Consider the following 72,089-nt stretch of genomic DNA (forward strand, 5'->3'; position numbering starts at 1 on the left):
TATACATATTCAATGCAATTCCTATCAAACTGCCAACGTCGTTTTTCACAGAAATAGAACATATAATCCTAAAATTTATATGGGACCATAAAAGACCCCGAATAGCAAAGGCAATCTTGAGAAATAAGAACAAAGTGGGAGGTATAACAATACCTGACTTCAAATTATACTACAAGGCTACAGTAATCAAAACAGCATGGTACTGGCATAAAAACAGACACATAGATCAATGGAACAGAATAGAGAGTCCAGAAATAAATCCACGCCTATATGGCCATTTAATCTACGACAATGGAAGCAAGAATGTACGATGGAGTAATGACAGTCTATTCAATAAATGGTGCTGGGAAACCTGGACAGACACATGCAAAAAAATGAAGTTGGACCACCTCCTTACACCATATACAAAAATAAATTCAAAATGGCTTAAAGACTTAAATGTAAGGTCTGAAACCATAAAATACCTAGAAGAAAATATAGGAAGAAACTTCTCAGACATTACCCGGAGTAAGATTTTTACTGATATACACCCTCGCGCGAGGGAACTAAGAGAAAGAATAAACATGTGGGATTATATCAAACTAAAAAGTTTTTTCACAGCAAAGGAAACCATCAATAAAACAAGAAGGGATCCTACTGAATGGGAAAAGATATTTGCCAGTGATATATCTGATAAGGGATTAATATCACAAATCTATGGAAAACTTACTCAACCCAACTCCAAAAAAACAAACGATCCAATTAAAAAATGGGCAGAGGACTTGAAGAGACATTTTTCTGAAAAGGACATTCAGATGGCAAACAGACATATGAAGAAATGCTCAACCTCACTAACCATCAGAGAAATGCAAATAAAAACCACAATGAGATACCACCTCACCCCAGTCAGAATGGCTATCATCAATAAATCAACAAACAACAAGTGCTGGCGCGGATGTGGAGAAAAGGGAACGCTTGTGCACTGTTGGTGGGATTGCAGACTGGTGCAGCCGCTATGGAAAACAGTATGGAGGTATCTCAAAATTCTGAAAATGGAACTACCTTATGATCCAGTAATTCCACTCCTAGGTATCTATCCGGAGAAATCCAGAACTTCAATTCAAAAATCTCTATGCACTCCTATGTTTATTGCAGCACTATACACAATAGCTAAGACATGGAAACAACCAAAATGCCCATCGGTAGATGATTGGATTAAGAAACTGTGGTACATTTATACAATGGAGTATTATGCAGCCATAAGGAAGAAAGAAATCTTACCATTTGCAACAACATGGATGGATCTAGAGAACATTATGTTAAGTGAAATAAGTCAGACAGAGAAAGATAAGTTCCATATGATCTCACTTATTTGCGGATTCTAAAGAAAAGAATAAGTGAATGAACTAATCAGAAACTGGGAGACAATGAGGAAAAACTGAGGGTTGCTAGATGGGCGGGGGGAGTGGGGGGTGGGGGGGAGGGTGAGGGGATTGGAGGGCAGTCGGTGACCACAGGATGGCCACGGGGTTTGAAAATTAATCTGGGGAACGTAATTTGGTGGTTACCAGAGCGTAAGGGGGTTGGGGGGTGGGGGATGAGGGTGAGGGGGATCAAATGTACGGTGATGGAAGGGGAGCTGTCTCTGGGTGGTGAACACACAGTGTGATTTATGGATGATGTGATTCAGAATTGCACAACTGAAATCTATGTAATTCTACTAACAATTGTCACCCCAATAAATTAAAAAAATATAAAAAAAAAAAAAATAAAAAAAATAAAAAAAAAAAAAAGATCTTTCAATTATTTATTTGCTGAATATGTTTGTTAATTAGTTGATTTGAGAGATGTGACAATTCTTCAAGAAATAATTTATGACAGACTATTATAAACATTTGTAAATTTCAACATATTATGAAAGATTTAAAATAATAGTGAAAGCAGAAAGGACACAGAAGCTTTAAATTGCTTATCATTAAGATTTTGCCTTGCTATTGTGTGTAGCCATATTGCGTAGTTTTCCATTTTAAAAAAGATACTCTATTTAATATACAATATATAAAATTCAATAGATAACAACATAAAAATTTTTCATAGAAAGATGTCTATTTTTTATTTGTAATATTTTTTTCCTGAGCAGCTACTTTGAGGGAATACTATAAAAAATATAAAATTCTATCTAAACTATTGTAATAAAGTAGAAATTATTTTTTACAAATCTGTTTATTGAATGTATCAATCTGTACAATAATGATAACAAATAAAAGACAATTCCATACAAATACTGTGATTCCCTATGATAAATATCATTGTAGTACAATTATTAACTTTCTGGCTTGACCGTGGAGTATGAATTTGGAACTCTATGGAAAAAAAGATGGGGTGTATGTCCTCTAAATAACCATCCTAACACTTTTTTCCTCTTATTTCTAACAAATTTTTGTAAACGTGAAAAGCAGTGGCTTGAGTTTCCAAGTCTAAAAAAGACCTGGATGTACTTTATGCTATACAAATTGAATACTTATTGTTTCTATATTCATGTGAAATGTATTTTGACTATGCTATTCTGGGCATGAATTCACTTTATTTTTATAGCACTTGTCACAGCTAAGTAAGTGAAAGCAGAGTAAATGAGTCACTGGGTCTGGTGACTAGCCTTGACTCTGCCATGAACTAAGTAAGTGACAATTCCCTTGATATCTCAGAGAGACCTGGAGCACGTAAACATTCATTTCTCTCATAGCATTATCAATCTAAGTAGTGAAATCACCTTTAGAACAGTGGTTTTCAAGTTGCAGTACATGGAACCATTGAAAAGTGGAAAGCAAAGTAAATAGGACCTCTGTGCATCCCTTTTTCAACCAGAGATCAGCTTCTATATAGTTTTATATAACTGGGTTTCCTGTCAAAATTTACTTATGGTAAATATATATTTTATATATATATATATATATATATATATATATATATATATATATATATATAATATTTGTATATCATATATATATTTTAAATAACATTTCATTATTATATGTTAAATAATAAATACACACTTTATATAATATATTATATATTTAATATATTTATGATATAGTAAATGATATGATATGATATAGATATATAGATATAAAATATATATTTCTCTAAAAAAGTTCTGAAACAGCCTTGGTTCAATTTCTGATTAGCAATTTGAGTTATCAATTCATTCCAGCTATAAGAAACATTTTCAGTCCTACATATCATGATTACTTGCCTTTACAATCACTGTGAGCTGACTGTTGTATCATAAATATGCTTTGCTAAAATTGAATGTTTTTTTTTTTGAGTGCACTAGTTCAAATCATATGATTGTGTACAATATATCTCTTAAGTGAAAAATGAATGTGTGTCTAAGTTTAGGTATCATATATGTTTAATACTCATATTGAGTATCTGCAGGGTTTTAATTTTTTTGTCTTCCAGATATTCAAGGTATTTATTTAAAATATGCTATTTGTCATGGAATTAAGTTAAACATACGGCAATACAGGCAACTAGTTGATGATAACTCTATTTTATGTGTACTCTAAGAAGAATTCAATTATTCACTCAATTTCAAGGGGTATATATTATTCATTCTATTCATATATTGCAACAATATTATGGAATAAGGAAAACCAAATTTCTTAATCTCTATTACTAGCAATCATTTGCATTCATACAGATTTTAAATTTGACATTTGTTTTTTCAGTAGTAGATATTATATTCGACAGAACGGTTAACTTTGTTTCAACTGAAAACCTAGAAGTGAGAGTTTCAAGAGAGTACACTTAAATAATCAAAAGACAATATACTTCCAATAGAAAATTATATTTTAAACAAAGAAAGAAAAATGTGGACGACATCATAAAAATGACAGCATGAAGTGAGCCTCTGGAAATCTGCCTTGGAATGTACAACAAAATGAACAACTATTAACTCCACAAAGGACTCCCTGCACAGCAGATAGGCAAGACTAAGAGGCCCACTACTGAAATCACATAAAGGTGGGAAAATTGCACAAGCAGGGCAGGAGGGAAGGGAGAAGTGTGGAGACGTGGCCACTTGGGCACAGGATGCAGACCTAGCTTGGTGCTCGGAGCTCGCTGCATTCCAGAACTACTGCAGTTGCGGGAGAGGGAAGAACTCGGACTGCTAGGTCTCTGCTTATGGCCCACAGGGCTGAAGGGAAAGCATATAACAGGGCTGAACCCAATGCTCACGGCAAAGACCTCAGAACAAAGACTGAAAGAAGAAGGCTGAAAACGGTGGTTTAAGCCCTCACTGCCTAGCGGAGAACAGAAGCCTTAGGCACTCAGACTAGCCGCCCCCTCCCTACCCTTGCAGAGCTTGCCCCACCCCCACCTGCCCAGTGCTAGAAGTGGAAGAGTAGCAGTGTCAGATCAAAAGAACAGAATATTTGCAGTTCTGAGGACTGTGGTCCACTGACACGGACTCACAGCTGAACTAGTTCCAGCAAAGGGGAGGGAGCTGTGGAAGCAAGACTGGCTGTGGTGGTCACTGCCATTGCTCTGGCCACCTCTCACAACCCACCCCGCCTCTGTCCCCACCTATCTGGCCTGATCCCTGCAGCAGTAAACAGAGCTGCTGAAAAACACAGGCTCTGAATCTGGTGCAGGAAGAGCTTTGGAACCTCAGAAGCTCTCCACATCCCCATCCGAAGGTGGCGCCCTATGACCCAGGCGAACTATTCACAAAGGAGAAGCCAGTCTTATAGGGAATTCCCCCATTGTGTGAGAAGCCAGAATAATGCAGAAAAAAACATAACACTACAGAGCGAGAGAGAATAAAAGGCTACAGTCAGAGAGAAAATAAAACATTCTACCAACACCTACTGGAAAACAAAAGAAAAACCTCTTTCTATCAACCTGTTGCAGAACCCAATCCTGTAGATGTCTAGCAAGAGACATAATAAATAATTAATGGCCATGAAAAACCAAGGCAACAAGACACCTCAGAAGAAAATGAAAAGTCTCCAGAAAATGAACTTAAAGATATGGAAATATGTGACTCAAATGACAGAGAATTTAAGATTGCAGTTATTTAAAAACTCAATGAGACACAAGAAAACACAGACAGGCAGTTTAATGAACTCAGAAACACAATCAAAGAACGAAATGAACGTTTTACCAAAGAGATTGAAATTTTCAAAAAGAACCAAATAGAATTTCTGGAGATTAAGAACTCAATAAAAGAAATGAAGAATGAAATAGCCAGCTTAGGTAGTAGAGTTGACCAGATGGACAAAAGAATCAGTGACATCGAAGATAGAAATCTGGAAATGACACGGATGGAAGTAGAAAGAGACTTGAGACTGCAAAGAAATGAAAGAACTCTACAAGAACTTTCTGACTCCATCCAAAAGAGCAATATAAGAACAATGGACATACCAGAAGGAGAAGAAAGAGAGAGGGAACAGAGAGTATATTCAAACAAATAGTTGAAGAGAACTTTCCAAACTTGTGGAAAGAACTGGATCCTCAAATCCAAGAAGCAAATAGAACACCTAAGTACTTCAATCCCAACATACCTCCTCCAAGGCACATTGTATTAGAGCTTTCAAAAATCAATGATAAGAAAGAATCCTCAAGGCAGCCAGGTTAAAGATGATGGTAACCTACAATGGAAAGCCCATTAGAATATTATCAGATTTTTCAGCAGACTCTACAAGCCAGGAGGGAGTAGAACAAAATATTCAAACTATTGAAAGGAAGAAATTAGGAGCCAACAATCATATATCCAGCAAAGATATCCTTTAGATATGAAGGAGGAATAAAGACCTTTCCAGATATACAGAAGCTGAGGGAATTTTCTAATACACGACCTGCACTACAAGAAATACTAAAGGAGGCTATTCAACCACCATCAACAGGGACAATTTGTGGCAACCAAAACATAAAAAGGGGGAGAGTAAAGGCCTGAACCGGAATATGGGAATGGAGAAAGTAAGCGTGCTGAAGAAAATGGAATACTTTAAATATCAAACTTTCTTTTACATAAACTTAAGGGTAACCACTCAAAAAAAATCCAGAACTGAAATATATACTGTAATAAAAGAAGAAACAGAGGGAAACATCATAGATTACCACCACACAAAAATAATAAAGAACAACAAAAAGGCAAAGAATCAATGGAGACACAGCCTTACCAGAAAACTAAAGATAGAATGAGAGGAAATCCTCACATATCAATAATCACCCTAAATGTAAATGGACTGAACTCACCAATAAAAAGACACAGAGTAGCAGATTGGATCAAAAAACTAAACCGAACCATGTGCTGTCTCCAAGAGACATATCTCAGCTACAAGGACAAGCATAGACTCAAAGTGAAAGGGTGGAAATTGACACTCCAAGCAAATGGTATCCAGAGAAAATCAGGTGTAGCCATACTGATATCAGATGAAACAGACTACAGGATGAAAAAGGTAACAAGAGACAAAGATGGACATTTCATAATGGTAAAGGGGACTATACAGCAAGAAGACATAACAGTCATCAATATTCATTCTCCCAATCAGGGAGCACTGAGATATACCAAGCAACTACTAACAGAACTAAAGGAAGAAATTGACCAAAACACAATTATAGTAGGGGACCAAAATACGTCATTGACAGTTATGGAAAGATCATCCAAACCGAAAATAACTAAAGAAATAGCAGCCCTAAATAACACATTAGATGATATAGACATAATTGACATTTATAGAGCACTTCATCCTAAAACATCAGACTATACACTTTTTTTCCTAGTGTACATGGGACATTCTCAAGGATAGACCATATATTGCAACATAAAACTAGCCTCAGCAAATTTAAGCAGATTGAAATCATACCAAGCATATTCTCTGATCACAAGTCTTTGAAATTGGATATCAACTGCAAAAAGAAAGCAGGAAATATCACAAATATGTGGAGATTAAACAACACACTTTTAAAGAACGACCGGGTCAAAGAATAAAAAAGAGGAGAGATCAAAGATTCGTAGAAACAAATGAGAATGAAAATACATCCTAACAAAATTTTTTGGGATGCAGCAAAAGCAGTTTTAAGAGGGAAATTTATGTCAAGAAACTGGCTTATCTCAAGAAACAAGAAAAATCCTAAATAAATAACCTCATATTATACCTTAAAGAACTAGAAAAAGAAGAATGAATGAAACCCAAGGTCAACAGAAGAAAGGAAATAGTAAAAATCAGGACAGAACTAAATGAAATAGAGAACAAACGACAACAGAAAAGATTAATGTGACAAAGAGCTAGTTCTTTGAAAAGATTAATAAAATTGACAGACCCTTGGCTAGACTCACTAATATGAAAAGAAAAAAGACACTAATAAACAAAATCGGAAATGAAAGTGGGGAGGTTATCATGGATGCCACAGAAATGCAAAGGATCACCCAAGAATACTATGAAGGACTATATGCCACCAAATTCAATAACCTAGAAGAAATGGGCAAGTTCTTAGAAATATATAGCCTTCCTAGGCTGAACCATGAAGAATTGAAAAATCAAAATAGACTGATCACCAGTAAGGCAATTGAATCAGTCATCTGAAACCTTCCCAAAAGGAAAAGTCCAGGACCAGATGGCTTCACTAGAGAATTCTACCAAACCTTCAAAGAGGATCTAATACCTGTCCTACTCAAACTCTTCCAAAAAATTAAAGAAGAGACAGTTCTCCCTAACTCATTTTATGAGGCCAACGTTACCCTGATACCAAAACCTGGTGAGGATAACACACAAAAAGAAAACTACAAAACAATATCTCTGATGAATACAGATGCAAAAATCCTAAACAAAATTCTAGCAAATTGAGTGCAACAATATATTAAAAAGATTATTCATCACGACCAAGTGTGGTTCATCCCAGTGGCAGATGGATGATTCAACAAACAAAAATCCATCAATGTGATACATCACATAAACAAAATAAAGGACAAAAATCATATGATTATATCAATTGATGCAGAAAAAGCATTTAACAACATACAACATCCATTTATGATTAAAACACTTAATAAAATAGGCATAGAAGGAAAATACCTTAACATAATAAAGGCCATAGATGACAAACCGTCAGCTAATCTCATAATTAATTGTGAAAAACTGAAGTCCTTTGTTTTAAGTTCAGGAATAGGAAAGGGCTGTCCCCTATCACCTCTGCTTTTCAACATAGTGTTGGAAGTCCTCGCCAGAGCAATCAGGCAAGAGAAAGAAATAAAAGGCATACAAATTGGGAATGAAGAAGTTAAATTGTCACTCTTTGCAGATGACATGATGCTATATATATAGAAAACCCTAAAGACTCAACTAAAAAGCTCTTGGAAACAATAAACGAATACAGTAAAGTTGCTGGCTACAAAATCAACGTACAGAAGTCCATTGCATTCCTATGTACTAACAATGAAATCTCAGAAAAAGAAAAACAAGCAAACAAACAAACAAACACAATTCATTTTGTAATTGCAGCAAACTCAATAAAATATCTAGGAATAAACTTAACCAAGGATGTGAAAGACTTGTATGTTGAAAACTATAAGACATTTTTAAAAGAAATTGAAGAAGACACAAAGAAATGGAAAGACATTCCATGCTCATAGATTGGAAGAATCAACATAGTTAAAAAGGCCATATTACCCAAAGCAATATACAGATTCAATGTAATTCCCATCAAAATCCCAATGGCATCTTTTAAAGAAAAAGAACAAAAAATCATCAGATTTGTTTGGAACCATAACAGACCCCAAATAGGCAAAGTAATCCTAAGAAAAAAGAACAATGCTGGAGGTGTCACATTGCCTGACTTCAGGTTGTACTACAGGGCAACGATAATCAAAACAGCATGGCATTGGCAGAAAAACAGACACATAGACCAATGGAGTAGAATTGAGAAGCCAGAAGTAAACCCACATAAATATGGACAGATAATTTTTGAAAAAGAAGCCAAAAAAACATACAATGGAGAAAAGACAGCCTCTTCAATAAATGGTGCTGGTAGAACTGGACAGCCATGTGCAAAAGAATGAAACAGGACTTCTGTCTTTCACCATGTACCAAAATGAATTCAGAATGGATCAAAGACTTAAACATAAGACCTGAAACAATAAACTACATAAAAGAAAACATAGGTACTAAACGTATGGACCTTGGTTTCAAAGAGCATTTTATGAATTTGAATCCAAAGACAAAGGAAGTAAAAGCTAAAATAAATGAATGGGACTATATCAAACTAAAAAGCTTCTGCACAGCAAAAGAAACCATTAACAAAATAAAGAGATAATCAACTGAATGGGAGAAAATTTTTGCAATGTCTCCAATAAGGGCTAATATCCAAAATATACAAGGAACTCATACAACTCAACAACGAAAAAATAAACAACCCAATTGAAAAATGGGCAGAGCACCTGAAGAGACATTTCTCCAAAGAGCAAATACAAATGGCAAATAGACACATTAAAAAATGCTCAGCATCACTAATCATTAGAGAAATGCAAATAAAAACCACAATGAGATATCACCTCACCCCTGTTAGAATGGCTATCGCCAACAAGACAAATAGTAACAAGTGTTGGAGAGGCTGTGGAGAAAAAGGAACCCTCATACATTGTTGGTGGGAATGCAGATTTGTGCAGCCGCTATGGAAGGCTTTGTGGAGGTTCCTCAAAAAATTACAAATAGAATTACCATATGACTCAGCAATTCCTCTCCTGTGTATCTACCCAAAAAATCTGAAAACATTTATCCATAAAGACACATGTGCTCCAATGTTCATTGAAGCTTTATTCACAGTGGCCAAGACATGGAATCAACCAAAATGCCCTTTGATAGATGAATGGATAAAGAAGTTGCAGTATATATACATAATGGAATACTATTCAGCATAAGAAAAGATGAAATAGGATCATTTGTGACAACATGGATGGATCTTGAGATTATAATGCTAAGCGAAATAAGTCAGACAGAAAAAGTAGAGAACCGTATGATTTCACTGACTTGTGGTGTATAAAAAACAACAAAAAAGCAAGATAAACAACTGAAAGAACAAAAACTCATAGAGATAGACAATAGTTCAGGGGTTACCAGAGGGTAAGGGGGCAGGGTGTAACAGGGCTCTAGAAGAGACTAAATGGGGTCTAATATATGATGATGGAAAAAGAACTGACTCTGGGTGGTGAACACACAATGTGAGATATAGATAATATATTACAGAATTGTACAACTGAAATCTATGTAACTTTACTAACCATGGTCATCCCAATAAAGTTTAATTAAAAAAAAGAGAAAAAAGAAAATCATATGTAAAAAACTATTCACTAAGCTTATCCTTAGCTATTCTTGTTGGTATTTTCTAATAAAACTCTGAATGTAACATGGAATATAAAATTTTAAAAAATATTATTTTAACACTAACATACACATCGTATGATTTGTAAAATAAATGCTTTGTGATAACTTACAAACTAACGGGTCTAAAATGAGCCCATTATAGAAGTAGATATTTTCATAAATTATTAATAAATATTAACATTCACAATTAATTTTTGAATAAAAGACCATAAGATGTAGAAATGGAGTTGCCAAAAATATTATCCAAAATCATCAACAAAAATTACCCCATTTTAGTGCCTAAGTTATTTACTGCATGTTTCATGTTTGGAGTCTGTAAATGAGGGACTTTAATACCGAAAGGAAAAAAATGCCACCTTTGTAACAAAAATACCAGAAAACGATAAGAAGAGTAAAAGAACGAACTCAGTATTAATTTTCTTCCATAGCAGAAAAAAAATAAATTTTGTCTTGGCAAATAATTTGAAGACATGAAATAGCACTTATTAGGATACCAAAGTTGTTGTACTGTGAAGAGACACATATTCTACTCATTCTGAATAACAGGCTGTCTAATTAAGCAAACCTGTGTGTTTGTGTGTGTATGTTCATGTGTGTACATGCACGATCATATAAATGAAATTGTGTAAACCTGCTACAGAGTTGAAGATCATTTTCTACATGCAAGCATCTTTTAAATTTTTCTTTAAATACAGGGAAAAAAACGAAGAAAAAGGCACTGAAAAATCACTAACAATCAATCTACCTAGAAAAACAGTCTGTTGCCATGGGAAGTAATTAGAGGAGATTTTTGAAAAGGTGTATGAGGAGAGGTTGGGAGTGGGAGTATGGAGCTGAAAGGGAGTTCTCCAGATGAAATCTCTTTCAACCCTGTGGTTCAGAGGTGGTTGAAGGGTGCTGAGCCGTGAAGCTCAAGAATCAGTAAGAATTAATCAAACAAAAAGCTCTCCAGTGAGTCAACCTCTCACTGGTTAAAAAAAGAGCTTTTTTTTACTGACAGAGGAGCGCTATGCTGGCAAGGAGAAATGCAGAGCCAGATGTTTATTTATTTTTTTATTTATTTTTTAATTCATTTAACACATATTGCCTGAGCTCCTACATTGTGTCAGGCATTTCTCAAGATGGATCATGAAGAGGGAACAAAACCCATAGGTAATGAGAAAGAAATCCAGGACAAAGGCTAATTTAAAAATGCAAATTTTGTTGGTGTTATTGTTCCTTCACAATTAAAGAGAGAAACACAGAGAAATAGTTTCTCCATGTGTGGGTTTCCCATGGTGGTGACTCAGTCCACGTGTTATCAACAGATTGCTGGATTTCTACGCTGAAAATGAAAATTTCTATCAATCCTCATTCATTTTAAAATACAGCGTTAGAATTTCAAGAAACCAGAGTAGATATTAAGCAGTGCAAATAGTTTTATTGCATCTGGTTTTAAAGATTTCTTTCTTTGATATGCTCAACAAAAGGTAGGAATGATTATGAAAATATTCTAAACTTGGGGCCACTATTTACGCAGGAGCACACCCAAGTATTTCCTTTCTTGTATAAAAGTCCCTTATTTATTATACATACTTACATATGCATGGTGAAACTTGAAAGATGCCCTTAGAGACTGGAACCGTGCAAGAATTCCTGAAATAAATTTCAAATGTGATCAAATTGATGGGAAACGAGAATAGAGAAAACATGAGACAAAACTTTGTAATGAAGAAGTCAAAACAAAGATAAGAATACTTTTCTTTCACAAACACTTGGGGGGAGAAAAACCCAAGCTCAGAGAATCAAAGTTTGAATAAATGCAGGGAGAAAAAAGGCTAACTAACTGCAGAATGACATTTTTATCAAGTAAATATCTTCTTGTTTTTTTTTAATTATAAATGAAAAAACATGACAAACATTTATAACAATTTTAAGACAGTAATCAGTTATCGTTTTTTTTTTTTTTTTTTGAATGGCCTCAATACTTCACCTATCCTTTCATCTGTGTCCTTTGCAGTCTCTGCATAAATGCCCCATGCAACGTGATGTTACACTCTATCAGAAATGGAGTCTATTTCTCTCTCCTCTTGACTCTAGGTAACCTTTGTGATTTAATTTGGCTTATAAAATGTGGGAAAAACAGAATTATGAGAAGTGTGGGATGAGTCTAAGGAGGACTTGCTCTGGGAACCCTGCCACACAAGTCCAGGCTACTCTGGTAGAGGATGATCAACTATGCTGACCGACCAACAGCAATCGGAACCATCTGATCCCACAAATCGGACCCACAAATATGTAAGAGAGCACAACCAAGATCAGCAGAGCTGCCTCTCCCACAGCTGACTGCAGAGGCCTGAGCAAACACAGCCGACCAAAGAAGAAACACTCAGCTGATCCAAACATGGATGAATGACTGTTTTAAGTTATCGGACTTCAGAGTGGTTTGCTAAGCATCAGCCTTAATGTGAAATAGATAATGCATATACGAGATGAAAAGTATCTCTCATTTTAAATGACTCAACTTTATTTTGAAACAAATATTTTTAGCATGCATTTCACAAACAAAATCTAGCACTAAAGTATATAACAGAGACATACTTTAAAAATAATAATATAATAAATTAAAAAGGTGATTCAGAAAGGTTGAGAAATATATGTGAGGCTAAGTAGTAAGTATAAAACAAAAAAAACAAGGAGGCTGTTTTTGATCAAATAAATACAAAAAATGTAAAATATGGAATACAATATAGCATTGAAAACCTGAAAAGCAAAGAAAAAATGCAATGACAGTCTCATTTAGACCTAAGAATTATCCACATTCTGGAATATTTTTATATAAATATTTTAATGGAAAGTGTAGATATACTGACATTCATCCCTGAATAATTCAGCATGTTTTTAAAAATAAATAGAGTCTCCTACATTGTCACAATTTAAAAAATAGCATTACGCAGAAGAAAATTAACATATTCTCTACTGCAATTTTATATCTAATTCACATTCTGCCTCAGAACACCTTGTATAGGTGTTGGTTTATTTATTTGTTTTGATTCAGAACCCTGAGTTTTATAGCTCCTTAGTCTCGTAATCTAAAATAGCTCCATGCCCCCAACACATGCTTTTTTCTTTCCATTCTCTCCCTCCCTCCCTTCCTCCCTCCCTCTCCCTCTCCTTCTCCCTCTCCTTCTCCTTCTCCCTGTCTCTTTCTTTCTTAGATAATGTAGTTTTGAAGACAAAAAGCCATTGTCTTTTACCATATATTTTTATTTTAAAAGAAAATTTTCTCAGTTGATATCAATAAAGGTGCTCTGAGGAAGAAAAAAATCACCTCATACCCTGCCTTATGCTGAAATATTCAAGGTGAATTAATTATAAATGTAGATGGTCAGACTAATCAATTTCTGGTAGATACAGATGCTACTCTTTTTACATTAACCCCTTCCATCTATGCTCAACCTCTTCTCCAGAGTAAGAATATTACACATTTGGTAGGTGTTTCAAATAACTTACAGACATTCCCTATCTTTTAGGCCTTATCTGTAAACCTTAGACCCCTAGATGCTCCTCTGTGATACTACCACTGTAAATTTAATACTTTGCAAATGGAGTTATAATATAAATGCACACAAAATAAACTGATTCTTTAAATTCCAGAAAATCTGTCTATTCATATTCAAATTATGCCTGCTTCCTTATATTTTAATCATATCCCAGATAAAATCCTTCACCATAGCTCTCTATGGGCTAAAAGTTCCACTGAGTTAGGAGAAATAATTGGAACAGAATAGTTTTACAGATAGACCCTACCAAACCATTACCCAAACTTCCCCAATATCATTTGAAGCCAATAGCAAATGAAGGGAACAAATCTATATTCGAGGGTCTTATATCCAAAAGTGTTCTCATAGCTCTTGCATTTGTCTTTACAACACCCCTGTGCTGCCAATGAGAAGACCAAATGGACAATGATATTGATTTGTTCAAGACCTCAGGGCCATCAACAAAATTGTTACACTTCACTTTCTGGTAGTACCTAACCAATACACTATTCTGTCATCAATTACACCTGAAGTCACTTGCTTCCCTGTAGTGTATCTTTGCACTGTATTTTTCAGTGTGTCTCTAGGCCAGAACCGTCAATACCTTTTTGTCTTCCCCCAGGAAAGACAACAACATGCTTCGGCATCCATGTCCCTCGTATATCATGACCCCCCAACTGTATTCCCCATGTTATCAATCAAGACTTTCAATATCTACATTTCCTTTGTGTTGCAGTTTTGACACAATAGGTAGATGATTTTCTACTTTATCTAGAAAATTAAAAAGTTTGTAAAATTAATTACATTTACTTGTTCTCTGCCCGCATAAAAAGAACATAAAGTCTCAAAAGATAAATTACAAATTTGCCAAAATACAGTTATTTAGCACATGGCCTATGTGGGAAGAGAAAAATGCTCTCTTCTGATAGACGAAAGACTACCAAAACTTATTATGCTAAGTGAAATAAGTCAGAGAGAGAAACACAAATAGCATAGATTTCACTTATATATGGAATCTAAAAAGCAAACTAAATGAACAAACAAAGCAGAAACAAACTCATAGATATAGAGAACAAATTTATGGTTGTCAGATGGGAGGGGTTCAGGTAGAATGGGTAAAATAGCTGAAAGAATGAAGAGGAACAAATTGCCAGTTTTAGAAACAGTGACAAGGATGTAAAGTACAGCATATGGAATATAGTCAATAATATTGCAATAACTATGTATGGTGTCAGACAGGTACTAGACTTATGGCGGTGATTACTTCGTAAGTTCTATAAATGTCTAATCACTATGTTGTACACTTGAAACTAATATAGTATTGTAGTCAACTGTAATTGAAAAATAAAAACAATATTAAAAAATAACAAAACAACAACAACTTTATCCTATATCCCTTACAATGCAAGAATTAAAGGGATTTTTAGGTTTAACTGGATACTGCAGGTGGTAGGTATCACATTTTTGTGAGACAAAGATAATTCTTTATAAATTGATTAATGTTCTAAACATGGTTTCCTATATTAGGAAAGTCCTCACCATTGAGCCAAACCTTTCCAAGCCCAGATAGTACACAACTGAGGAAAGAGAAGGTCTCAGATGTTCACTCCCCTTCCTGCCTCCCTTCCTCTTCCTCCTCAGTCAAAGGGGCCATTGTCAGGGAACTCTGAAAGAAGACCTCTGTGGTAACGTGCCCCACAAGGTGCTGTTCTCTCTCACTAATTTGAACAATATTACCACCTTCCCATGAGGACAATCTAACCAAAGCTCTAAGGGCTCCTTCGCCATCTCTACCCCAACAAATTAAATTGAGACCTAGAGGTTCTATGCTGTTACTTACACTCTCACATACTTCATACAGGGATGTTTATAACCATCTATAGTATTATCAGAAACAAACGAACAAAAGAAATTGTTGAGTTGGCCCCAGGACTCTACTAATCTACACTTGCCATTTCAGTGATAGGTCTCAGCTATATCTCAGTTTGTCGATTAGAACCTATGGCAGAAAGACCACTACCATAGGCCAGAGGCACCCATTTGGCTTGCACACTTATAAACTCCTGGATCTGTAAATTTCCAGAGTCAGTTGAAAGTACAAACCCATGAAGAGGCGATTACTGAGAAATTATTGGGCCTTGATGGACACTGAGAGCATTACCCATGAAGCAGTCTTATGATTTAGAATCCTGATCATGCTGTCTCACTGGAGGTCTGAAGTTGCTGGGTTGGAGAAGCTCAGGAATCCTCTCAGGTGAAGTGAAAACATCACAAACTGGAGAAGGTGAAACCCAGGTCAGCTGGGGTTTGGCAACTCCCTGGAAAGATCTCAGGAGTGTCCTGCCATCTCCCTGGCATATCACGGAAGGAGCCACTGTTTCCACTGGCCCAATAGGGCCCCAGCCATAGAGCCCTCATGTACCATCCCTGGGCCTGATTCATGATGGCTCCTCTAGGTTAACTCCTACCAGGATGGAACAGAGTGCCGCTGCCGTCCAATCTTAGAGAGAATCGTCCCTTATCAAGAGCAGGCCACTCTTTTTTCACTTCAATAGTGAAAAAATGTAATTATTGCTACTTCCTTTATACTTCTTTTATCTGACAGTATTCTATTATAAATAACCCTTTACAGCACACTGTCCTTTATTGGAATTTTGCCAATATTTTAATGTCTACCTTTTTCATCTAGTCAAATTTCCAGTATCTAATACAATATTCCATAGAGTAGAAAAATAAATGTTTCTCAATGTATTAACTATTATAAGAAGCACATGTGTGTTCTTCTCTTTTCCCACCGAATCCCATGGAGAAGGAAATTTCTGTCAACTTTTCTACCCTCACTGAGCTGATAAGAAATATGTGATATTTCTGAACTCTCTCCCTAGAAGCAACAGATGAAAGCCTGATGTTTAAAGTCTCAAATTTATGTATCCGTCTCTTAAATCAGTCATAGGTAATTCTCATAAATTGTATGCCATCTTTACATCCAGAACTGAGATATTTTGTTCTCCAGGTGCTAAGCCCACTATTTGAAAGCCACCACAAAAAAAAAAAAAAAAAAAAAAGATATTGGGTGTACGTGGAGCATGAATTTTACCAATTTGTCACCAACTCATGGGTTACAGAATCAGGTTAGCTGGTCACACCACATAATCACATTCTTGTATTTAGCTTTTACTACAGACCACATATATTGTGGAATATTGGTACCTTTCTGATTATTAATACATTTGTTATTTTCTGCGTTTCTATTTGGATATCAGCTTTTTCTGTAGACTGCCCATTGGTCTGGAGTGTCTGCCCATATTGTGCAACTCCAGAAGCCGATGTGTATCACGAAAGTATCGGCACGTGGGAACCAAAGTACAGTATTCAGAGATCAAGACTCTTGGTAAAGCAAGATGTGTTTCTTTACAATGTGTAAACCGTGTGGCCTGCAGTGTTTGAAACATGGGAGGCAGTACTGTTGCGTATTCTCGGTTACAGTTTAACTATAAAAGGAGTTAAAATTTAGGATGTGAAGGTGTTGTCTGGAGATTCAAATAAACATAAGAACCAGGAATATGATCATGAACTGAGACAGCTTTGTTTTCCGAAGTCAGAAGTTTTCTTAGGGAACCTAGAGTGATGATACATCTTCATTTCTCAAGTGACTGTAGAGCCTGGGAGATGGCAACTTTCAGACCCTACGAAGCTCTTGCTTCTCTTGGACCTCAACTCCCATGACAGTTGTTCACTCCACTTGATCCAGACTAACAGTATTGCTGTTCCTCAGATAAAACAGTCGTGGTGAGGTGTCAGGGCCTTCGCACTGGTTCTCCCTTTAGCTGGAAATGGTACGCTAGATACATGTCACTAGATGCTGGCATGGAAGCACTTGAACTTCCTGCACGTTTTCTCAAATGTCAACTTTGTGAGGTTTATTTGAGCGTGCAGGACTATTGATTACTTTTTTTCTTTTTTTGTCTTGTTTGTTGGTTTTTTAAATTAAAGTTTATTGGGGTGATAATTGTTAGTAAAATTATATAGATTTCAGGTGTACACTTCTGTAATACACCATCTATATATCACATTGTGTGTTCACCATCCAGAGTCAATTGTCCTTCCATCACCATATATTTGATCCCCTTTATGCTTATCTACCACCTCCTCTCCCCTTACCCTCTAGTAAGTACTGAACTATTGTCTGTGTCTATGAGTTTTTGTTTCTTTATTTGTTTGTCTTGTTCCTTTGTTGTTTGCAGTTTCAGAGTCATTCAAAGTAGTTAAGAAAATTCTTATTTCTGTTACAAACAGATTTAATTGAGTTTAAAGAAGAAGCTGGTTTAACTGAGTTTAAAGAAAAAGCTGATATAAACTTGACTAAAAATATATTTTTAAAACTTCACTTTCGATGATAAAACAACAGAAATAATAATTTTATGTTTTACATATAGTTTACATAACTTTTCACAAGCTCAAATAATCTGTAATAAATTATCAAGAATTTCCTTCATTGTGAATCGTATACAACGCAGACAAAGAAATCATCTTGTACATAGTAACATTCTCATTGAATTGTAGTGGCCTAATAAACAAAGGTGATGAAAAGGAATGCTCTCATATCAAGATTACTACATGTCTCCTACATTATGTAGTACTTGGCAAAGAAATGATTATTCAAGAAAAATATTGAGCCAGTGGCAAGTTTAATATCTTAGATTACTGACCAAATTCCTATTCTTTGATTTCAGTGCAGATGTCACTTTATTTATTTATTTATTATTTTTGAGATTTTAATATATGTTTTAAAGTGTAATAAATATTCAGGCTCTTAAAAGAGAAGAACAAAACAGCGACATAAGAAATCGTTTGTTAAAATATATTTTGCCCAGTTCTAACACCTAGGTTTTCATCCTATGAAAATTCTCCTTTATAACGATATATTTCAGGCATGTTTTTCAATTTCTTTGGCAATGTTATCTTGTTGACATTGTCAAAATTATTTTAGTTTTAAGCTTGATAGAAAGATTTTGGACCACAATACATAGATATTATTCTTAGTTAAAATCAACGACAATAGTAGGTCTCTTTCTTTATCAAGTGTTTTTTGTTTGTTTGTTTTTTTAATTATCTTTGTAGTTGAGTATTCTATTTATCTTATTTTTTATAGCTGGACCATGAATTTCAGGACAAATATAAATAGATTGAAATTCACCATAATGAGAAAGTAGGAAAACTCCAATTCTAATAAATAACATTCAAAATAATGACATGACTCCCTAAAACCCATGTTCATGATCTTGAAGGACAATGAAATGTGTTCTTGAAAAGCTAAATGTTATCCAAAATGCTGGCAGCAATAATATTGGAGGTAAACCACAGGTGTTACATAAACAGGTAAAAATAATTACTGCAGTACTTTCTTATATCCTCTTCAGAATGTCAACCTTGAATTGCAGCTTCCGTGAAAAACATTTCCAAAGAGCTAGAGGCCAATTCTGGTTGAATATTTTGCTATTATTGATAATTAACAGTTACTGAGAGTTTAGGATGCAATTAGGTGCTATAATAAACATCAGCTAATCTGATAGCTATCTAGTCTAAAGCGATTATATAAATAGATTAGATTGAGGTAAAAGGGAGCAGAATTCTGAAGGGTTGAATGGTAGCAAATTAAGGATGGGAAATTTTGTGGGTGACAAGTTCCTTGAATTATTTTCAAGATAAGTAAACCTACACAGACATGGAAATCATTTATTTTTCCATATTTAATTGACTGCCCGCAGTGTGCCAGTCATTTACATAAACACTAAAGAATAAACAGTAAGGAAACATTAGTTATTTTTGTCCATTGAGTTTACTTTCTAGTAGAAGACATAGTAAGTAAATTAATTACTTACTCTCACTTGGATCAAAGAGACCAGGGATACACACTTGGGGTAACAAAAGAATGGTATAAGGACTTCTGAGGACTTACTAGAACAAAGCCATCATTCCTTTAATGGATTCCTTACCCCAAGACCTTTGAGGGAGATGTTTTTTCATTGTTTAAGGTACTGTTACTTTTATTTTCTTACATCAATAGAGATTTCATAGAATCCATACGAATGCTGAAGAACCCAGCTCAGAAAAATGTCAAGAGCCAGGGACGGCTCTTGTGAGGATCAGAGCACAGCCCGCACAGGGGTAGTCCCCTGGGACACAGTCCCCTAGGACACAGCCACTACCTACACAGGCAGTGGACTCTCAGCGCCATGGCTGTGATGAGTAATTTCATAGCTGTTCTTGGTATTGTAGTCACTCAAGATCCAAAGTCCGACGTTAAAGCATCTGGTTGAAAACCTAGGTTCCCTGTCCAGGTTCTAATTCTTAGCAGGAAGAATACAAACTTTTGGTTCTTTCTACTTCCACATTGCATCATTGTATTGTGGGCCCATGCGTCCCAGTCAGACTCTTACAAATAGGCTATTATTGTACAAATAAATAAAAATGCTTTCTGAAAGCTCAGATACAAAACAATGAACAAATAAACAAACTGAAATACCTACTGTTTTATTATATAGCCTCTAAAGTTAACTGTATCCCCGTATTATTTTTTTAGACTGACAAGAGTGCTCCAAAATTAAACGTCTTTGTTGATTTAACTATTTGAATGGATTATTGTAAATAACTCCAAGCTGTATGCAAATTCTGTATTTTAAATGCAGATCTTTAGTTTCAATCCTAATTTGATATGATTTTTCACTTTCCTTGTATTAAGAGGTAGCTAGTACCCCATATTAGTTGAGTGGTAAAGGTATTTTTAGAATGACTGAACAGCGAAATTTTAAGACACATGATTGGGAGATGCCATAAAAACATGAATGGAAAAAATATACATTTTATCATTCAGGAGATCTTGTCTTTTACAATGTCTCTTGCTAGAAGGAAGAAATTTTAATGATCATTATTAGTTATTACCTAAATCATATGCCACATGGATTACAAAGAGATCATCATTTTTGCCTATTGGTTTATGATTGAAAAGGCTATAGACCTTAAGGAATGAGAAACTAAAAGATACCTCAGAATGACAATCACATTTTGAAATTATATGGCATGAGGATTAAGTGGGCAGAGATAGTAGCTACAAATATGAAAGAAAGCTGGGATCTGCAAGGATTTAATCAGATCTACAATAACTTTCTTAGTGCTACTGATATGTCCTCATTATTTGAAACGCGACAGAGGAATGAAATGTAATGCTCCTTAGCTGCACAACTAGAGAGTGAAGCAAAGAATAATAACCAAAAGATCCTTGATGGCAGTGTGGAAAGAATACTAGAAAAAAGCAACATGATTTTAAATTCTCATTAGTGTTATTAAATAAAGATGAATTACATTTTTAAAATTCTGATAATGCTGTGCCTAAATCTAGAGTCTTTCACACAGATTCAAATGACTAACCGTCATTAATGCCAACCAGTTATGTTAACACTGATGATCATGCAAATTCCCAAAAGATTTTGACTAATGGGAAAGGAAATTTTATTACAGAATATTAAGAGCAGCCACAAATCTCTACTTTTTAAACTGGAATATATCCTGGTAAATTAACTATTAAAAAATGTACTCTGGAATCCAGAAATATAGCATTGTATTTATGGTTTAATCATTTTTTTAAAGGCAGTTACTCTTCTGAAAAGTAAGGATTTAGTATAGATATTTGAAAAGATAGATATAGCAGTATAAAAATTAAACTTTAGTGATATATAAGGGAATTAATGTTTCAGGAATAAGTCACATGAATATAGCATCATACTCATTAAAATAACCTTTACAAAGATGCCACTGTTGGTGAGTAGATGACATATTAAGTAAGACCCAAAATATAGTGGTGTGATCTAAATGACAAAAGTGGACTTGGAAGCATACTTTGCCACTTGGGATATTCTATATAACAAGGAATAATGTGAGGTCCTAAATATTAATACCCACAAATATTTTGGCATAGCACTACTCGAATTATAGTTTGCAGATTCATTTCACTCCATAAGCTATTTAGGACTATCCGCAGCAAGTTAGCATAGAAATTGATGTCAAACATTGAGAAAATTTTGTAAGTGATTTGCCAGAATAATACTATGACGGTTGAATCAAATGATAAAAATATTGAGTTTGTATTTGATCTATTTTATTTAAGTTTTCCAAATAATTTATATTGTATTTTTTAAAAGCGTCTACACCAGCAAAGTGGAAATTAGAAACCAAACTTGAGAATGAAAAACAGCACTATTTTACTGTTCTTGACATTACACATTAGATTGATCCAATTATGAGAGGTCAGATATATAGTCCTCTTAACACTTCCCCACACTTGTTTATTTCTGGCCCTTACTTTTTTGTTAGAGAGCTCAGTGTAATTGTGAAAACCTCAGTCTGCCATCACATGCAGCTGGATATTAAACTGAGCTCAGCAATATCTTAGATGTTCTTATATTTGAATGTATTGACTATGGTCTCAAAGCTGAGGATGATAGAAATAAGTGCAAGGTAAGACACATGCCAATATGACTTGCAAAGATAAGACAAAAATTATTAGTGATGAAATCTTCCAACCACTGATAAAAGAAAAACCTAGAGACAGAATGAAAACAATGATTCCTTGAAGGGAATTGTTAGAGAGTAGAGAGCTCTAGGGTGTTTCTCTATTTCCTGGGAAAGAAACAGGATGGTCCCACATAACCAGTTTATGTGGGGAGGGAGCAAACAAAAATGCAATATTAGCAATATTCCTGCTATCCACTATTGGATGAAGAGTTTGTGCCAGAATGTGAAGGAAGTACATCACCAAGTATACTGTTTAATTCAGCTAATTATTTTTCCACAACAAAATGTTTTTTAATGACAGAAGCAGTGCAGAGATGTACGTCTGCTACAAGATCCTTATCTCATGAACTGGCAGCAAACAAGTTGACTGGTAACTAAGTAGGTCCATTAAATAGATTAGGTCTCAATGCAAATACAGATATAAGCACCCCTCTGAATAGCTGGATGCTGTCTGAACTGCAGTATCTCAGTAGCTTCCCATGTTGCAATAGGAACAGAGCATCGAAGACTTCTTGGGAGAACCATGACATGCATCTCCTAGAGATCCAAGTACACAGAACCTGGTGCCAACTTGCATCTAGAAGAATCTGAAGATGAGAAACCCAATGCCCTTATGGCTGGGTCAAAAAGAGAACAATGGGAAGGCCTTGTACGAGAGTGTTTGTGGAGCTGACTTTTTCCCTTGGGTTGAATGGCTTAGGAAAAGTAACAGGCCATGCATTTTCCTTAAAGAACCTGCCAAAGAGTGGCCCTTTCAGAGATGTATCAGTGGAGAAGGACCTTGTCAAGAACTATGAAAGGGATGAAATTTTATTCTTCTTGTAAGCTAACAATTCAGACTGCCATGGTGTCATAGATGAGGGCATATAAAAGAGACTTCCTGGCCTGCAATAAAGGGCTTTATTTATCATGGCAAGCAGACAGAATGATCTCAAAGTTCCTATTAGTGCACTTTGTCCCTTCCCTCTATAGAAGCAATGAGGATACAGACCCAAGTGTGCGGAGGACACAGGGTAGGTTTGTCACACTGAGAGACTCCAAGTTTAGGCAACTCCAGTAATTTAAAAGGGAATGCTAGCAAACTTGCTCAAACTTTGCTCTGAAAGGACATTGCCTTTATTGTCTTGGATATTAAACAAATCTGCCCTTTGACCTAGAGAGAGAGATGCTATGTCTTAGAATCTGCTTGCTATGAAGGCATTTTTGGAAAAATAGTCCAGAGCAAAAGCAGATGCATGATGTACAGAAACTCTATGTAGAATCGCTTTGCAAATTATTTGGGAAAGCTATATGATTTTAGATAAATTTATGTTAACATGGCAGTGACAATTACTGTGCCTTGCCATGAGAGATAAGAAGCACTATAAATAAAAGTAAATATCAAATAGAGGTTTGCTTCATTAGTTCTATATTTTCAATGTTTCACATCACCCTTTGCCTGTCGTGAGATCGGAAGAGGCAGAAGGAGCAGAGCAAGAGAATTGGAGCAGGGAGAATAGCATAGCAACGTAGGGACTGCATCCTCTGCCACACACACACACACACACACACACACACACACACACATCCCAAATTGCTTTTCTATAACATGAAGTAATCAGATATCATCTTACTTAAAATGAGAAGAACATGCAAGAGGATTTGACTAGGGCCAAAGAATGAAGTTTGATAATATTTTGGACTACATCTTTAAATAGGTTATACATGTATGACCTCAAGTTTATTATTTAGTATTAAGTCTAAGATTTCTCATTAACAAATAGGGTTAATATGAACACTAAGACCACAGGAAAGCTGTGAGGATTGTATAAAAGTACATTCAAAAGCATATGGTAGAAAAAAAATACACTACAAATGGTCAGTCATTAATATTACTATTTCTCAGATAACGTACATAATTACATTTACGTAAACACATTTTAAATGTGTTTTTGCTATGCAATTTAGTACTGCTTTTGACATTGGAAACAGACTAGACTGTGTATTTAAAATTAACATGGAAAACACATAAAGGTTTTGTTGTTAGTCTATCTGCATCTTGGGATTTATAATCTAAAATGACATATAATGAAACAAATTAAACAGCAGACCCTGAGGAACAATTTGTACTACATATGGGAAGAAGGAGAAAATCAGTTAATATTGCCTAAAAACAAGCTGACATATATTCTAAAATGGATAATTGAAATTTCACAAGCTTAAACTGAAGACATAGCTGTTGAAGATACATTCTGCTCCTGCTCTGGACCTCAAGGTTAAACACCTTCATGAAATCCTATGCTCTCAAATACAGATTCTATCCTCATTAAATACAGAATGCTATGATGCTAACTGAAAAAAAAAATGTGCTGAGAAATAAGTCACATATAGACATTTGATTTTGGATATAAACTAGTTTGAAGCCTATGAAAGAAAAGAGAATTTTGGATCCAGATCCATGAGAGTGTTACAATCCAGGATAGAACAAGTGTACTAAAAATGATGAAAATATAAGCAACATCTTTAAAAAACAATCAAGACCTAACCAAGAATGTGTTGTTAGTGCTACAGGTTATAACAAAGAACCAGAAAACCTGTATTTTCTCTATCATAGAGTCACTTTGCTATTAAAAAAAAATAAAGTGATTTAAATGGTTTTTAGGAAGAGAATAAGGTGTTTAGAAAAAGTAAACTTTTATTTTAACTTAGTTGATGCTAATTTCCATGTGCTCCACCCAAAGACCACCAGGAACAAATCTGTAATTGAACAGCTGAGTTCCTTAACTTTTTGCAACAAGGGGTGAGCACATTCATAGATACATATATACAATACAATGAAGATGCTTGCTAAGAGAAAGAGATAATCACATTGGATTTTGAAAAATCCAGCTATGTGCTGGTTTAGCAAAGACCACACCTGTAAGTAGGGAAATTGAATAAGGATCAACAGTAGATAGAAGTAGATATTGTTATATTTCTAGCTTTTAGATTTATGTTGATTTCATGGTTGCTCATCATATCAAAACATACACCCACATTCATACATGCATAAATACATACAGAGAGCTATTGACAGTCTAAATCATCACTATGTCTTCAAATAAAGATTATGATTAATCCAATTCTGTGCACCTGGGGTACAGATTTTTTTTAGTTTGGACACCTCTATTTACAACAATATCTATTCCATTTACTGAATTGATAATTCTTACTACAGTGACCCATGGAGTGTTAATATGTCGTCACATGTACTAGAGTTCAGACAACATTGTATAAGAGAATAAAAATATAAAATCTTCTAAATGATGTCTGACTACTTATCCTGACAGTTTTCAGAAACTCCACTGTGTGTAAATCCTCCAATCATTGCTTATATAAATAAAAAATAACAAAAGAGAAACAATAGCTATTTTTGCTTAATAGGCTCACTAATTGCATTCATCCAAATAAAGATGTAAAAGTTTGCACAGAAATTTTTGTCATTTGGGGGTTATTTCCCAATAAATTCTGAATCCTGAAATACACCTTATTCAAAAAAAAAAAAAAATAGTGGAGCAGATCACTTGTAACTACAGAATACTGAGTTTTATTTCCTATGCTTAACTGATTCTGAGGTCATCAGGGTGTTATTGCTAGAGATTGCAGTTCATGATTTCTGTGTTATCTCCCACTGAAGACCCATTCAAATGTGTTTTACTTCCCCTGTTTTATTCTTTTAATCCTCAAACACCTTACTTAAAGTTAACTCCACTGTCAGGGAAAAACTTATTTTAATGATGTGTATTTTTTTTCTCATTCTTCTTAGAAAATTTATTTTAAAGCACTGACTTCGATGGATGGATGAATGGACGGACCGATGGACGGACGGATGGAGAGACAGATAGATAGATAGATAGATAGATAGATAGATAGATAGATAGATAGATAGATAGATAGATAGATGATAGGTAAAATGTAAAGTCTCAATTATTAAGAAATCCTCAGATGATTGTAAAACTAACTGTTGTCAAAAATTTTTTTCCTGAATTTGTAAGTATCTCATATTTGGCCCTTACATTAATTTTATAGTATTTCCCCTAAAATGAACTGAAAAATAAGGTCCATAAATTGTTTAACATTAGATCAAAATTTGTATATTTTTAGTATCACATGCACTTATAAAAATGTATTTTTTGAAATAAAAATAATCAGTTCTACTTTATTATAACATGGTAGTATTGTCTGTGCGTGCAGGCATATGTGTATGTAAACAAAATTATATAGCAATGTCCTCAATTATATAATGCATCATCAGACAAAGGCACATCATTTTTAATATTAGAAGGCATTATTTTTAAAATTTAATTTGAGTATTCATGAGATGTTATCTGAACAAATTATTTGTATGTCACTAGGTAAAATCTGTATTAATTTGCATTCCTGACAAGCAGTAAGATCAAGACTGACACAAAAAAGAATAAAAGATTGTTTATAAAAGTAAAGCCCCGCCAATGTTAAATAAAATGTGCAGTTTCTCATTGTTTTGACTTATATCGGTGCCCTTCATTCCATTTTCAACCATAGAAGAGGTTGCCTTGTTTGTCAGTGGCCGTTCTAAATCCCAGAACTCGATGTGGGGTTTGGAATTTGATTATAACCTGGCAACCACCCCATATGCTAAAACTGCTCTGTGGAAACTAGTAAATTTAATTGTTTACATTGATACTGAGATTCAGTCTTGAAACTGAATAGAGCAAAAACTAATAAATAGAAAGATTTTATAAGTTACTGACAACATAGCAGGACTGTTTTCCCTACAGTAAAATGATTTAGACATGGCAATATTCACCACAGTAGTTATCAGAGGAAGAGAGTTCAACTATGTGATTTAACCAGAGTGAAGTAAATATGAAAATCTCAAGTCCATTAAAATTTAAAATTTAAAAGGATTTTTATTAATCAGGCTTAAAGATTATTTTGGTACTCATAATCTCCCTTGAATTTCCATTTCTATAGTGTTGGTGATAAAGACTTTTTATACAGTCCGCCAATCAAAACCATGCTCTTCAGCAAAACAGATAAGCTTTTTTCTGTCAAAACATTTAATTATAAAGTTGTTCCTATTAGTTAAGAAGTAAATCATTTAAAGGGTAAAAAGATTAAATGTAATCTTGAAAGGAAAATGCTTACAGATAAAAAAGAGAGAAACTTGTACTCAAAGAAAGAACGTAATTTGTCATTTCAAGATAGTTAATGAGCTTCAGATACTCTTTGATGATGAGAAAGAGTATGATATACATAAAAAAGCTTTAATGAAGTATAAAATTATAATAGATAATGAAGTTCTTTTTTTAGAACATGCAATTAGTAACTGTTGGATTTTTTTCTTTTTCTTAAAATCATAAATACATTGACAATACTATTATGTTGGTGTAAAAATAATTGCATTTTAAAAGGTTAAAAATAATTGCAAAAGCCGCAATTACTTTTGCACCAACCTAATACATACGTGTAAAACCATTCTGAATAAGAGTAATTGTTTCCCTGAAATAAGACCTAGCAGGACAATCAGGTCTAATGCGTTTTTTGGAGCAAAAATTAACATAAGGCCTGGTATTACATTATATTATATTATATTATATTATATTATATTATATTATATTAAGGCCGGGTTTTATATTATATTTTATAAGACCCGGTCTTATAGTAAAATAAGACCGGATCTTATATTAATTTTTGCTCCAAAAGACGCATTAGAGCTGATTGTCCGGTCTTATTTTCAGGAAAACACAGTAAGCACTGCTGGAGGAATCAGTTGTGGGAGACCAAAATTGGTTTATTAGAATTTATTTGGCATGTTTGAGCTGTGGGAGGTCAGGGTAGAAAAGACCATAACCTCCCTGAACACAGAGGGGTATGGAGTTTTATAGGAGGGGGTAAATGAGGCTGATCCCCCTTCAATGCTTCTGGGGGTCTTCTTGACAAAGGGTTTCAGGGCATGACCAAGCCCTCCAGCTCCACACCCTGGCCCCAGGTCCCTGTCAGACTGTCCAGGCCCACCCAGGCCTGCTGATCATAGGACCCTAGGAGATAAAGCAAGACAGGATCAAGACAAGATGGCTTTTAAGATAAGGTTTCTGCTCCTGGCCTAGATATGGCTTAATAGTAATGAATTCTAATTTAAGATGATCAAGAGCAAACTAATATTTTTTTCCTCCTCATTTCTCTTTTTGAAGGATCAGAAAAACAAAACAAAACAACTGTGTTCAGCATACAGGATTTTAGAAACATTTGTATTAAACTGTTTGAAATGCAATAGTATAAAAATTAGCTGAGGAATTTATATAATTAAAAGGTAAAGGGGTTTTATGGCGGTACTGTGAGAAAAAATTTATGAATACCATGAACAGAAAAGTTGAATAGCCTGATAATTTGGAAAAAAAGAATTAGTGGTATTTTATGTAACAGTTTAAAATTATAACACCAGCAACAAAGTTAGAAAGAATAAGTCATTTGCCAGTATTTGAAAGATGACGTATTTGAAATATGTCAAAGTTAATTTGAAACTTCCAGTACCAAAGAATTGCCTCCTCCAAGTACTTCCATTTTGTAATTACTTTTTATTTTCCATATTAAACATATATAATGAAATAGCGTGTGCAATTGTAAATGCATGTAAAGGATATTACGTGCAATTGTAAATGCATGTAAATATAGGCATAAGGATGTTATTTGCAATACTGTTTACATAGCAATAATATGTTGATGATTGAAATGTTCAATAATAAAAAAAATGTTTAAATGTAATTTAACTTTAAAAAAATCATATGTACCTATTAAAAAGGTGTAGGTAAATATACACCTTATAACAGCAAAGATGTTTATCTGCAAGTAATTGAAAAATAAGTTTTAAAACTGCACATGTAATGTTACATTGTTTCCAATACAGATGTGTATTGGCTTAGCTGTGCATTTCTTGGTGTAAATCATCTGCTAAGATTAAGTACTAACTGGATAATGTTGGTTTCGAGGACACACTTCTGGGATTTATCAGAATTTTCACTATTAGACATCGTACCATGATATTGAAAATATTTTAAAGAAAAATAATATATGGGCCAAAAAAAAGTAAAATATGACATTAAATGGAAGCTATTAAAATTTTACACACCTTGCTTTTGAAAAGTTGACTGAAACCTTTTCTAAATTTGAATTTTTGACTCTTCTTTTAAATTAATTGTATTGAAAACGATTGTTTTCAATAAGCACCATTCTTAGATGTCCAGGAGTCTAAGTATGTATATTTTACATAGACCTATGTAATCATTTTTCTTATAGGACAGCTTTAGGTAATTGCCTTTATTAATGATCCCCATGTAAAGCAGAATGTGCTCCATACTGTGGGTGGGCATTAGCTAATGAGTTGACGGTCTTAAGACAAACAAAATGAGGTCCCTGAAGAGGAAAGGTTTCTCCTTTAGACTTCCTTCAGACACAATACTGCAATATCAACCTTTGCCTAAATTTCCAGGCTACTGGCCTCCTTTGCAAGTTTTGGAGAGACAGCCCCCCACAACTGTGTGAGTCAATTTATTAAAATCAATCTCTTTCTGTATGTATATGCATACGATTGGTTCTCTTTCTCTGGAGAACCCTGGCTAATATAACAACAAACAACGCTAAATGTATTAAAGCCCAAGTGAATTGCAGTGATTTTAAATCCAAAAGCCTTTAGCAACATAGCAGATGATTGAAATTAGGATATCAAATGGTTATAAAACATTAAATAGTTGTGAGAATGATGGTGAACTTGAGACACCATTCCTGTTGAAAGAAATTCAAACTAAAACATTTTAAACAGCATACCCTGATCAAAAATGCTTGTAGGCTGATTCAGCATGTGGAATGCCAGTGCATGACATTGCAAAGAATTAATAAGAGAGACAAAGAATTGTGTTAAAATGATTAAATAAAACTTCATGGGGGTAAAGCGATTTTGAATTTTCCTTAACCAAGATGGTTTACTTCCCTGCAACTTCACTAAACTTTAGATAGGATTCTCCCTGACTCTAGGCCCTTGAAATTCCTTTTCTTAGAACCTTTGCTTTAGAAAACCTATGGTTGTGAATTCTTTTTCTTGTCCGTTGTGAAACAGATCTTTTTGAAAGCTTCTTGCTGGTTTACAAAATCAGAATATCTTTCTCAAGGAGCCTAACTTTGGCTGGCTAATGCCAGATTGTAAAACTACCTCCAGACATGAAGACATGAGAAACTCTGCTTTTCATTTTGCTAAAGCCAATTAGGAAACAGAGATGGCTTAAATTCTCCCAACCTCACCTCTTAAAAACTCTGCAGTCTTGTTTTAGTGTTTATCTCAAACGGAGTTCTGACCTCTGTTCCCTGTTTCAATGGCCTTGGAAAAAGTCTTTCTTGCCAGTTTAAATTTTTCCAGTGCAACATTTGTTTTGATTTCATTTCCAAATTTTCATTTCAGTTAACATTTAGATATGAATAAATATGGATACTTGAAAATTTTCCTTTGACTAAGAAAACGGCCAAAACAAAAAAATGATTTTAGTAGTGTATGTATTCCTTATAATTCTTTTTTCCCTCTAAGTCATCAGGAAGCCTACACAATTAGTATAGATATAATTCAAAATAAAACAAGACACATGATTTCATTATAAAGAAGCTTTATTTCCAGAAGATTTATAAGTCACCGTTTCACCCTGGTTGATTGATGAAACCTATGATTATGCAGATCATTTGTACTTCTCACTAAATCATTGAGACTGCAGGTTTTCCCTCCTTTCTGTCAATTACATTAAAGTCAAATACTCATTTAGCAACTGTGATATATATACTCTCTCATAATCAGTTTAAAATTTATTTTCCGTTTCAGAAATACAAATACAGATATAGGTATAGACATAAAAGTGTGTGTATAGGGAGAGAGAGAGACAGAGAGAGAGAGAGAGAGAGAGAGAGAGAGAGAGAGAGAGAGAGATTACCAGTAAATTAAAATGTAAATCTCAGTAAAGAAAATTCCTAGTTAAATCACCAAATATCTTACCTATTTTACATTATAACAAGAAATTCCTTGGAAGGAATTAAACTTTTAAGTTTTTGTTTGTTTGTTTGTTTTGTTTTATATTATTTTTAAAGTTTACAATACCTGTGAGATATATAATATATGTGTGTGTGTGTATTTTTTTTCCAGTTAATATGGAGTTGTATTATATTAGTATGGTATCTATCATTGAAACATTTTTATAACAAGATAAAAATACTTATTTTGATAAACCAAGTCCTAATAAGCATTACTTTAGGAATAAAAAAAAAATTCTTCAAAAGAAATGAAAAGTAAAAACATCATGTATAAGTTGTAGAAAAAGCAGTTTTAGAATTCACAATGTGAGTTTTCATCAGAAGAAAGGAAATTAGAGATGGAAACTATGGCAAGTTTCAAACTTTGTCACAGGAATTTCTTTAAGAGTCACCAGATAATGATTAGTTTAACAGGGTCAGGGTGCCTATTTCCAGTCCCTGATAAAGCAAAAGCAGAAATGAAGGATTTGGAGGCTCAGCATATTTCGTACATATTGTTTATGATTGCAGCAACAGAAAAAATGTGAAGGAAAATGGTATTCAAAATTCACCAACAAGTACCACCGATGTCTTTAGAGTAGAAAACAAGAACAGCAATATTAGCCACTGGCAAGATGAATAATTCATTTCCTAATTTATTGCTGTACTTAAATTCAGAAACCAAACGCTGAGGTACAGGACAGGTGAATTGTGAATTTCTGACAGTTTAAGTGAAAAAGACCTGAAGTTTAAGTTGAGAGAACAAGTAGAATATAAGTCAACGGCATGACAGGGCTGTCAGAAAGGCAATTTTGACTTAGATGGAATTACTACCACTGCAATGTCCATATTAGAGAACCATTCCCAGCTGTCAACCCTACTCAGATAACACTGGATATAGCAAGATCAGCTCTGAGCACCACACATTGCAAAGACAGTCCACGCATTGACATATTCAAGTGGGTGTTGTACATTTGTTTTTCAAGTCTGGCTAAAGGGAATGAACACATTTTCTTTGGAGAGTTGGAGATAGGGATAGGAGTACTATATTCAACTGTTGAAAAATTTTTCTCAAAATTAAGAATGATTTCTGTTAGAGTCTGAAAGTTTTTGTTCTCTCAATATGCATATCTTAAAATCCTAATCTCTAATGCTGTGGGGCCTTTGAGAAGTAATTAAGCCATGAGGGTGGAGCCCTCATGCAGGAGATCAGTGTCCTTATGAAACGAGAGAGCTTGCTCTAGCTCTCTGCTCTTTGGCTTGTGAGGGTAAAAGGAACAGATGGCCATCTGCACACCAGGAAGCAGTCTTCATTAGACTCTGGATCTGAGGTCCCCTTCATCTTGTACGTCCCAATCTCCAGAACTGTGAGGAATAAACATTTGTTGTTTAAACCCCTTATCTGTGGTATTTTGTTAGAGCAGTCAGTGCAGACTAAGACAAGTTCATGTCTTCATTCCTCTTTTAATTCAACAAATATCCATTGAGTGTTGAAATTTTGCCACACACTGTGCTGGAGATAGAAGATGTATAGTGAGATAATAAAATACAGCCAATGCACATAAAGAGACTTTAGTCTTTTAAAGATGAGGTGTCATTTTATTAACTGTAAAAAGTGCTATGATGACGGGGCTAAGGTTATTATATAAGAGGGTCAGCTTAACTAGCAGACGTCGTTTGCAACAGCTGAATTACAGAAGCAAGCTAGGTGTCCATTGATAAATGAATGACTAAAGAAGACATGGTATAAAAAAAACAACGGAATATTACTCAACCACGAAAAATAATGAAATCTTGCCACTTGCTATAACATGGAGAGGTCGAGAGGGTATTATGCTAAGTTAAATGAGTCAAACAGAGAAAGACAAATATCATATGATTTCACTTATATGTATACTCTACAACCAAACAAAACAAATGAAAAAAAACAAAACAGAAATAGATGCATAGATACAGAAAACAAACTGTTGGTTGCCATAGGGGCAGAGCATTGGTGGGATGGGTGAAAAAGGTGAAGGGGATTAAGCGGTGCAAACTTCTAGTTATAAAATAAAGAAGTCACAGGGATGCAATACATAGCAAAAGGAGTATAGTCAACAATATTATAACAATTTTGTATGGTGAGAGATGGTTACTAGACTTTTTGTGGTGATCACTTCATAAGGTATATAAATGTTGAATCATTATGTTGTACACCTGAAATTAATATAATACTATATGTCAACTACATATACTTTAATAAAAACAATGGTTGCTATGTTAGAACATACTTCCATAAGATTTCTCTGGAAAAAATAAACCATCAAGCAAGCAAACAAAAAGTATGTGTAGAAAAAGACAGTACGGATGAGCAAGTAATCTTTATAGTGTGTCTTGAGTAACTGTCATAATTACAAGGTAGAGTTGTCAGAGTGTTTTGCAGTTCCATTATTTACAAAATATGCACATTTAAATGTGAAGACGATTGGCATAGCCCTTGGTACCTCGTATTATTTTAAATTACAATGAGCAAGTTGATGTGAGAACATAAAGGACAACAGATATGTCACTGTGTTATTCAGGAACCACAGGCAAAATAAAATTACAAAAATAAAATGTTCCATTTTGCTTTATTTATGTGTCACGCACTGGTTATACTGTCCACTTACATGTCAGATAGGATGAATTAATGGTGTCAACCTTTTATCATCATGGTTATATCTCAAAAATACTTTGTTCAGATGTGAAAAGCTTGCAGAAGAACATACATTATATGTATATAGCTAAAATATATGCATATGCACACACTATGTACAAAAGGATTTTTGTATCATAAAAAGTTTTTATGATACATGTATCATAAAATAATGGACAGCAAAGATGCATACAAACATCCTGACAGCAATATTGAGAACAGAGAGGAAAGAGAAAGCAGAAGTGCTTCAACTGTAAGTATAATATAATTGCTCTTGAAAGAAGTGTCTAAGGAAAATTTGGCATACATTAATGAAATAATATAACATAATCTAAATGGCTGAAAAAAGGTTCTAATGTTGCATTATTCTGTACTTTACATAGTTAATATAAAAATTCATGAAATACAGCATGTTAGAATATGTTTAGATAAGGAAGAGTGAGCAAGAGGAGAAAAAGAGAATGAGGATAGAGATAAGATTAAGGTTAGTAATCAAAATGCCCATTGAGAAATAGCAAATACTTGGTAAAGAAGCCTCATAAATAAGATTTTAAACACTGAAGCTTTCGATTCAGACATATGCAAGACAGAATTATCCATAAGATTTAACAAGAAGAGATTTGAGAAACAGCAAAACAATACTGGATCCTGGACCAGACATACTTCATTGTTTTCAAAGTAAAATAATTATAACATTTTTATTTTAAAAATGCATATAGTAAACATAAATTATAACCAATATTTCAATAATTTTTGAAGAACAAAATGCTTTTTACATTTTCAACAAAATAGAACATTATGTCTTGTGAATGGTTTCCTTACTCATTTTCAATTAATTTAATCAGGCCTTCAAATTTGAAGAACCATGATAGTTAAATTTTCTGGAAAAGCACAATCTAGGCTTCATAGATCTGCTATGGTGTATGTATTACTCCTACTGTAAGTAACATGTTATTTGTAGAAACTTCATAAAATATAGGTTAGTCAAAAGGAAAATACAAAATTGAAAATTAACAACCTATCTGAAATCGCTAGAAAATTTTGTAACCAGCCTTTTGCTTCTATTCTTTTTTTTTTCCTAGTCTTTTTGCATAATTTTGTTTTAGGATAGTTTTGTGTTTTTTTTGTTTGTTTTGTTTGTTTTGTTTTTTTTTACAGAGTATATAATTGGTCCCCACAGATGATGACATCAGCCAAAGTCCTTGCTCTCTCTGTACAGGCTGGCTTCATCCACCTGAGTTAGCTAAACTATCAAAAAAAAAAAAAAAAAAAAAGAAAGTAAATGAGTTTTTTGCTCATCACACTGAATGTACAAAAGTGTGTCATATTCAAAATACTTTTGAAATATTCATAATGAAAAAGTGCTTACATTTTTCAATAATAATTTAAGAAAAATTTTAGGTAAGTGAATTGATGGCATAAAATGATAAAATATTCAGTAGTTGAGTTATTTAATAATTACCAGCATCCCATTATATTCCTCTACATACCATTACCTCTCTTTCACCAGAAAAGAACTTAACCACTTAACAATAAACATATTCTCTTAAGACATAATAAAAAATGTAAAAAAAAAAAAAATATTCTATATTGATAAAGAGACCTAGCAAACTTAAACACAGCCACAAGAGTAATTATTTCACATGAATAAAAATCTTAATATGGGTCACTAATTGCTACAGTGGTTCTCTACGACACTCTAGTGTGGTCTGATAATTAGATTTTTATTTTTACATTAGAAAAGATATTGTTATTCCAGAGTATAGAAGATTGACTACTGTAGAACAAGTTCAAATGAATATAAATGATGGTTCTTTCACTATATATAAATATAATTCCACGAATAACTAGCAATATGCAAAAGATAAAATTATCTCTAAATGCTAGATCTGTACTCTTAATTCTAATAGTTTCATAAAGGTGTCCTGATGTGGTCAGCCTATTTATCTGAAATAACATGATAGGCAAGTGGCAAGCTATGGAAGAAACCCACTTGAATGTATTGAATATGACTTGAACTCTGTTATATAAACAAATCAATAATGTATATCCACCACTCTTTAGATAAAATATAGAGATTATTAGAACTACGGCTTTACAAAATCACATAATTTCCAAAATTGTTTCTTTCTTTTCTTTTCCTTCCTTCCTTCCTTCCTTCCTTCCTTCCTTCCTTCCTTCCTTCCTTCCTTCCTTCCTTCCTTCCTTCCTTCCTTCCTTCTCCAGGCTTCTGTCAGCTTTATTGAGACAGGTTAGTTAACATGTTGTTAGGCAGACAAGAATGTCCCTGGTGGCAAAGGCAGCCATATCCTGAAACTCTAGATTTTGAAATCACTCCTTCACTCCAGAACAAAATGTAATAGTCTTGAAGTAAATCAAAGAATTCCTTTTGGCCTGACAAACAAAACAGATCTGATAGATAGGAGCGGGTTATTTTGCTAATCCCTTCAGGATGGGCTAACAGAACAAACCTGGTAGACAAATTCCATTAAAAGTGCCATCTCCCCTTCCCCAAACAGGCAAGAGAAGGTATAAAAGTAAGAGCTTTTGCCTCACAGTCACTGCGCAACCCGGTTGGGAACCCCTCCCGCTGGGGCGCTCTGACCTTTCGCTTTTAAAACGCCTTACCTCTCCTCGGTCCATGTTTCCATTCTTCCATCTCAGGAGACACTATTGTGGCACTCACAGCAAAAATCTCCTATATCACTATTAGAAAATGGATTTTGTGGTCTAGCACATACACAGAGAGATTTGTTGAAAGGAAAGGGTGAAACAAAAGTTCCCAACACAATAAGATAAAATCCCATCCAAAGAAAAATTACACAGCCTTATCATAAATAGAATGAGACACCTCAAAAATAGAAATACGGAAACATTGTTTGGGGGAGACTAAGCATATGTCCTTTTCATATGGTGCTTCCTTCCCTGTCTTACACACTAAATTTAATGGTTAACCTGGCTATTTCTACAACCTTCGTATTTGTTGTTTAAAACAGAAGTGACCTGTACTAAGTTTAAATAACTAAATTCACAAATAAATTATAGTCACATGAATTATATAGAAAAAAAACTTCCCATTGATAACACACACAAAAATTTCAAAGGTATAATAAAATGAGATATTGGAAAAATATTTATTTTACACAAATAACTACATATGGTATCATGAAGAGAAAAGAATCCTCAAATTCTTGCTTTATCTGGATTTTTGACCACTTAAAAATTTATACCAATTATTCAACTTAAAAATTGAGAGCCTACAACACTGGTTATTAGGAATTTTAATATTCATGATGTGGATATTTAGTGATAGAATTTCCTTCTTTATTTCATTTTTGTTTAAAGTTTAACAAGTTTAAACCAACTTACAGCATCTCAAGTACAGAGGGGTTTTGCATTTTCTTGAATTAATAAAAACCTATGGAAACACTGGATTGAGGGAGTCACCAGATGTTACATATTCTCTTCCTCTCTCTTCTCCCCTTTCTCCTCAGCTCTCCCCTTCTCCTTCTCCCTCCTTCCAACCTCTTCTCCTCACTCTCCATAGCTTGTTCCTCCCTTCTTCATGCTGACTCAACTTTGAGAAAGGCTTACCCATGTGTTGGTCCATGGCTGATGTACCAGAAAATTAAGATCTTCTCTCTTTCCTTCAGAAAACATATAGACTGGGCTATGATTGGGATATGTGTCCGTACCTGAACCAATCACTTTGGCGAAATGAATGTGACTGATGTATTAACCATGCCTAGAGTGTGTGTCAACTTCTGGCATGAAGCATAGAATAAGGACCATTCAACTTCTGTGGCCAGGAACCAGGACATTAGAGGTTTCCCATGACCCACCTGAGTACTGTGATGAAAACAGAAGACGGAACAGGCAGGCAATATGTCTCCTTCAAGGGTCAGGAAAGTTGGAATGTGGTAAAAAGGCACTCCACACACCATAAAAAACATTAACAAAGACATGATAACGGGAAAGTGTAAAAATTATAGGGAAAAAAAGAGTATTTAAACAAAGGAACACTATATCCTCACTAAAGAATGACCATTTTTGATAAGTAAAATGACCCATAAATGTGTTAACTATACTTAAAATTATATTGTATTATATGAGACCTAAAATTAGACCTTGGCTCCTTGGCCAGCAACATATTATAAAACTGCAAACTAACTATTACCGAAGTAATGTATTTAAAATAATTGCTAATTTATATGTAACAATGATGCAAAGTTATATAGTGAATTAGTTTTTACCACCCTGTTGAAGAAATATAAAAAGACTTAATGGAAAACTGATGCCCACAAAGAATTAAGTGAGGACTTGGAAATCATAAAATTCAGTCTTGATTATTTGAACTGACCTTAGTTATACAAAAATATTGGTTAAAAATATTAGTTGTAATTTTCTCTATAATTATAAGCTTTGTGGAATGTAACCATAATGTTAAAATTGGACATCTCATTAAGATAGAAGAGAACAGAATTAGAGAAAAATTATGTTTTGGTGTCCTCAGAAACAATAAAATTTGCTGTCATGCTCTGGATCATGTTCCATTGTCTGCAATGTCCTCAGGCTGCATGACCTGAGGTGAAGGTCAGTGAGGACTAGGGAAGCAAATCTATTCAAATCCAACAGAAATTTCCAACTAAGGTGGTATAGAGACGTTGGTGAAAGCCTCTTTGCGAAACTAGGCCAAATTGACCAAAAATATAATTTCTGGGTTCTGGAAATACACCAAAAGCAGACAGCAAATTGAGAAGCATTTACTCTTGGAAAACTGATAGAACTTCATGAAAGAAGAGCACTGATCTGTTGCTTTCTTGCATAAGGCCACTCTCATTCCTCCATTCCTCCATAAGTTTTAGTTTTACAAGGATGTGGCTTGTAATCAGTTTTGTCCCCAGAGGTGGCAGAATGGATCTGGGACCAGGGCAAAGCCCCACAGTTTTGTCCTCTAATAGTTGTGAACTTGGTAAGAAATAACTGGGTAAAACTCACACCTTTTATAGTCTAAGGTTGTGGTCCTGGTTGGGTGAGTGCAGACAAGCCAAAAATTTAACTAGGAAATCATGAAATGAAAGAACCATAGAATGGCTATACAAGGTTTAATAAAATATGGTGAATATTTAAATAAAGTTTATCACAGTAAAAAACACATTGCTGTTAATTCCTCTCAAATACTCCCCCTTGCTTCAAATGCTGTTATGCCATCAGTATTGCCACTTTCTGAACCAGTTCTGGAAGTCCTCTTTTGTGAGTATCTTTAGTTGGGCTGTTGTGGCTGCTACAATGTCCTGAATCATTTTGACTTTGGGCAAGTCACAGGGTGCCAGATCTGGTGAATAAGGTGGGTGATACACACTGCAATGTTTTTATTTGACAGAAATTGCCATAGGAAAAGCAATGTGTAACACAAAGCACTGTCATGAGGGAGGATGATTTACAGCACACTTTAAAACACTCCCTCTCTCAACTGTAGTTCGCACCCTACTGACTGCACTGAACAAGTTGAAACTTGTGATACACTGTTACTAAGATTTGATGCACTGCTTCCTGTATTAAACATCCTGCCTTTCCATTGGATGGCACTCAGCAGCAGCATTCACCATATTTTGTGATCACATCATGTATATGCTCTACACGCATACCTAGTTACCAGGAAACCACATATTCCCAGGAAAGACCCAAAAGATCCTGGTGTAAAGCAAAGGACATGAAATACTTGACAAGTGTCTGACCTTTCAACGTGCTTCCCAGCCTAACCACAGATCAATCAGCAGAGAGAAGAAGTCTTGTGCGTGAGGTGCTAGAGTACTAACTTTGCCCAAGTCATTGGCTGAATATTAAACTAAAGAGGTGCAAGAATGACTGCTTAGAAATCAGGCTAAAATGAAAAAGAAAAATAGAAACATCAGCGAACCTGTACAAAGGGGGAACAGTCCAGGAGTCCAAAATGAAAGAGAATAGGTGATTCATACTCAATGATGGAAATGGACTGTGACTGGCCCTCGATGTTGGCTTTATCAAATGTTTGCAAACCTCTATTAGACATATATTCACAGAGTTAAAAAAAAGAAAAAAAAAACTATGCTAAAAAGATAACATGTTAAATACATATTTTTAAAAGTTCTGCTTAAGAAAAAAAAAACAAAACAGGTAAAAGCTACATGGACTTTATTGGCCCAATAGATGAAATGACTTTAAAATATAGATACATTTTTTAAAGTTAAGTGATAATGATAAAGAGGAAAGACAATAAACATGTTTTAGATTAATTGCTTACATTTTCCAATAGCATAATAACAGACAAGACACTGGCGAGAATTTTAGTTTTATAATATTTAAACTCTTCCTTCATGGGTTTTAAAAGTGACTTCTAAAACTTTATGAAAAATATCTGGTATTAAAATTAGGTCACTGTATTTATGATGATCATATTCCCATTATTTTTAATACTAATTGTATTTTATTTAAAGAAATTTCCTTGTGGTTATTTTACCAAAAATTACATTCAGGGAACTAACTTGATAAGAAATGTTATATAGATTAGGACAGACACATGCCATTAAATGAAAGACTAAAAAGTAGAACAACCTCTGTGGATTTAAAATTTGAATGAATAATTCACCAACTGTTATTATTAAAGATCAAATATGTGTATTTCAGTGGAAACACTTGGGATTTCTAATTGTTCACAGTCAAATTCCATTTGATTTCCTTAATCCATTTTTCTTCTTTGATCTCCCATAATCTGTAGTACTGTATTAATGGCTTTTATTAATGGTAATATTTTTCTACAGAGGGGAATTAATATCTGAACATCTGAGCTTTGCATATAAGTATAAAATTGTCACAGCTTGGAGTGAAAGCCCTTTCTTTTACATAGGTGTTATTCTTAAAAACAAGATTGCAGCACTTAAAAATACACTATTTGCTTTTAACAGATAAATATTTTGCAAAGACACATCTGCTTTAAATTTCTTTAATCAGTAATATACATTTTTAGAATCTTATAGCCATGCTATGGATTGTGGTTTCTAAAATGATGTACATGAACAGTTCCCAGACACTTGGATATTATCTGAATTTATGTAAACAACAAAATATAAACAAATATGTCTATCTTTCAGGAGTAAAGGATACTCGAATTCTCACAGGAGTCCACGAACCCAAAATAATATCAAAACCTAAGTAACTTTCCGGGGATGATCATGCATGTGTGTGTGGGTGTATGTGTGTGTGCATGTGTGTGTAATCAAAATAAAAACTTTAAATATATAATGAGAAGTCTTAGAAAACATAATTTATGTGTTAGTAATTACCCTCCATCATCATGAGTCAAGGTAATATAATCGGGGCTTAGCATTTGAAGTAGTTATAAGATTGGAATTGCTGGGCTGTATGCTAACAAACCCCCCATGTCAGTACACTTCGTGGTATATTACATTTACCCTGCTCATGGCTTGGGCAAATCCACTTCATTGATTGGAACTTTGAATACACAGATGTGGAAATGTTTGCTTTCTGAAGCACAAGAAATCAGAATATGGGAATATTATTTAGAATTGAACACAATTCTTTAGTGTTCATTGGTTTTAAGATATCCTGGACTTCATTAAGTTCACTGATACAAAGTAATGTATGTCTGACAAGAATGCATACATTTCATATTGGGCCAAAAAAATAGTTGAACTATATGAATACCTTCAGAAATCCAATATACATATTCAATATATTCAAGCTTTAGGACTCTGTATAAAATGGAGAATTATTTTTAAATTGATTAAAGGTGAGCATAATGATATAGTTCACCAAAAAAAAAAAAACAAAAAACAATAAATGGTGATTTTTCTTTAGCCTTAACAATTCTGCATGAATGAATGCCTTTTGTATGTATATTAGCCGTGACTGCTCCCATACTTCTAACATGATAAAGGCATATGTCTTGTTAATGAGAAACTATGAGATGATTTTATTTAAGAGACAGGTTTGGACTAGATATAAGGTAGATTTCTTCCACACACACTGGTCTAAGTAGGACTTGGTTTTAGAATGAGAGGTGATCACAGGCTAGAAAACAACACTTAGTGAAGATAATTGGATGAGAAGCATTCAGGAGGGCAGGTCCTTAGAATAAGCTTTGCAAACACAGCGTTTATGTGCTGTCCAGCTAAGAGATATTCCATGAAATAAAAGAAACATTGGGGGATATCAGCAAGACCGTGGATTGTGCTTCATAGAAGAACTGAGTTTGAGCCTCTGTTTCACTGCCTTTGCGGCATAGTTTCGTATTTCTAAAAGTGGATTAAGATACCGTTCCTGGGGATTCAATGAGTTGACATGTGCAAAGCCAGGGTTAAAGACACAGTGAAAGTTACTTGCCCTTTATGAATGAGTTCAAACAGCTGCTTTAAAAGAGCCAGTTCTTCAGTTTTGCTGACAAGAATGTATTCTTTCCTAGTCCAATCATAAGCCTTTAGTGTAATTCTAAGAAGAAAATACCTTGCAATTGCTTTGGAGGATCAGCTGGGATGTTTTCAATCTCTCCTGGATAGATAGATACTCAATATGGTGAATCCTTTGTAGAATATGAAGGACTCTTTCCCCAGGAAGGGTTTTATATTCTTGAAAAGCAAACATCCCATATTAACAATGGGATTTTTATGTATCAAGATTGATTTACTCCTGCAAATGTAAATAGATTGACTTCCTTTGGAATTTTAAAATATTTTTTATAAACACCCTTCTGATAGCAGTTGTAAGCTTTGAGTGGTAACTCAATTCTTCTTTCTTCCTAGTGCCTATCATTACTTCCATGTTATTTATTTGCCTTACTATAAAAATATTTAATTCAAGAGGTATATCATCTCACAAAAAAGTATATCTCTTTACTCCCCCCCCCTTTTATGAAAAAGAGTAAATGCCTCCTTAAAAATATTCATGTGATATCATTGAATAATATAATGATCTCATCATTGGAAAGAGTTAGGTAAAAAATTTACTTTGAGGAATAATTTGATCCCACACTTTAAATCTGCATTCTGAATATAAAATTAGAATGATCAGGTGCAAAATGCAAATATCAAAGTCCGCAAATCATTTGAACTTGTCAAATAATTTTTCAATCTTTGTTATTTCTTAGATAAGTGGATTCTTTTAGAGAGGAAAAAAATCAAGTAATTTGAAGCAGTTCTATATAAAATGGTGTGTAGACTTTATGATGTAGAAAGTCTCAAACCATCCAGGTAACAAAATATGCCAATATTAAGAGATGCACCCTTATGAATGTATGCTTTAGAGAGCAGACCAAGGGTATGTCTGCAAAAGCGTTTGCTGAAAAAAAATTAGGTATGTAGCACATGGATACACTCAATCATCTCAGCAACGCCAGAAATAGAGATGGTATTATCCAGGAAAGCTCTCTGAAGGAGGCTCCAGTCTAATGATGTGGATCCTGTGACACACAGGAGACTCACACAGTTTTGAGACTCTTGTATCACCTTACACACCGCCAGCTTGGATGGAAGGGGAAAGAAGCATGAATTGAGAGAAAGATATCGGAATTCCAAAGTGCTCCAGGTAGGAAACAGCCGATAGATACACAGCTATAACCATGTGCTATCTTTCAAGTAAAAGGAAAAAAAAAGGAAAAAACAACACCTCTTAAGGCGGAGCCTTGGTTCCTGAGAGTGAAGTCACCGGTGCAGAGGCAGTGGCTGGTTTATACAAGTGGCCAATGGACAACACCATAAGCCTAGACAGTGGAGCATGAGCCATAATACATTGTTCTCAGGCCTTGAAACCTGCTAGAATTTGTGCTGCTTGATCTCCAACATGTTTGGGACTCAAGACCCCTTTATTTATCCCATGTTTACTCTTTGGGAATGGGGATGTTTATAGCTATTATCCTATGGCTGTCTGTCCCACCATTGTAGTTTGGAAGCAGAAAACTTGTTTTCTTTTTTCACAGATCCATTGATGAGGAAGAATTTAGCCCTAGCATGGATTATACTGTCAAAAATAAATAAAAGCAGATGTTAAAGTGGTAAGGACAAATTTTAATCAGTAATAACTATTACAATAGGGAAAAGAGTCTAACATGAACTGAACTCAACTTTACTTAGTACAGAGGTCAATGGGCATTTTAAAGGAAGATTGGGGAACTACAGAGTGGGGCAAGTGAGGGCTAAAATAGAGTCAGTGAAATGAACAATTACAATGGGTTCTTTGGTGTAAAGGTGATTAAGCCATTTGTGTCTGCTGGCTGGCAATTATCAAAGTTCAGATTCTACACTCCCAAAGGAGATTGTGAGATAGAGATCCTAGCCTGAGGTGTTGGCTTGAAAAAAACAGTAAATATTTTAGACAGCCTTGACGATTTCTCTGTCAGACATTTTAAGAGGGGCTAGAGTCATGTTAGGGATGTGGCTTGTAGCTTTTAGAAATTATGTTAGTGTTAGTTCAAGTCTTTGTGGTCCAAGCTGGTGGCCTGGTTGAGAAGAAATCTCAGAGGATCTTGGCTAGAGTTTGGTCTAGGAGATAATCTTTGTCAATACCCAGAGTCTCGTCCATATTTGATTCAGATAACTTAGATAATTAACTTTATGGCTTTTGAGCTGATAATATTTAGATGAGATTTTTGACTTGGAGTTAATGCTGTAATAGGAAGAGATTTGTAGGGATATTGGAATAAAGTAAGTAACTTTTACACATAGGATAGACAGGCATGCTTGGGGGCAAGGGGCAGACTACATTATGGGAAAAAATGAATATTACCTTATATTAAAAATACATATGTGATTGGTGGCTGGATGCCTCAGTTGGTTAGAGCGTGAGCTCTGAACAACAGGATTGCGTTTGATTCCCACACGGGCCAGTGAGCTGCACACTCCACAACTAGATTGAAGGCAATGATCTGCCTCTGAGCTTCCGGAGGGATGTCCGGATGGCTCAGTTGGCTAGAGCACAAGCTCTCAACAACAAGGTTGCTGGTTCAATTCCCACAACCTTGGGATGGTGGGCTGTGCCCCCTGCAACTAAGATTAAAAACAGCAGCTGGACTTGGAGCTGAGCTGCCCCCTCCACAACTAGATTGAAGGACAACGACTTGGAGCTAATGGACCCTGGAGACACACACTGTTCTCCAATATTCCCCAATAAAATTTACAAAACAAACAAACAAACAAAAAAGCATACGTGATTAAGTTAAAGGTCTCGAGAGGTACTTATTCTGGATTATCTGTGTGGGTCATAAATCCAATGACAAATGTTTATAAGAATGAGACAGTGTAACATTTGATAGAAACACAGAGGAGAAGATACCCACAGAGAGGGAGGCCATGGGAAAACAAAGAAAGGGATTTCAGTGATACCACTAAAAGCTCAAGGAATAGCAAGAAATACCAAGGAATGCCATCCACCACCGAAAATTGAGTAAGGTGGGAAATGGATTCTGGAGTGAGTGCAGCAATAACCATACCTTCATTTCAAACTCCTGGTTTCTAGAACTATGAGGAAAATGTATTTGTTGCAAACCAGCAATTCAGTAATAATTTGTTACAGCAGCCACAAGGAAGTACATTAATTCATATAAATTCTCTTGTTGACACAAAATATGATCATGCTAGTTTTTTGTTTTTTGTTTTTTTTTTCACTATTCACCCTTTAAAGGCATTTGCCAGTAATGGTTTTGCCATCTATAAATAGCTGTATTAGTTTCTAATAGGAATCACACACTAACACACACACACACACACACACACACACACACACGAATGTAGAACACTTCAAATTGTAACAGAAAATGGGAACAAATATGAGATGTGAGAAATATTTTAAAAAATGTTATAAATAAAAATGTGCATTTTTGTGGTTGCAAAAAATGCAAAACTCAAATATTTCTAAGTTTGATTAAAAATTTTTAAGACTTTATTATTTTTCCTAACTATATATAAATTATATTCCAAATGAAAGCATAAGTGTGATTTTTTTCTTATACTCCACTACTTCATTAAATTCTATACAAATCTTGTTTTACATAGTTATATTAATATATGAAGAAATAAAAATTGCCTAAATCTAAAGGGAACACAAAAGTAATCTTTATTTTAATGCATTGGGAAAAAGAAATGCAAACACAGTGCATAATCATTAAAGATTTTTTACCAGTTTCCAATTTTTCCATGCCCAGGATATGATCTTTTGCTCTATCTCAGAGTTTCTCACTATTTGGCAATAACTTAATATAGTTGAATATAGTTTACCAGAACAGCACTATCAATCAACTTGATCTAATTATTTTTAAATCCAACAACAGCAGAATGCTTATTATTCTCATGCTCAGGAGCAGTCACCAAGATAGGTACATTGTGAGCTATAAAACACACCATAACAAACTTTATAAAATAGAAATCATACAAACTATGTTTTCAGACCACAATACAATTAAACTAGAAATCAATAATAGAAAGATAGCTGGAAAATCCCCAAGTATTTGGAAAATAGACAATACGCACAAGTTAAAGAAGTTTCTCAAGTTGAACTAAGTGAAAATTAAATAGAATGTATCAAGATTGTGGGATGTGGTAAAGGCAGTGCTTGGAGGGAAATTTACAGCATTAAATGCATATAATTGGAAATAATGCATGATCTAAAATCAATAATCTCAGTTTCAGTTTTAGAACACCGAAGAAAGAAGAGCAATTTAATCTAAAACAAGTATCAGAAAAACAAATTTAAATCTAGAAAACAATGGAATTGAAAACCCAAAAACATTAAGAAAATCAAGGAAACAGAAAGCTGGTTCTTTGAAAAAGAATCAATAAAATCAATAAGGTCTAGCCAGGCTGACTAGAAAAATAAATAAATAAATAAATAAATAAATAAATAAATAAATAAATACAAGTTATCAATATCAGAAATAAAAAAGGTATATCTTGATCAATTCTAGCCCACAAATTTGATAACTCAGATGAAACGGTTCATTTCCCTGAAATATATAAGCTATCAAAATTTACATGAGAAGAAAAAGATAATCATAATAGACACATATATGTTAAATAAATTGAATTCATAATTAATAACTTTTCAAGTTATGAAGCTCCAGGTCCAGAGCTTTTCACTGATGAATGTTAACTAATATTTAAGAGGAAACAAAGCTACTTTCTCTTCACAATCTATTTCAGAAAACAGAAGCCAGAAGAATATTTCTTAACTCATTTTATGAGACCAGCATTACCTAAATTCCAAAACCAGACAAAGTTATTGCAAAGCAAACAAACAACAAACAAACAAACAAACCAAAACACCAATAGACTAATAATTTTCATGATATAGGTGCAAAAGCCCTTAACGAATTTTTAGTATGTAAAAAGAATTATATCCAATAACTAGGTGTTCAAGACTAGTACCACATTTGAAAATCAATCAATAAATTCAGTATATCAACAGACTGAAAAAGAAAAATCATATGATCATATGTTAATGATGTAAAATCAAAATTGACAAGCTCTAAAACCCATTGTTGAGTTAAACTCTTAGCACACTAGGGGTTCTTCTTCAAAATGAAGAACATATAGCTAACATCATACTTAATCTGGAGAAACCATACACTTTGTCCCTAAAATGGGAAAAAGATAAGAATCGTATTCAACAAACGTACTGTAAGACTGAGCTAGCGCAATAGTATAAAAAATGGAAAACAAAAGCTATGTAAATAAATAAATTAAAAAGGTGACATGATTGTCTACCTAAATTATCCCCCAAAAGGACAAAAAAAAAAAAAATAGAAAACTTCTGTAATTAATACATGACTAAAGTAAGAACCCAAGATGCAAGACTGGTATGTAAACATCACTTGCTTTCCTATATACCAATAATAAAAAGTTGGAACCTGGAATTAAAAACACAATACCATTTATAGTGGCACCAAAATATGAAACAATTCGGTATTCATTTAACAAAATATGTTGATAATATATATATATATATATATATATATATATATATATATATATATATATGTAGAAAACAAAATATCTGATAAAATAAATCAAATACAAATAAATAGATATTCTGGGTATTGGTGTAGAATTAACCTCCGGTTGTTCACAGAACATGAAAGCATTCAGAAGAATCTACAAAGTGGAAGAGCAAAAAGATTTATTGAAAGTAAGATAGAGTGAGAGAGTTCAGTTGGGAACTGGCAAAAAGAGTTTTTCCAGGGCAATGTGATAGGAAGAACTGCTGAGACAGAGGGGTAAGAGAAATATTGGCAGAAGACATTTGCCAGGGCAGAGTCTGATGGAGACAGCTGCCTAGACAGAGGGGTAAGAGAAAGAGAAATACTGGAAAAAGGAGATTTGCCAGGGCAGTCTGAAACAGAGGGGTAAGAGAGATAGTGGCAAAAGGAGTTTAGCCAGGGTAGAGTCCAATGGAGACAGTTGTGTCAATCAGAAGGAATGCTGGGGTTTTATATTTTTCTATGCAAGACATGGGGTGCTTGTCAGCTTGCAGGTGGTCGCTGTTTTGATTGGGAATTGTTCTGTTTCCACCTATGATGGATGTAAGTAAGGTGCTTGTCAACTTGCAGATGTAGTGCTAGCCAGGGGATTCTGAGCCAAGCGGTTAATGTTTAAGCTCATACCTGTTAGCTCACAAGCTAGCTCCTGTTAACTCTGCCTGTCTCATCCTGCTAGCTCACAAGCCCACTCCTGTTAACTCTTTACTTGTCTCATTATTCCGTGTTCATGAATTGGAAGCCCTAATATTCTTCAGATGTCAATTTTTACCAAGTTGATCTAAAGGTTCAATGAAAATAGCAGCAAGCAATTTTGTAGATTTAAAAAGAGAACTCTGAAGTTTATATATAAGGCAAAAGATTCAGAATAGTCATCACAGTACTGAAGAAGACCAAAAGATTGAGGACTGACACACATTTCAACTTTAGTTGTTAAAAAACTTATCAGTGTTAGTTCACCAATTGTGACAAATATATTACAGTAACATAAGATGCTAATAACAAGAAACTGGGTTTGGGATATATGAGAAATTTTTGTTAAGTCTAAAACTTTTCTAAATAAAAAAGCCTATGAAAAAACAAAACAAAACAAAAAAACCCTCAAATATATAGAAACAAAGTAAATTAATGCCTTCTTGAGGCTGGATATAAGAATAGAGAGTACTGATAATGACCATGAGAGATCTTTCTGGACTGCTGGAAATACTTTAAAATTTGATTTTGCTGTAATGGTTCAGAAAAAGTCTGTACAATGGTTTCTCAACAGAAACTTGGCAGGCCAGAAGGGATTGGCACAAAGTAGTCAACGTAATGAAAAACAAGGACCTACCACCAAGATTATTTTACCCAGCAAAGCTATCATTTAGAATTGATGGACAGATAAAGACCTTCCCAGACAAAAAAAAACACTAAAGAAGTTCATCACCACCAAAACAGTGTTACAAGGAATGTTAGAGGGACTTCTTTAAGATGGAAAAAACAACAAAAACAGCAACAAAATTATGAATAACAAAATGACAATAGCTATATATCTATCAACAATTACGTTCAATATAAATTGATTAAATGCTTCTCTCAAAAGACATAGGAGAACAAAAGGGATAAGAAAACAAAACCCGTACATATGCTGTCTATGGAGAGAATCACTTCGATCGAAAGACACACACACAAGAAAGACAGCCTCTTCAATAAATGGTGCTGGCAGACTTAGAAAACTACGAGCAAAAGAATGAAACTGGACTGCTATCTCACCATGTACCAAAATTAATTCAAAATGGATCAAAGACTTAAGTATAAGACCTGAAACAATAAACTGCATAGAAAAAAACATAGGTACTAAATTTATGGACCTTGGGTTCAAAGAGCATTTTATGAATTTGACTCCAAAGGCAAGGCAAGTAAAAGCTAAAATAAATGAATGGGACTATATCACACTCAAAAACTTCTGCACAGCAAAAGAAACCATCGACAATATACAGAGGCAACCAACTGAATGCGAGAAGATTTTTGCAAACAGTGCCTCTGATAAGGGGCTAATATCCAAAATATACAAGGAACTCATGCAACTCAACAATAAAACAAACAAACAATCCAATTGAAAATGGGCAGAGAATCTGAAGAGACATTTCTCCAAAGAGGACATACAAATGGCAAATAGACATATGAAAAAATGCTCAACATCACTAATCATCAGAGAAATGCAAATAAAAAACACAATGAGATATCACCTCACCCCTGTTAGAATGGCTATTGCCAACAAGACAAATAGTAACAAGTGTTGGAGAGGCTGTGGAGAAAAAAGAACCCTCACACACTGTTGGTAGGAATGCAGATAGGTGCAGCCGCTATGGAAGGCAGTGTAGAGGTTCATCAAAAAATTACAAATAGAATTACCATATGACCCAGCAATCACTCTCCTGGGTATCTACCCAAAAAAATCTGAAAACATTTATCCATAAAGACACGTGTGCTCCAATGTTCATTGCAGCTCTATGTACGGTGTCCAAGACATGGAAACAACCAAAATGCCCTTCAATAGATGAATGAATAAAGAAGTTGTGGAATACTATTCAGCATAAGAAAAGATGAAATAGGACCATTTGTGACATGGATGGATCTTGAGACTATAATGCTAAGCGAAGTAAGTCAGACAGAAAAAGTAGACAGCCATATGATTTCACTGATATGTGGTATATAAACCCAAAACAAAAGAATAAGACAAGCAAATGAGAAACAAAAACTCACAGACAATAGTTTAGTTGTTATCAGAGGGTAAGGGGGTGGGGGTGTTAGATGAGCGTAAAGGGGATCAAATATATGGTGATGGAAGGAGAACTGACTCTGGGTGAAGAACACACAATGTGATTTATTGAGGATGTAATACAGGATTGTATACTGAAATTTATGTAACTTTACTAACAATTGTCACCCCAATAAACTTTAATTAAAAAAAAAAGAAAGAAAGACACACACAGGTGGAAAGTAAAGGGGTGGGGAAAAAAAAGATTTCATAAAAATGAAAACAAAAAAATCCCACAAAAATCTGAAGTAGCAATACTTATATCCAACAAAATTTACTTTAAAACAAAAGCTATGACAACAGACAAAGAAGGACCCAGTAATCCCACTTCAGTGTGTGTACCTGAAGAAACTCAAATTCTACTTTGAAGGGACATGTGCACCCATATGTGCATTGCAGCATTGTTTACAATGGCCAACATGTGGAGGCAGCCTGGGTGTCTGTGGTCGGAAGAATGGATAAAGAGAAAGCAGTACATATATACAATGGCATACTGCTCAGCTATGGGAGGGAATAGGTTCTTGCCGTCTGTGGCAGCATGTTATACACCTGAAACTAATGCAATGCTGTATGTTAGCTATATTTTAATTAAAATATTTATAAAAAAGAAAAACAACAGACTTAAATGCAGATAGAGATTTCTAACATGAAGAAGCAGAGGAAAACATGGTTTTAGGTGGCAATATTTTTCCCAAGAGGAAGAGAAGTCTCTCTCTACGTGGAAGGAAATGTGAGGAATGGAAAAGTAGAGTCCCCTCATTTCAGAAATATAGGAAGAACTGGTTTATTAGTGATAGTAAATGAACCCACTTGACTTTGCCTAAATGCAATGAGCTATGTTAGTCAATCATAATACAGTAAAGGAAAAGGATATGTCTGGGCAGAGCTTGTTTGCTGAGCATGGATGAGAGGCTTATGGTCGATGTGAATGGACACTAACATTGACAGGGAGAAAAGGAAAATTCACTCAACTAGAGAAAAAGAAATGAACTACATAGAGGGAAATAGTTGTGCCAAATATAAACTCTTTTCACTTCCTAATTTTTCATATGCTCTTATTGGGCATACTGACATTTTTGGTAGTTGGGGTGATACATTCTGCAGAAGCAAAGTGATATCATTGTTTACAGTCTTAACTAGGTCACTGTTGATTATCTGGGAGAGTCCACTTTAAATCACTTTGAAGCTTTTTCCTCAGGGTCTTGCCTTGATGTACATTTGAGAATGAGTTTCTCCCTCATTACTATTCCAAAGGTTTGACTCTCTACTTGTTGCAGGCTGATTTCCTTGCTACTAGACCTTTCTCCATCAAACATTTATTGGAGTTCTCACTGTATACAGGGCAAGGTACTATGAAGTGAAGAAGTTAAAGAATGAAAGTGATGTGTTCCCATGTCCCATCAGGTTAGTGGTTTGAAGTAGTCACCGGGTACATGGCAAAGAAAAACAACAACAACAACAAAAACAACTATATATATAATGGATGTTTAGACAATGCCATGAAAGTTAGAACACCTCCTATTTCTTCTCCTCAAAATCTCAATATAGTCACCATCCCCCCCATCCCCGTTTTTTCTGGTGATTCATAGGATTTGCAACAAATGCAAAATTGGAATCATTGATTATTTGTTATTTCAATCTATTCTCAGTCCAAATGACTAATTGATTTTGGCCAGTATTGTTTCATTGTTTTAAAGCAATTAAGAGACTTGATAGTGGAGGAAATAAGCATTTGCTTTCTTATTCCCTGAAAACAAATTCATAGACTCGAAGTATATATAATCATTTTAATATATTCTAAATCAAATAGAAAGAAACAGAAGATATAGAGAAAGGAGAAAAGATTATGATAATGTTTTTACATAGAGCTTGTTTTGCAAAATAAAGTATTATCTACAAGAGAAGTGAGTTTGAATATCAATACTATTTTTTTTCTAATTATGTTAATGAAATTTAAATTTGAAAACTATACCACATATCTCGTAGAGACAGTTTAACAAAATTACATGTTTAACAATTGTTCAAGACATGTATTTAAAACCACTGTGGTTAAAACTAACTTTAGTGTGGGGAAAGATTTACATACACACACACAAACACACACACAAATATATATATACTTGAAAGTGTTCTCTCGTTGCATTTTATTGTGCAGGAAAAAACTGCATGCAGTCAAGCAAGTAAAGAAATGAGAATAATATGTGATAACCCTCACCTCAGTATTAAAATTGTTTAAACTCATCTGTTCTACAAGGTGGAGAGCCTTTCTTTTATGCCTTCCTATCTACCCTTTCGGAAGCTGTGTGTTTGATCAAAGGCTTATTTATTTTACAAGAGAAAAATACAGTGAGAATCAACACAGAGCAAATAGTTTTCTAACAAAGAGATGGTGTGACGTGATGCAATAAAAGATTTATCAAATGCTTACAAAGTGCTCAGCACAGTAAGATGAGAGTAGGGACTTAGAGAATGCTCAAAATAGGCAATTCACAGATTTTAAAATAGCTATAAAATATGAATTGTACAGGCTTCAATTGCAGGCATGACTGCTTTACAACATCTCTAGATAACAGAGGGGAATCCTATAGTGAGAGAGGTAGGAAGAGGATAAAGCTCAAAGCAAATTTTCATCCTGGAAAGAACAACTGGGCAGACCATATACTCTGCTTCCTAATTTCAAAAGCATTTCATAGAAGTATAAATAATGATGTGGCAGCAAGTCAATTAAGCAGTAGTCAAACTCAAGGCTAAGAAAACTGATGGTTTCAGGCATGAGAACCTAGCAGTATGAAATAGGAACCATTATAACGATCATTATAAGCCTTGTTATCAACCAGAAAATTGTGGATATGTAATTGATTGAATACTATCAAAACTCTTACTTCTGTAGGAGAGGCAAAACTTTACCTCTATCCTCTTGGCATTTTTGACTGGATTTGAGAATTAAATTGGCATAAAACAGATTAACAGGAGGAAAGCATACACATTTACTTAATGCAAGTTTTACACAACACCGTTTGAATATCACATACTACGTTTATCACATACTTTGAGTATCACACACTAAGGAATGAAGACTTAAGTAAATGGCAAAAACTGAATATTTTTATATTAGGTTGAACAAAGAAAGGCGATTGTGGAAAAGTCACTAGACTATGTTGGAGGCCAAAGGAAGATACAAATTATTTTAACAAGGTCTGTTCGTACAAAATTCTCTTATTCTTAGCATCCATTCCCTGATGATAAGACTGTTTCTTTCTTTCTGGTGTAGTGAGGGCTTCTTCTATATGGGGATTTTATCTCTTGATTTCAAGAAGAAAAAGGGGACGATTAGAACACCCTTCTGACATCTGTTATTTTTTTAACTGCCTTTATCTCAAAACAATTTTTATGTTAAGATACATATTTTGGGATGACAGTTCTGACTTCCTTCACTAGTGAGTATGTGTGTTATGGAATTACTGATTGATGACATCAATTATTTTAAAGACTGTGTTTTGAAATCAGCATCTATTGTCACCTCTTGGTCTGTTTCTTCTGTCCCCCACCCCGCCCCCCAATCTTTTTTCTGTTTCTTAGCGTGACTAATTATTTTTTGCTGAAAACTAAGTATTATATAAAGTATAGAAGTACAGACTGATTGTATTATTTAGTTTGAGTTCCTCCATTAGAAAAACCTGGGACAAGAATATGAGAGGTCCAGGAAATGCCAGTAGGGGAGTAGAGCAAGTCAGAGAAGGGAAGGGAAAGAAACCAGTAAAATATGCATTAGCAAACTGGTCACCACTATGGGAAAATGGAGGTAATCTTACTGAAGAAGTCTAGAAAATAATCCAGAGCTTGCACCTCAGAAATATCTCACACAAGGGGCAAGAGAGCTGAAATATCTGTCACCATGTAAGCTCTGCTTCTAGTGAGTAAAGAGTGATTAATCCCCCACCATTGATGGCCAGTCTGCTAATGCTGGAACAGAGGACTCCAGCAGCCAGAAAAAGTGTTCAGGCAAAGAGATGTAAGTTCTGGCACTTGGAAATGGAGCTGCTAAACCTAAATAGTAAAGGTCCAATGGGAAGGTGAGAACTGACAGCCAGCATCTGCTCCAGTGGTTATTTCTCTCCAAAGAAGATGCACATTATCCTGTGTGAGAGTTAGGGGTGAAATAATTTCCTTCAATCCTATCAGAGGCTGTGGCTGGTTTTCAGTCTTTTGAGCTTCAGTCTTGAAAAAACCACCCTCGTAGGGCGTTGCCCTATAGTCAATCCAGCTGAGCTCCAGAGGTCATTGTTTCCCAGGATCCTTCGTGCACCTTCTTGAACTCCAGCTTTAGACTCTTTAACACGGTGAGACTTCTGAAACTCTGCTCTGCTTTTCAGCATCTTTCAACTTGGCACTTTAACCTCTTGGCTTGTGCAAATCCTCAAGGGACAAACGGATGTTGGGTTTCAGTCTCAGTGCTCTGCATTTCCCCCTCGTTTAGTGATCAGGAATCTTGAATCTAATCTTTCTTGGCACCCTTACACTTTTTCTTTCTTCCTTTTTTTTGGTCTCCTCAGTACTGTGAGGAAGCCTCAAGCTCTGCCAGCATTTCTCACCCTTAGCAGCATCCTACCACCTGGCATCTCAACAAATGCTTTGAGAAGAAAAGCAGAACAGATGATAGGGAAAGAGAAGGACTCATCATTGTTAAGATCCTTCTTTCTCTAGGATCTTGCTGCTCAATGTTGGCTCATTATCATACAGATTTTCCCTCCGTTTTTTCTGGCCTTAAATTCTTATAAGGAGCTCCATCAGGTCTGGAGCTGAAGTCAAAGACTGTAGAAGATAAGTTGAAGAACAACTTTAAATTTTGAAAAAAAATGAACAGCAGATAAGACTATGGAATGCGATGGGGAAGGTAACAAGGGATTCCCTGTTTTACATAAGGCCTTAAGCATGTTCTAAGGAATGAAGATGCACACAAATCTGTGGAAGTTTATTTCTAAAAAAGGCTAACATTTCCCTCTATGCAAAGTTTGAAACAAACTTCATGTCAAATAGAGCTCAAAAGTACAACAATATTATTTTTGACATAATATGCATACAGATACAATCTTCTCTCTAAGGAGTGTTTCTCAGAGCATGTTTGGGAACTCATTGTCTTTTTCCAAGGTTGAGTAATCAATAGAAAAAGCATCAGTTGCTTTTGGGATGCTTTGCTGACATTTTAGCTTACATGCTTTTTCTGTCAAGAGACTCCAATCAATAGTATATAGTTTTCATGGCAAGTAGATAATATATCATTAACAATTTTTGAAGGTAAATAGATAATTACAATTTTCACATTGAAAGTTGAAGTGCCTAACCAACTGACAGGAGGAGTTAACTGTGGCAAAATTTAGAGCTGCGTATATATTCCTGCTTGTAACATTCAGTTGTTAAGCTTGACTTCAGTACCTGTGTTAGTTTAATTTCCATTATCATGATTCCCAAAGGGACATTGCTGTTTTACAGGCCTCATACACACAATAACTAAAATCAGCCTTCATGAAGGAGGTTAAGGGTAGGGCAATTGGATTTCTGCAATACTGATTCAAGGACATATGACAGGGCAATGTCTGTACAATTCAGTCTAAAAAGAATCGATACTGAGTGCCCACGTATTAAGCTCTGAACTGACAGAGTTCTAAATATATCAGAATGTAATTTTAGAATACATGTCTCATAAGAGCCTAGCTGGACAAAAAAAAAATGAAAATATTAAGACAAAAATCTCTAAATTCATACATTTTCTGTCTAACCCATGGAAGTCTTGCGTGCTTGTTCACATTGTCATAGGAAAACTGAGCAGGTTAAGAATGACAATTTTCTTGAGTTGGTAGAAAGGATTGAAAGGAACCATCTGTGGTTCTATTACTTGTACAGCCATTGCACTGATGAGTTCTATGACCTCTAGCTAGTCACTTAGCACATCTCTGAGCTTAATTTCCTTCCTGTGTATAAAGAAGGAACAACACTTGTACATACTGCTGTATCCACGGATGAAAACTGCCCATAAGGTTGAAGAAGTATAATTAAACCTTGGCAATGTTCCTTTAAAAATTAAAATCACATTAAAAATTAAGAAAGTCTTCAACAACCTCATCAGTGCAGGGCTGGAAAGCAATTAAATATATTGTTTTGCCCCTAAAATCATCCACAGAAGGTTAGTTGTTCCCCTTATTAACGATGATATTTACTGATGTAATTGAGAGTGAATGTTTGCTAATCAGTCTCTTTCAGTATTTATTCTCCATTTTAAATATCATTCCTAAAATGGACGTGGATTAGTTAAGCAACAAGTGTAAACATGGAAGTTTATTCAAAATTGAAGGAATTCATAAAACAAAATGAGCAGTAGATAAATGAAAACAAAACCTGTATTCCAAATAATTTAGGAGCACACAATTAACTGTATTTACCAATTATCTAAAGTTTAAGCTAGATATTTATTTTCTTATTGTTATATTATCCCTGATATATACCGGTACATACTTTAGGATTTTTCAAACCTGAATTTTCTTTGAAAGGTGAAGAACACTTACCCTAAATATGTGTCTTTTCTATCCTGAGTTATTAATTTAGAGAAGTAAAAGCATTTAAACTTTATTTTTATAAATAATTCTTTATTCAATCAATAGTAACTTCAAAGTTATTTCCTATATTCCTACTCATATTTCATACACTTTCTGATTTAATATAAAATTATTAATATCTTCCTATAAAAGTCCACACTGTAGAAACATTAAAGTTAATGAATCAAAATTAAAATTCGTACTTTAGGACCATATTAATTTCAAATGAAGTGAAATAAAGAATTTTATTTCACAAATGTTTTTTAGTCATAAACTTTTCCTTCAATCTACATAATCCATAAAACTTGAAATACAACTAGAGGAAAGATCAAGGAGGTGCCTGACGTGGATTAAATTCAATGAATAGTAAATTCAATCCAAAGACTATTCCATTTTATTGAATCTAAGACATCACTAATTTTAAAATGCATCATTATTTTGTATTTCCCTAAGAAAGAAAAGAAAAAGAACACACTGTAAAATTATAACAAAATGATTTTTAACATGTAGAATATTTATATTTTGGTTAATTAATGAGCTCTTTATACTTATTAAAACTTAAACCTAGACATAGAATTTTGCTAATATATATTTACCCCAGGGTTTCTGTGATGTATATGTGAAAATAATAAGTAAAAGAAACTTCTTTACTTTCCGATTTTGACTGTTCTGTATCACTTTTCAACTCAGAGTCCATACTTCCAAGAGTGTTAGGGATTGATATTTTCTGGGATTTCCTTTTAAAAGAGTGATAACTTGTGCTTGCAATTTTGCTTTTGTAAAATTGGAATGATACAGAAAAGAGTGATAAGTACTTATTAATTAAGTTGGTGCAAAAGTGATTGCGGCTTCAAAGGTTAAAAATAATTGCAAAAAAAGCAGTTACTTTTGCACCAACCTAATAGATAAAACCATGTGTAGTAGAATATAAAATTAAATATCTAAATGAAGGGAATTATTTTTAGGGTTATTAGCTGCATATATATATATATATATATATATATATATATATATATATATATATATTACCACAGCCCAAAGTAAACCCAAAAAACCTGGATGGAGATAATATATATTTTTTTAAATCCCATTGGATTGACTTAACAAGATAAAGAATTAGATAATATTGCTCAAATAATTTGGTGGCAGTGTTTTTTAACTTAAAGAAAATATAGCACAACAGACATCTGTCTCTTGATAAGCAAAGTTTCAGTTATCCAGCTTCTTTACTAAATAGTAGCCTATGTTGACATCACTCTCTAGAAGTCCTTAAAAGATTTTATATATTTTGAAATATGTAACTTATTTGAATCTAGGAGGTGCCTAGTCATAGTTGTAACATTTGCTGTTTTGTAATACACATTTGCCTTTCCCTCATCATGAGTTATTCCTTGCTCATTTAGGTTTCATCAAAACACATGACTCATACATAGTGATACTTCTTTTGTGTGTGTGTTCTTATTGGCATATTTTTAATTTTTTTCAATTACAGTTGACATACAATATTATATTAATTTCAGGTGTACAATATAGTGATTAGACACTTATGTAACTTACAAAGTGATCCCCTGATAAATCTTGTTACCCTTCTGACACCAAACATAGTTATTACAATATTATTGACTATATTTCCTATGCTATACTTTATATCCCCATGACTATTTTGTAACTACCAATTTATACTGCTTAATCCCTTCTCCGTTTTCACCTATCTTCCCAACCCCCTCCTGTCTGGCAACCATCAAAATGTTCTCTGTATCTATGATTTTGTTTTATTTGTTCATTTATTTTGTTCTTTAAATTCTACATATAAGTGAGATCATATGGCATTTCTTTCTCTGTCTTACTCCACTCCGCACAATACCCTCTAAGTCCATCCATATTATTGCAGATGGAAAGATTTCATTCTTTTTTATGGCGGAGTAATATTCCATTTTATATGTATACCTGTACTTTATCCATTCATTCATCGATGGACACACAGGTTGCCTCCATATATTGGCTATTGTAAATAATGCTACAATGAACATATGGATGTACATGTCCCTTTGAAGTAGTGTTTTGATTTTCTTCGGATAAATACCCAGAAGGTGGAATCACTGGGGTTTCTTTTTGTCACTTCTTATGGCCTTTGTTTTAAAATCTATTTTGTCTGGTATGAGTATTGCTACCACAGCTGCTTCTTTGTGTGTTTGTTTGTTTGTTTCCATGTTAATGAAGTAATTTCTTCCATCCCTTTACTTTCAGTCTGTGTGTGTCTTTTGATCTGAAGTGAGTCTCTTGTAGGAATTATATGTAGAGTCTTGTTTTCATATCCATTCAGCCCTCCAATGGCTTTGATTGGAGAATTTAATCCATTTACATTAAAAGTAATTGTTGATAGATACATTGTTCTTGCTATTTTATTATTGATATATTTCTTTTTTTTAAATTTTTCTTCTTAAAGAAGTCCCTTTAACATTTCTTGTAGTAATGGTTTGGTGGTGATGAACTCCTTTAGCTTTTCCTTGTCTGGAAAGCTTTTTATCTGTCCTTTGATTCTAAATGATAGCTTTGCTGGACAGAATAATCTTGGTTGTTGTCTTTGCTTTACATCACCTTAAATATTCTGTGCCAATCACTTCTAGCCTGCAAAGTTTCAGTTGAGAAATCAACTGACAGTCTAATGGGCGCTACCTTGTAGGTAACTAACTGCTTTTTTCTTGCTGCTTTTACCATTCTCTCTTTGTATTTAACATTTGGCATTTTAATTATGATACGTTTTGGTGTGGGCCTCTTTGGGTTCATCTTGTTTGGGACTCTGAACTTCCTGGGCTCATATGTCTACTTTGTTCATCAGCGTGGGGAAGTTTTCTATCATTATTTCTTAAAATAGGTTTTCAATTCCTTATGCTCTCTCTTCTTCTTCTGGAAACCCTATGATGTGAATGTTGGTAAACTTGATGTCCCAGATGCCCCTTAGTTTCATTTTTTGGGGATTCCTTTTTCTTTGTGCTGTTCTGAGTGGGTGTTTTATGCTGTCTTATCTTTTAAATTACTCATTCTATCCTCTGCTTCCTCTAATTTACTGTTGATTCCCTCTAATATATTCTTTATTTTAATTATTGTATTCTTCATTTGTGACTGCTTCTTTTTTATGTTTTCTATCTCCATTTTTATGTTTCCCATCTGTCGCATCCAGCGCAACAAGGGCAGTGAGGGTGCGAGAAGGGGTGGTTTGGGTTAAGTTTTTAAGAAAGAAACAGAGACTTAATGCAGTTAAATCTCTCAGAAGGCCAGGGGTCTCTCAGTCTCAGAGGACTGGAGCCTAGAATAAGGCCAACTGAAGGTTTCTATTGATAGGTATACAAATACAAGAAAGCAACATTGTTTCTTACATGGTCTGTGAGATTCACACATCATAGCAGAAAAATGTTTATTCCAATCACCCTTTGTCTATAAACAGTCCAAGCACAAGGTCCCATGATGTCTTACCTAAGGTATGTACCTTTTCAGGGTCAAGTCTCATATTGTAACAGCTCCGTTGAGATAAGTGGAAAGAACTGATCTTTATTGTCTTCATGATTTCTCTCACAAACAGGTGCAAGGGAAAAGCCAGAGCCACCAACAGACTTTCCCAGGCAGGGGGAAGGGGAGGCAAGGCCCTAATTGTTAGACTTAGCAATTAATTGTTTGTGTTTTAAGGTCTTCTTTCTTAAAAGGAGCTCTTTGGCTTGTTTTCTACTACTTCATATTCTACCTGTTATTAGCATTTCACAGTTATGTCTTCTTGTATATAGTCTACCCTAACAACAGGTAAAATCATGGTTTATAGAAGTGTTAGAATATTATGAATCCTGCCTCAACTTAAGTGAGATATCCTACCCAAAAAAGAGTTTTAAACCCTATTTTCTAGTGTTTTGAACAACCAGTCAATTCCATTGAATGGTAATAGCTGGCAATCAATCAATCAATCAATCTGCAAAATGCTTTGTTGAACAGATTTCTATTTCTCAGACATTTGAAGATGTGAGTCTGTATTGTACATTTTTAAGTGACTACAGCCAATATTTGTCATTCCTCCTCTTATATGCAAGCTTCTTTTTTTCAATCAAATATACAAATTTAGCACAGCAATGAAGTCAATAACATAGTCAGAGTTTTCTCTAAAATGCTCTTCTAAATAAGTTCACCTACTTTATAGAAATGCTAAGCACCAATTGAGACATCAACAGCAATCCTCTCAAGCAGAAAGGAATTAAAAATTGAAAGAATAATAATAATTGAAAAAATCACTGATTTGGAACTGAGTGTTGTCAAAAGTAAAGGGCTAGTTTGTAGGACTAACATATTCAAGGAGAGGATGTTCAATTGTTTTCAGTGACAATCAGCAGGAGGGAATCAAACACCTCATAGCAATTACTGAATTTCTGCCAGAATCTGTTATAACATTGCCTTCAGGGATGCAAGATAAGAAAGATTCTAGCTAAGAAGCTACATCAAGAAAAGTAGGGAAAGAGAGAGACCATAACAGCTTTAACTTGTGAAGCACCTGATAATTAAAGGTGTTGTGCTTTGGGATGTTGGAAGGATTAATATAATATTCAATACTGCATAATTAAAAACAGGATGATTTTTCTTAGGAAAAATATGACAAAATACAATCTCTAAATTTTAAGGTCAAATATGTTCCATTTGCTATTTTGTGATTTTGAAATAATTTAGCAAATAATAAACATTGTACTAAGTGTGTTAAGAATATGCATATAAATGGGGGAAAATCAAGTAAAAAATTTAAATTCTCTGATTTTAATGACTATGTTATGGCATTAGCTGGAGAGAGTAAAAATTCAATAAGTTAAAAAACAATTGAATTCTGTATCAAAATATAACAACAAAAAAACTAAGTAAATAAATATAAATTACAGTAAACTTTGCCAGATAGCATTGTACTAGAAAAATATTGTAGCTTAGGGACATATAATTAAAATATGCAAGGAAAATATTACTGATTTTCAAAGATTTAGAATATATAGAATACATTTAATTTTAAAACAAACTTGATGACTCAAAATAATTTCTAATTATAAAGTGCCCATAATAATCATTATTTGGAAATAATTATTATACTGAAAATGAGGGTTTCCATAAGTAGAAATTTATTAGTCTATGTACTTTTAAATATTACTGAAGAAAGCTGGAAATAATATTTTTTCAAGGAAGATAATTAGGATTAGATGATTGATGTAGACTATAGAAGATCAGGCTTAATAAAGCACAAAGATAGATATGTAGATATATATACACATATGTATAGTGATATCTTTAAATACATGTATGTGCAGAGAGAGAGAGAGATAGAAAGAGAGAGAGAGAGAAAGCTGTACCAGTAGTAGAAATAATTCAAATTCATAGAGAAAACTAAGATATGAGGCAAGGAATGGGAAAATCGAGTCTAACAAGTTTAGGTATTCAAATAATTATTTACATTAATTGAACAAAGTATTTTTATTGATTTAGTAGGCCATACAAAGCAAAACTACTGAATTTTTTTGAAAATGAAAAAATATGTGAATTATATATTGTAGAACCAAGTGTGACTAAAAGGTTCCTTAAAACTCTTTCAATTTGGTAAATGTAGTCATTGTTCCCTTGTAAGTACATTGCAAAGTCTCTCAAACTGTCACACCTGCTGTATACTTCACTATTCTCCCCACCGCTTGACAATGAATACCCCTATGAAATCAGTGAATTCTAAAATTTTACAATAGGATAGGGCATAGAGATGCTTTGATATAATCCAATCACTTGACAAATCAGAAAAGGGAGGTCAAGACAAATGACATTATTTAAAATTGCCTGGCTACTTTGTGATTCTGTCTAAATTCCACATATTGTTAGAGATCTGTCCACATTTCAATTTCTTGAAGCCTTCTTATGAAGAAAAAAATGTTCTCTTCTAAATCCTACATCATCTCTTTTGAACTTACAAAATCTGCTTTTTATTGAAGTAATTTTAATGTTTTTTGCACCTAGTATCATAGTCTGTCAGTTCTTAAATATACAAATTAAGTTGTATATATGTCTATTTTCTCCATATGCCTTTCTCTACTTGTATGACATGGCCTGCACTGGTCAAGTAACCACTTTCATATGTTTTGCATTATAACTTTCCTCAAATTATATGGATCCCCAAATAATATATTGTTAAATTTAAATTTTTGAATAATACAAATATACATAGCCTACATTATTAATAAGCATATGTTACTATATATAGCATTTTGTAACATTTTTTCCTAAATGTCTTATGTTTGTTTCATATCCATGCTTATATTTATAGCTATACTTCCTTTTTTCTCTCTGCTAGATATGCTAGATAGTATTCCCTTGTATGATTTACTACGTGTGTTTCCCCAAAATAAGACCTAGCTGGACAATCAGTTCTCATGACTCTTTTGGATAAAAATTAACATAAGACCTGGTCTTATTTTACTATAATATAAGACCGGGTATAATATATAATATAATATAATATAATATAATATAATATAATATAATATAATATAATATAATATAATATAAACTATAAAAGACTGGGTCTTATATTAATGTTTGCTCCAAAAGATGCATTAGAGCTGATTATATGGCTAGGTCTTATTTTCCGGGAAACACAGTATGAACTATAGGCCAATTCTCTATTGATAATATTTGGATTGTTTCTATTTTTGTAGCATTACAACATTGCTTCTATGAATAATTTCCCAGTTGTCTCAATTTTACATATGGAAGATTTTCCCAAGGGTGTATGCCTTAGCATGGAAATAGTCATTTATTTGCATAGGCACCTATCTATTAAGTTGTATAACTGCAACATATTTTATTTCTAAGAAGGTTTCATCAATTTACATTTCTATCAAAAGATTATAAAAATTTATTTCCACAATATTTTCACTGTGCAGTATTGAAATTTAAAGTTTTGCTAATCTTTTGTACTGAAAATGTTGCCCTAAATTAGCTTAATTTCTCTAATAAATAGAGAGGTTTAGCATAATCTTAGAGAATTTTATATAAACAAATACACTTTTTTTTTTACATAATTTAGGGTTCAAATATATGAGTTTGGTGCTTGAATTTTAAAATTTTACTTTTTATATTTGGTAGAGTGTACAAAATTCTTCACTTCATAGCAGTCAAGTTTATAAAAAAACTTTTCTCGGGTTTGAAATCCATTCCCATCCTGTTGAAGAAATCTTTCCCATTTCAAAGTTTATAAAGATGTTCTTTTATATTGCCATTCATGTAAATATTTTTATTTTACTTATAATTTTATATATCTGAAATTTATTTTTATGTTTTATGAGTTAAGGAATCTATTTTATTTATTTTTCTTTCCAAATGAATGACTAATTATATCATTATTATTATTATTATTATTTTTAAATTTTCCTTCCTTTCATCCCTGGTCTACAATGCAACCTCATTCACACATCAACTATTCATGTATATGTGGATCTGTCTCTAAACTCTATTTTGTCTTCTGTTGATTTATTTTTCTGTAGTCGCCAAACTCCTTAAATCATGATAGCTCTATATCTATGGATTTTTATCTATTTATCTTTCTCAGTATGCACTGGGAATTCTACATCTGAGATTTTATTTTACATATTTCTGGAAGATTATCTTTTATATAGTTAATGTATTTTCTCATTTTCATCTTTCTTTATGTAAGTTTAATTAGATATCAGAACTATTCACTACTGGTAACTACATTCATCATGTCTATCAACATATTGTTCGTATCCCTGTATTTCTTTGCTGCATTCTAATTATTGACTTATATTTCCTGTTTTACTAATTTCACTATCAGCTGAGTGTAATCTATTATTTTACTTGTCCACACATCTATTGCATTAGTTCAGCTGTTATGCTATTTATTTTCCTAGAATGTCTATTTGGTTATATTTCCTATTTGCTTTGTGTTTAGATCTTCCTTATTTCTTATCCAGGTTTAAAACTCTCTCCAATTTTATATATTCTATCCATTGTGGTTTTATTCTCTCTATCTGATAATTCCAGTATTAGTAATCTTTTGTGTCTTAGAGTACTTGTTAACTTAAGCAATTGAATTCTCTCTCAAAAAATTTTAGGACTCTTATTTACATGTATTTGATTCCAGGTATCTCCATGTGCCAACAGCTGAATGAACAAGACTTATTGAGACAGTTCTCAAATTTGTTATATTATTTTGCTGCTTTCTGCCTCTACAATAGACCCAAATATAGATACTTTGAGCCTTGGGGTCTTTTATTTGTGTATTATACCTCTAACCTCAATTCTCTGAGTCACCTCATGCAACGAAAAATACTAGACTCGACACAATAGTAAGGCTTTGCAGGTACTGAGGAATCTTAATCCATTCAGAGATTTTCACCATAGGTGATAAAATCTTTTTTTTGATTTCTTTATCACATTGTTAAATTTTAATACATTTTTGTGCTCAAAATCTTTCTTTTTCTTTTTTTTTAGTATGATAGAAAGCATAACGTAAAAAGTAATTTCTTCTTATAAACCAGTAAGATTTCAATCATCTCTCTCTCTCTCTGTTCTTTTTAACTCTTGTTCTTAATTCTGATAAGCTTTTTTTTCCCCTTAGCTTTTCTATTTCTAATAGTACACTCTCAAATATAAAAAAATGACAACAAATATATGCTATTAATAGGGTTTTCTAACTTCTTGTCCCAGAGGAAAAAAAATCACTAGATACATGAATGATCCTCTAGTGTATTACCAGAGACAGTTTTCTTCCTTTTTTTTTTTTTTTTTTTTTTTTTGCCACTACATACCATTAGGAGCTATTTTCTAGATTCCAAATTCATTTATTTCATGCAAATTGATCAGCCATGTCCATTGATTACATGATTTAGGTGCTAATATCTATGCCAGTCAGGAGAAATTGTTTATTATGCAAGAATGTTCAACCTCAAAATCTCAGTGACATAGAAGAACAAAGTTGGGCCAACATGTGTTAATGGTGCAATAGTTGGATACTGATGGACAAGCCCACCTCTCCCCGATCAACAGGGGTGACGATATTCCACATTGGATGGTATTCATTAGCTTGGGTACTAGCACAAATTTACTATTTACAAAATATATAACTTCCTGTGGCTTTAAGGAATGGAAATTTGGGAAATGTTATCACATCATGAACTAGATTACCCTTGCTTACATAGAATAAATTTTGAACTACCTAATTGACCGGGCAGCTGGTAAAGGAAGATTTCCTTGGTATCTGTTTGCTTTTGTGTTCTCTTGATATTAGTAACATCATTGTAGTTTTCAATAAATGCTATAACTTTGATACTATTATATTTTAAACCACCCTGACTCCAATCAAAATAAATATCACTTACAATTGTTATTTCCCATTTGTGATAAGCCTCTCCCCACCCACAGGCACAGATAGAAATACATTCAAAGTCAGTAGTCTTTTTCTTTTCCTTTAGAGAACTTACTTTTTAGAGAATTTTTATTAGTTCATTTGAGCCAAAGTGACAAATGTTGGAAAGCAATATCTCAAATGCTCCTTGTAGGCAATAGTCTTAATGACACATCCTATACAGCACTAGTTATAGTATCACTATAAATTACTCTATTTTAACTCTGTTTCTTAGGATTAATCTTTATGGTTATGTAGCTTTAAAATGTTTAGAGTAGGTTAGAGAGGATGCATTATAATGTTTGTGTAGACATCAGCTAAGTTTTACACAGAGCAGAGCTAGATCTTGACACTTTGCTAGCTTAATGGACACTATTTTAGTCCATACACTCTCCATGGATCACTCACAGAAACAGAGAACTAGCTACGAGTGAAAAACAAGAGAAGTATGAGTACAATAACCTCCATTAGATTTAACCGCATTACCTTACCAGGAATTACAGCAGAAGGCAATAAATGAAGATTATTTTAACACTTCATACTATCTTACATAAATTAGGTATTTCTCGAATCTTAACATAATCTTGTGTGGTAAATAGTAAAAATATTATTTCTCAATTTAAAGATACGTAAACAGAATCTGAAGAGATTGAGTTTCCTTGTATCAAAGTTCATAAAATACAAAGCAGACATTGTATCTCAGCTCTTCTGCCTCCCCACCTTGTCCCATGATCTTTTTCATTCCTATGACACCCATTTCTTACAGAAACCATTTTTATCTATTTGTCATTTCAAATGTCTAGGTCCTGATGGCTGACCCCAATTTGGCCAAACTTTCGTTGTAGAAATAGCTGTTATTCTTCCTTTCATGGGCTTTAATGGGACTGAATTTCTTCCTCCACCTGGGGTACGATGTTAACATGTATTTCTTATTAATACAGGTATTGAAACCTTGTTTAAACATTGTAGGTAAAATCCCCTCCTTGGTTTCCTGATACTTGATGTATTAGAATAGCATCTATCAAATTTAACAGGCTAAGTGAGCTTAAAAAAAACATCATTATCATTCAAATGCTGTACACATCTGATAAACAAAATAAAAGCAACAGAGAATAATAGTTGTGCATTTTCATAAAGCATATCTGTATCAGTCAGGATTCTCCAGAGAAGCAGAAACTACATATATACATATGTGTATATACATACATATATGTGTATATATACATATATATACACATATATGTATGTATGTATGTATGTGTATATGTATATGTATATATATATATATATATATATATATAGAGAGAGAGAGAGAGAGAGAGAGAGAGAGAGAGAGAGAAAGAATATATAATCTTTACATATGAAATACAATAAATTTTTTATCAGGAATTGGCGCATGTGATTCCATGATTGTGGGGGCTGCTAGTGTGAGTTCGGTAGGGCAGGCAGGTGAGAAATTCTGCCATGTGTTGATGCTGTAGTCTTGAGCACAATTTCTTTTGTAAGAGACTTGTTTTTGCTCTTCTGGCCATCAATTGATTGGATGAGGCCCATCCACATTTTGAGGGTAATTTCCTTTCCTTATTCAAATGACTGTAGACACATCTAAAAAATACTTTCACAAAAACATCTAGATTAGTATTTGATTAAATAATTAGATACTAGGGCCTAGCCATGATACATAAAATTAACCACCACACCATCTTTTGTGAATTGCCTTCTGTGTTATTAATACTTTATCTACTCTGACAGTATTCACTGGCCTATTTAAACTTAGAAATTAGCAATTTAAATAATGTGTGATGATACTGAAATATGTAAATTATCTATTTAAACAAAGCATTTGATGGATTCTTAAAACTTAGCATATATCAATTTTTTGTAGCAAAAACTGAAACAATATTCAAAATGCATATATATCAAGAAATTTGGTTAGCTACTAGGGGTGAAAAGCAAGTTTCATATTTACATTTATCTAACAGAAATCATTGTTTCTTTATGAATGGAAGGTAGATTTTGTTGTTATTAACAATGCAAAATGCTTCCAAATATTGTATATGTTCCCCTGTTCATCTGTCATATTTTATTATTTAAGGTGCATCTATAACTTTGCCTTTTTAAATGTTTTAATAAAAGAGTGGTGACACAGTCTGATTATTGCTCAGTGCCTTTATAATGCGTAAAATAAGGATTAGGTCTAAGGAACAGTTTGGTTCAAGAATTAGAGAACTATTAAATTAGAAAATTTGCTAATTGGATTTGTGCTTTTCTATCTCCAAGTAGAATGCGTGACTCACTTCTACCGAAATTACTTTATTATAATTATTTTGCTTTAGAAACATGTAGACAGTGTATCTTGTACACATTCTGAAAATTACAGAACATCATATAAAGGACATGCAAAGTTGCATATTTGTATATACACTTGAATTTTTGTAGATATTATTAATGATTTGAAAATATTAACTTAAGTTTAATTTTGGCAAATAGCAATTTTGGCAAACATTAAGTTTGAAAAATTCTGCTAGCATGTCACCAAAACATGTCTCTCCTCCATCTGTAGTTATAAGATTACAGCTAAGCACGTTATAGAGAACATGCCCTAGCTTCTCTTGCATTTAGATGTGGCATTGTGACCAAGTCCTCTCCTATGGAATAGGAGCAGAAGTGATGGGTGGCATTTTTCACAGAGTGTGTTGAGTTCTACACCCTCTCTTTTCCTCCTCTCCTGAATGAATGCACACCATAGCAAGGCCCAAGGATAAAGGAGACAAAAGATGGAAAGACTTGAGTTTGTTGAGACAAGCTGCTTGCTGGCCTCGATCACCTTCCCTGGATTGTTATATTAATAATAAATAAAAAGTAATGGTATTTGAGCCATAAATGGGTTATATGTAGAGTAGTTAACCTAAATTAACTAATTTTCTAAGATTACCTGTATTAGTTTTGTGAGGCTGCTATAACAAAATACCAAAACTTAGGTGGTCTAAAATATCAGAAATTTATTCTCTCACAATTCTGGAGACTAGAAGTCTAAAACTTGGTGTTTTCTCTGGAGGCTGGAGGGGAGACTTCTCCCCTGCTTCTTCCAGCTTCTGGGGGCTACATCACTCTAATTCCGCCTCCATCTTTATCATGACCTCCTCTTCTTCTTCCTAAGTCTCACCTCTGTGTGTCTCTTACAAGGACTTTTAGCATTAGGTTTAGGCCCCACTCAGATAACCCAAGAAAATCTTGTCTCAGGATCCTTAATATAATCACATCTTCAAAGGACGCTTTTTCCAAATAAGTTCACATCTAGAGATTCTGGGGTTAATGTGTGGCCATATTTTTGGGGGGACCACCATTCAATCCACTGCAGTACATTTAAGAACTTTTGTGGGATTATGTCTTTTCTTCATTCTGTAGTTACATTGTCTATAATGTATCATATTGGTCACATGAACATTCAATAAAGAATGTTAAAGTCTTTATTAAGGAGAGTCTTTTATAATTTTGCATGTCAGTTATAAATGGAAGTTCATAGTCTCTAATTTAACGGACATTTTAAAAAAAATGAGATTTATCTGTAATGTTTGAAAAACAAAATTAACAAATGATCAAACTACAACAGGGAATTTCTAAAATTTCTGTGTCTTTATTTCTAGGAATGAGGGATTTATGTAAAAGGCGATTTAAATGTCAAACAACAGTTACACTACAGAGGCAGATCACAGTAACACAATATTAAATTGGGATTCTTTTTAACTCAGTTTTAGCTGAAGCTTGAACACAATAAAAGCCAAGAACTCTTGAGACAAAGAAAACATTTAAAAAAGAGGGGGGTTTCCAAAGAGGATTTCATTTGGAGAGAGGTCTATGTGGCTTTCCCCAGAATAAACAAACAAACAAACAAACAAAAACAGAAGACAGAAATTAAAGGATGAGATTTCTAACTCCAACTATAGTTTAATAAAAACTTTAACAGAACAACTTAGAGTGTGAGCTATGTGCTCTGGTAATTGGGTGGCATGAAGGACTATTTCCTGACCCATGCTTGGGAAAATGCCATGACCTGTGGAGGACAAGTGTAAGGGCTGCATCTGCAAAATAATGGTTCTTCCTTCTGGGAATAGGTAACAAGTGCATGAGCCCCAGTGACTACATATGAATTCTGCAGTAGGGTCAGCCTGGCCTCATTTCAGAAGCAAGCCTGCCCAAGAGGGAAATCTGACAGTAAAGGACTCCAGAAATAAGAGAATTTCTGAGGAATGAGCTGCAGGAGAAGAAGAGGCATGGCCCACACAATTGGAAAGGTCTGGTGGGGTCAGAAGAACCCACAAAATCACTCACAGGGCAAGTCATTCTGAAACATCTGCCATGCCTTAGAGTGCACAGAGCTTCTTAAAGCATTCCAAGTAAAGTGAGAATTGACTGCCGATCTAACTTATTCTTCTTCCCCTACTCTGAGAAAGGGGATGTGAGCTGTGAATGAGAAATAGAAAGGTCCAAGGTCCTTCTCAGGAAGAAGGCAACACTACAACGATCTCTAAATGGAAAGTGGGGGTTGGGGGCTACGGGGTGTTGGTGGGATTTACTGCAAATGAATTCTGTCACAACCTGTATTTATAACAAAGACATTTGTTTATGTGCAATTGACAATCAGGTGAATAAAATTACCAAAATGTGAAATCATGTTAGCTCTTAATTTTCTTTAAGCTACCAAGCAACATTCAATGTAGGGAAATCTGGCCCTTCCTCAGCTTACCCTGTGCTTTGCTCCATCTCATCTTTACTCCTGAGTTTCTGTAATTTTCGTCTTAGACATGAGTAGTACTTTTAGTTTGAAGAATCCATAAAGTGAACCAAAAAAAAAGAAAGAAAGAGGAAGAGTAAGGAAGCCTTAAGAATTTAAGAGAGGCTTGGGATGTTTTTTTAAAAAAATGAGAGAATAAGTGAGATCCTGAATGTAAGTTGTAAAATGAAAAAAAAAAAAAACATAAAAAATACATTGTATTGTTCAACTTCTCTTCAAATTTTTCATGTTAATATTCTTTATAAGAATTTTTCCCCAAAAGTTTAAGTTTTCTGATCATAATTATAT

This window comes from Rhinolophus ferrumequinum, chromosome 4 (genome assembly GCF_004115265.2).
Source record: "Rhinolophus ferrumequinum isolate MPI-CBG mRhiFer1 chromosome 4, mRhiFer1_v1.p, whole genome shotgun sequence".
NCBI lineage: Eukaryota > Metazoa > Chordata > Mammalia > Chiroptera > Rhinolophidae > Rhinolophus > Rhinolophus ferrumequinum.